At 46.2% G+C, this 70,081-nt stretch overlaps 4 protein-coding genes and 1 non-coding gene across 17 annotated transcripts in view; 1 reads left to right on the forward strand and 4 right to left on the reverse strand.

The window, feature by feature from the left end:
- Positions 1–2,111: 2,111 nt before the first annotated feature.
- On the reverse strand, positions 2,112–10,241 carry Ranbp1 (RAN binding protein 1). The gene is made up of 6 exons (XM_032899904.1): positions 10,080–10,241; positions 8,777–8,913; positions 6,837–6,994; positions 3,847–3,975; positions 3,009–3,074; positions 2,112–2,523 (listed from the first exon to the last, which is right to left on the reverse strand). Exons 1-6 carry the CDS (start codon positions 10,092–10,094, stop codon positions 2,417–2,419), a joined length of 612 nt encoding a protein of 203 aa, XP_032755795.1. The 5' UTR covers positions 10,095–10,241; the 3' UTR covers positions 2,112–2,416.
- Positions 2,837–2,961, reverse strand: LOC116899908. Its single transcript, XR_004387880.1, has one exon. It is a non-coding gene; the product is annotated as a small nucleolar RNA SNORA77 (small nucleolar RNA).
- A 173-nt stretch (positions 10,242–10,414) lies between the features above and the next one.
- On the forward strand, positions 10,415–15,171 carry Trmt2a (tRNA methyltransferase 2 homolog A). The gene is made up of 12 exons (XM_032899905.1): positions 10,415–10,802; positions 11,045–11,592; positions 12,077–12,185; positions 12,552–12,733; positions 12,874–12,988; positions 13,079–13,194; positions 13,269–13,380; positions 13,843–13,965; positions 14,127–14,202; positions 14,400–14,516; positions 14,605–14,701; positions 14,782–15,171. Exons 1-12 carry the CDS (start codon positions 10,779–10,781, stop codon positions 15,008–15,010), a joined length of 1,848 nt encoding a protein of 615 aa, XP_032755796.1. The 5' UTR covers positions 10,415–10,778; the 3' UTR covers positions 15,011–15,171.
- A 436-nt stretch (positions 15,172–15,607) lies between these two features.
- Positions 15,608–49,021, reverse strand: Dgcr8 (DGCR8 microprocessor complex subunit). Of its 3 annotated transcripts, XM_032899903.1 has the most exons (15): positions 48,882–49,021; positions 44,266–44,493; positions 43,494–44,167; positions 42,891–43,050; positions 40,657–40,799; positions 40,258–40,540; positions 38,859–39,056; positions 38,558–38,659; positions 37,650–37,748; positions 34,219–34,301; positions 21,571–21,671; positions 21,130–21,236; positions 20,026–20,153; positions 18,251–18,364; positions 15,608–17,298 (listed from the first exon to the last, which is right to left on the reverse strand). In XM_032899903.1, exons 3-15 carry the CDS (start codon positions 44,157–44,159, stop codon positions 17,215–17,217), a joined length of 2,268 nt encoding a protein of 755 aa, XP_032755794.1. In that variant the 5' UTR covers positions 44,160–44,167; positions 44,266–44,493; positions 48,882–49,021; the 3' UTR covers positions 15,608–17,214. The 3 variants fall into 3 exon arrangements, with proteins under 3 accessions (XP_032755794.1, XP_032755792.1, XP_032755793.1); XM_032899901.1 differs by having other exon boundaries at positions 43,494–44,493; XM_032899902.1 differs by lacking the exon at positions 48,882–49,021 and having other exon boundaries at positions 15,908–17,298; positions 43,494–48,718.
- Positions 49,022–61,197: 12,176 nt separating this feature from the next.
- Tango2 (transport and golgi organization 2 homolog) overlaps positions 61,198–70,081 on the reverse strand; it is a 44,983-nt gene continuing 36,099 nt past the window's right edge. For 5 of the 11 annotated variants that reach the window (XM_032899906.1, XM_032899915.1, XM_032899908.1 and 2 more), the window contains 5 exons: positions 67,102–67,172; positions 63,794–63,947; positions 62,450–62,554; positions 61,811–61,926; positions 61,198–61,455 (listed from right to left, as the gene is read on the reverse strand). In XM_032899906.1, the coding sequence (XP_032755797.1) occupies positions 61,421–61,455; positions 61,811–61,926; positions 62,450–62,554; positions 63,794–63,947; positions 67,102–67,172 (481 nt within the window). In that variant the 3' untranslated portion in view covers positions 61,198–61,420. Of the gene's footprint in view, positions 61,927–62,449; positions 62,555–63,793; positions 63,948–67,101; positions 67,173–70,081 lie in introns of all 11 variants that reach the window. The other 6 variants (XM_032899912.1, XM_032899916.1, XM_032899913.1 and 3 more) reach the window with 3 other exon arrangements.

The following is a 70,081-nucleotide window of genomic DNA, read 5'->3' on the forward strand; positions in this document are numbered from 1 at the left end:
CCTCAGCTTACTCATCTCCTACTCATTTGACACATGTAGCTTGTGTCTAAATGTCCCCAAAGTGCAACAGCAGTGATGCCAGGGACTCTGGAGCATCTGCTGAGAACAATCTACTGAGGTCCCTGAGGCCTACAGTAAGGTAGAGCATCTCCTGATTCTGTCGCAGTGTATCTGGCTTCATTACCGTTAACCTCTCACTGTCTATGTGACCTCTAACCTTACCGTAGGTGTGTATGCACAGTAACAAACAGGGCTTGGCACCCCCTTAAGTTTACAGCGTCTACTGTCTTGGAATGCCCCCCCCCCATGGATAAGAGGATGCTCTGTGTATTTCTTATAGCCCTAAAACCTGTTAATAAGACTTCACCCCACTTGGTACAGCCTCTGCCTCAAGCTACAATACCAGGCTAGGTAGCTTCAATAACCTGTTGACATCCTTCAAACTGTTGTCAATGGGGCACTCAAGACTTGAAGCTACACCATCTATAAGCCACCTCCTTGAATGTACATCAGAAAATAAACAGCACAGGACAGCCAGTTTGGAGGGGCCTTTCTGTATCTGCAGAAGAGAAGGAACCCTTCTGGGTCTGACTCCATGAATGGGCGGCGTCACAGCCATCCTCCTCCACTGCCAGATACATGGAAAGGCCAAACACTGGGCATAGGATGAAACTTCCTATTTATGAAGTCCTTCCTGCTTGGTGAGGTCCTTTTAAAACTACAGACACCTCCCTAAGGGCATTTCCCCCACTCAAAGGCTCCTTTGCCTGTTATTACAGCCAAGGGTTACTTTGCACTATGCTGAGAAGTAAGCCTGAATGCCTCAGTCCAGGGCTTCCCTTGAGGAAAATCCTTCCATAAAGTACACTGATGGCTGCCTGTGGCCAATGTCTTAGATCAGGACCTACCACATATACTTATCTCTTCCGGGGACGGGGAAAACTGAGACAGCCTTTAGTTGGCTTTTAAGGACCAGCTTGGGGAATGAAAAGGTACTTCTGCAGGGGTGGGCAAGGAGGAGAGCTGTGAATATGGTAAAAGTACATACATCTATGTGGAAATGTCACAATGAAAACTTTGAATACTAGTTAAACAATTTTAAGAGCTTTAAGCTGGGCTGTAGTGGCACACATCTTTAATCCAGCATGCAGATCTTTTGAGTTTGAGGCTTGCCTGATCCACAGAGGGAGTTCAAGTACAGCCAGGGATGATATACAGAGAAACCCAGTCTCTAACATACAAAAATAAGGGAGGGAGATGAAGGAGGGAAAAGGCAGGCAGGCAGGCAGGCAGGCATTTGTACACACCCTGCAAAGGACAAGGTCAGATGTAACAGGATCAGTTTAGTAAGAAACATCAACAAATATCCAGGCCCAAAACCACACCTAGCAGGAGCTACTGGAATCTGCTTGAGTAAGAGACTAGATCTTGCAATGTGATCAGACGCCACACCATGGCTCCCAGCCTGTGAAAGGCACACAACGGACCAGGTTTTGTTTGCCTGTATATATGTGTGAATGTGTGTGTGTATATATATATATATATATATGTATATGTATATATATATATCATTTGTTTTACCTAGCAAGGAAGAGAGTGTCTAATTCCCTTGAGCTTCAGTCCATCGTGAACTTAAAACTGAATTCAAATGCTCTACAAGAGCAGCAAGTACTCCTAACGGATGAGCCGTCTCTACCCCACGAGGCAGGTTTTATCCAAGTAGTCCCTAATCTAACAGTGCTGAATTTAGCATTCAAGGTCCAGACTCCTAGAGTGCTATTTGAAGATGTGTTGGGAGCATCTAATCGTTTCCAACAGGAGAGTTGTAGGGCTAGACATAGCCACACTATGGCACAGTACAAGAATGAGCTGATTGCTGCTCTATTAACCAGAGCCGATCAAAACCAGTTTTTCCTATAGCCAGATCTGTTTTGCTACCTACCACCTCCCTTCACCAAGGTGAAAGCAATCTTAGTCTTCCTTCACAAGTCCCCCCCCACCCCCGAATAAAACAGCACAAAGCACTAGTTCCGGCAGCAAGGAAGCAGCCCCCCACACACCCAGTGACCTCCAGACGCCTTCCCCACCCACCATATAGCCTTGTCAGCTGGTCCAGGTTTTCAAAGGCATTTTTTATTCACTATTTTTGATGACTATAAATAAGTGTTTCCACTATGGAAAAGAAAGTTAGCACAGTACATTTTCATGACTGGGGAATGGATTTCTGAAGTCATGTTGAATGGTGTCAAAAATTGGAGGAAAAAAAAAATAAAAAAAAAAAAAAAAAAAAGACAACCTGAAGGTTGGAATTCAGTTCTTTATAAAGTCCCTTGTAAAAACAAAACAGAATAAAAACAAACTTTAAAGGGTGGGGCAAATTTTTAAAAAGAAAAGGAAAGGAAAAAGACAGAATGATTCATTGCTTCTCCTCAGACTTCTCTTCAGCCTCGTCTCTGGCCTCCCTCACTGAAAGGGCTTCCAGCTTCTCAGCCACCTTCTCAGCATTATCATTTTTGCCTGGTCCTGCAAAAACAGGCAATCACAGTAAGACAACAGAGAAGTCTGGCCACGAGACTGCACTACTCTTGGCACTCACCCAGTGCAGGCTCGACCTTTCCCCCAAGCATCACCTACCACTCTCCCCAGATGGCCTCAGAGAGCCCAGCAAGCTGCTGGTGATGTGTGGTCACTTACTAACCCAGGCCTGTCTGCCCCAGAGGAACAGAAAACAGAATTTGTTGAGAAAACAAGGAATATATCTTCCAAAGAGCTGTGACTCAGCTCTGTACCTGAAACTGACCACAAATGCTAGGAGGCCAAAGCCTGCAAGGCATCGGGCTGTGTCCCCAGGCCGCTGTATTGCCCCTGACAGGCAGAGGCAGCCACAGCACCCGGATTGTTTCTCTGGCAGATGGAAAAAGCACCAGACTGGAGCTGCAGCCAGGTGCAGAGTGAATCTGCAAAGCACTGCATCCCACCCACCCGCAGCACCCAGGACACCATGTCACCTTTCTTTTCTCTCTCTTCAATTTCTTTCCTGCATTCTTCGAACTTTGTTTTGAACTTTTGTGCGTCTGTAAAAAGAGAAGGGACTGTGTTTGAAAGTTCTCAAAGTGGACTGGCAATATTCTAAAGTTCTGAAGCACCAACTCATGGTTAAAGATGGGATCCTGCTACATATCCCTGGTTGCCCTGATCTCAAACTCAAGAGATCGACCTGCCTCTGCCTCCTAAGTGCTGGGATTAAAGGCATGCGTTACCACGCCCAGCCCCAAGGGCAATTTCTGACTATTTGATAACTGCACTGAGTCCCTCCAGGGGTCACTGATTCTGCTCAGCTAGCTGTCTATCACAACCAGATGACCAAGGGCCAAAGCTCTTCTCACTATAGACTCTACTCATGTTGGAAGGGCTACCAGATACACTATACTCCCAGACCAAGGGCAAGGCTCACTTTCACAAGAGCACCAGCCACTAGGGCATTGGCCATGGTACCTGCTGACTCTCCAGGATCCCCAGGGCACAGCTTTGTGGCAATTCAGACTAGAAAGATTCCCCCATGGAAGAGAGATCAGCCAGGGCTTGCAGATCTCTGCAGTCTTTGCTGGTACAGGTGCCTAAGCGTCCGTAGGGGACACCAGTGTCCCAGTCTTGAGGTACCAGAAACCAAGTAGAAGCAGCAGCAGGAGGAAACTCTAGGGTGTGTCTCTGGTTCCACACACCTGATGGGAGTCAACTGGATGCAACAACTGTTTATACAGACCCCTAGAATGTCAGAGGCTCTGTATGCTCTGGGCTAAATCAGGTGCCCAGCAGGTGACCCACAGTTGGGCAAGTTCTGCTTACTCTCAGCATTTAGGAAGCGGATGGCGAGCAGCTCAGGCTTGGGACACTCGTCAGCAAAGTCGGCGTGGGTATTCCAGACCCAGGCGCGGTCACTGCCAGCATTCGGCTTCAGCTCCATCATTGGTGTGACTAGGGGAGAGAAGCCTGTGAGGACAGTGGCCAAACCACCCAGAGCAACCTGCTCACCAATTGAGGGTACCCATTTCAGTCAACATGGAGTCTGGAATGTGAGAGCCATGCTGTTGTACTTGATTACCCTCGGAGCCAAGCGACCACCATACTGGAGTGTTCAACTATGCCCACTTGCAAATTATCCCAGCTGGGCTTGACTATTTATATCCCCTTAAGGCCAGAGACCCTACCTAGGTATCCAGCTACCTCCTATCACAGCTTATGTGCAATTCTGCCCTAATTGCATGTGCTCTCTTCCAGGAGGACTAGAGTATTAGGCTGGGAAGGACAAAGGGAGAGGGCTTTACCTGTGGAAAAGCTATCATCCCTGCTAGGTCAAAGCTTTCCAGATCCAGCCTGATGAATAGTCTTTGCTCTTTAAGAAAACCCAATAAACTCATCAGTGCCCAGAGTATGGTTTGGTGGCATCACGCCTTAATCTGTCATTAGAACCCTAAAAGAGGGGTAGATGTTCCACTCCTGGGAAGGGATTTTAAAATATAGGCCTACACAACTACACCCTGATGAAAACCACATCTGCATAAAACTAGAGCAGTCCTCATCTGGGAACAGCTCAAGATCCTGAAGCACAGGCTCTGCCTCCTGCTGTTTTAGGGGGAGCGAGCTACTCTGGCTCAAACCTTCCTAATGGTGGCCAACATATAGCTATAAACACATGCTCACACCAACACGAACCTGGCTGATTGAAAGGTGGGAACCCAGAGGCAAAGGAGCCTGAAAGCAGGACCATCACAGTTGCTATATAGTCCAGGAAGAACACAAACAATGGATACCAGAATCCCACGACAAACACTAGGTATATCATGGAAAATAAGTCCTAACTCAGACATATTTATTCTGAATTCTTCAGGTCCTATATAGAACCAAGGGAGAGCTAAGCATTGACAGAGCTGTCCTCCACTGAAAGTCTGCTCATCTAGAATATCACTCACTGATGTGTATGCCCAGTCACAGTCCCTGTACCCTTGGCAGTATTTCCAGGATTTCAGGGAGGCCCTCTGACCACACATGACAGATAAAGCTGGAACTCAAGAGATCTGAGCCACACCAGGCCAACAGTGGTCTTAGAAACTGCATACTCCACATTCTCACTTTCCCCAAACCTCACACTTTCCCCAAACCTGTGAATGCCCCTCAGAGGCTCAGATCTGCATGCTTGGGTCTCAGTTAAAGAACAGTTTGAAAGGATTAGGAGGAGTGGCTTTGTTGGGGTAGGTGTGGCTTTGTTGAAAGAAGTGTATCCCTGGGGGTGGGCTGTGTTTCAAAGGCTGATGCCAGCAGGCCGTATCTCTTTCCAACTGGTGCCTATGACCAGGATGTAAAGCTCTCACTTAGCTACTGCTCCAGGGCCATGCCTGTCTGCTTCCTGCCACGATGCTCATGGACCAACCCTCTAAAACTTTAAGCAAGCCACCAACTAAATGCCTTGTAAGAGCTGCTATGGTCATGGTGTCTCGTCAGTCACAGAACAGTGACCAATCAATGCCCAACCTTGACCTACAACCTGGGTGAGAGGAGGCGCCCCACCCAGGTGCCCAAGTCGAGAGGATCACGGAGACTAGTCAGGCTTGGGAGCAGCTTGATTCCCCCCACCCCAGGGAAAGCTCCAAATTAGGACCGAGGGGAGACTGAGGCACCTGTAGGATAGGGAGGGCAAAGGTCTTTCTCATGCCCTTGCCTCAGCAAACCACCTATTAAGCCCTGATCTTATCTACAGTCTGCCTATATACCCAAGACAAAAGATCCCAATGGGTTAAAAAGTGTAGCCTGCAGAAAGACAGTCTGTAAACTGTAAAGGCACTTTACAGGCCCGATCAGTCCCATCCCCAGAATTACAAGCTGAGCCAACCGGCTCCTACAAGTTGCTTTTCATCTGCCATGGCCATGGCACATGCACACATGAAGGAAAGAAAAAAAAATGGGTCCAGTAGATAAAATCACCAGCTACGCAAGTTCAGTGATCCAAGTTTGATTCCAGGATTCATGTGAAAGTGTTAAGGAAAGAAAACAGATTCCACAAATTTGTTCTTTGGTCTACACATTGGACCCCATCCCCACCAAAAGCAAAAAAAAGATTTTTTTCAAGTTTAGAAAATGTAGATTTTTGCATTAGAGAATCTACCAGGATTAAGAGCAGTCCTGTTGGAGGATGATTTTGTGCACTGTGTATTCAGATGCTGATTGCTGTGCCCAGAGGCCTGGCTGCAGTCTGGACATTGGCCTTGTCATGACCACTAAAGGATCTCCTATTCGATGACTGTAAATGCTATTCTCCCTCACCTCATTGGTTATAGACAGCTCATCAGCCTACAGCTGGGGCAGAGTGAAGATGGGATCTGCTATCAGTAAGGGGTCCGAGGTGGGTCAGGTTAGAGTGGATGTCAACCCTGCCCAGCTAGAGTGCATTATTTCAAGGCAAAGGAGGGTGTAAAAATGCATATGTTTTTACACAGCCCAAGATGGATCTAAAAAGCCTGAGACAAACAGGGAGGGGTAGCTTGTTGAGACCTCTTTCTAGGCGCACAAGACCACACCTGGCCAACAGCACTCCCCAGTTACTGTCTTGCCAGCCTTGTTTCCTGTTATCACCCCAGGCAACAGCTTAGAGGTAGTAGAACATAACAGAAAGTGCATATATCACCACCCAAATCTAGTCTGGACCTATCTTGCCCACAGCCTGAATTCTGTAAGTTTCACTGTCACAATTCAGAGACTTCTTTTAAGTTCAACAAGTATCATAAGTATACCCCCACTCCCCTGGAAACCAGCTCCTAAAAACTCTAGGTATAAAGACCTACTATAGTGGTTGGCGCATATCTTCAAGGTTTTGTCCCTCCTCATGAGGAGGCGGATGGTCCCTTTCTCCTTATGCTTCAGAAGCTTGACGTCTCCCGTGCCTCGCTCCTTCCACTCTGGGAGGTCATTCTCTGAAGCAAACCGGAACAGCTTTGCACGCCTGTAAGAAGAGCCAATAAGGAAACATCCAGACAGAGAGGGAACTCACACCTGGACCAATCACCACAAAGGAACACCTGTTCTTTCAACACTCAATATAATGGGTACTGTTGAACACCATGCCCTCCCCAAAAACCTTTCTCTAAGGCCTTTGGGCACCGAGAATTCCTAGGCAAAATACAACCCAGGGGATTGTGTTGCTTTTACTTCATAGCAAAGGACCTTCCCTGGAGACACATCTAAGGATTCTCATGGCCCACAGTAGGTAAGGAAGCTGCAAAGGGCTACATGAGTGCCCTGAACCCATATCAGCCTTAGGGAATGTTATCTTCCACATGCTCAGCAACAATTTCCTGTCAGAGGAACCTTTCATAGCCTCCAGGGTTCAGGTATCCAGTCCAGCAAGTAGTCCAGCACACCCGTCCCTTGGGCCAAGCCAGCACCCTTCTTCCTCTGTAGCCTGCATTTGCTCTTATAAAGCCTCTGCTCTCCACCAAATTCAGTCTTGTACAGGGAGACTGTGTCTTCACTTAACTCCTTAAGCGAAAGCTCAAAGGCCCTTATAAAGGTACAAGATGCGGTCTTATATCGAGGACACTGGTGTACTTTCAGCATCAAGTGTTCAAAATCAAGTACCACATGACTCAGGGAGATGCTACCCTCACCCATTTCTATGAAACAAAGCTGTGGACCATCACCTTCTAGGTAGTACAAAGGTGTATTTATGGCTCTCCTTGGGCAAGCCTCCCTTTCTCCCTCACTTCAGAGCAGATGAACCTTTATCTAACATCTTGGGCATACCTGAAAATTTGACATTAGCAAATTCTCTTGATTTTACATGTACCATGATGCACTGCCACATTAAGATGAGACGGAGGTCTACAGCACTACAAGCACTACTCTCTCAGACCTCATACTTTCTAACCTGCAAAACCATGAGCTGGAGGCTGGAGAGATGGCTCTGCACTTAAGAGCACTGGCTGTTCTTCCAGAGGTCCAAATGGCAACTCACAACTGTGTTACGTTAGTCTCAAGGGATCCACTACTTTCTTCTGGCCTCCTTTAGCATATTGTGTAGAGACAGACATCGATGTAGGCAAAACACTAACACACACATAAAAATTAGCAAGAGCTAAACAAGCCCAGTCTTTAAGGATACACAGTTAAGGCAACAGGAAACAAAGCAGAAAAAAAGGAAAGCGAGGAAGACTCTCTGCTCAACAAAGGGACCCCACCCTGCAGAAAAGGCCTCATTGTGGAGTCCTGGAACCTGTTTCTATAGACCAGCTATCCATGGAAAAATGCCTACTGTTACCTCCCAAGCGCAGAGATTAAAGGCATGAGCCACCACATTCTGCTACAGAGACTCAGGTGACAGAACAGTCATGGGGATACCCTACATCGGACTGGTCAAGTTTTTGGCAGACAAATGGTTCAATTTTCAATGTAAGGCTAGGACCATACAACTTCAGGCACTTTCCTAAAAAAGCCGTTATCAAGCTCGGTCCAAGCCAGAAATCCACAGAAATCACAAAGAGACTATGCCAGAAAGTATCACTAAGGCTTACAACTGAAAGAGAAACAGTACAAGGGACAGAACTCCTAGCTTGGCTGGCTCCTCTAGGAATTGAAGAGGAAAACATAAGTGGTCCAACTATGGTTGTTGGGCATTGCAAATTTTTAAAGAAATGACCTGCAGAGACCTGCTTCCTGTCCACTCTCTCTTTCCTCTGTCTCAGTCAGTCCACCTAAAGATACTTCCAGGACACCTCAGCAGACTTACATCTTAAAAAGTTCCTCTTCATCTTCCTCCAGTGTTTTAATTTCTTGCTCAGGAAGAGAAACTATTGGCTCGAACTGGGGGTCGTGGTTGGACTCATCTGCATTCTCTGTGGAAGTATCGTGGTCCTCGTGACTGTCCTGTGTAGAGAGAGTAAGAAGTGATGCTGCTGGCTGGTGGATTTGGTCCACAGTGGGCATCATCAATCACACATGGCGCCTGGAAAATGAAGACAGGCCTTCCCCAAATTGGAAATTAAGCCTTCGGTCTTAACTTTCACATCATCTGACTGTATTTACAACCAGCATCACAAAAACCACAGCATAGCATGAAACAAGACAGTGAATTTTGACGACACTCCTACACACTCAAACATCAATCGGTTACACACACCCAAGTCCTTGGCAAAGTAGCTTGGGAGAAACTCCCTCTTCTGTAAAATAAAATTACACCCGCCATAAAAAGAGCATGATAGACTCAAAAGGAAGAGCAATCATTACAGTTTTTAATGATGAATACCCAAGCACTTGTTAGTTTACTAGGAAGATAAACTGCTATGGGAGAACCAGCATTTACATGAATTTACAATCCCTCCAGCAATTTTACCCAAGCTGGAAAATTTAAGCTGAAAGAAGCTAAGAAAAGCACGACAAATAAGCTCTAAGATTCTGACCCAACTTGGAGGATCACAAGGGCATGCATGTTTAAATCGGACAAGATCACGTGCTTTGATAATACAGAAAAATCCCAGACTCAGTACCTAACTCAACAGGATAAAGGAATAGAAACCTTTCGTTGGGTTTCTCAGCACTGCGGCTAAGCTGCGGCCGACACACGAGCCACCAACAAAGCCGCCCCCGCCCAGAGTCCTCGCGTCTAATATCTGTATTCTGCGCTAGATCGCGAGCTTCCCCCACCGAAGGCGGAATGACCTAATGAATGAAGGGATCTGGGGGCAATTGGAAGAAGGATGGCCGACGCTAATGGAAAGATCACAAGTGGGCCACGACAGAGGAGATCGGTCGCCTCCAGGTCCCCAGGTGAAGCCGAGAGCCCAGTTTGGCCATGGCTGTTCTTCCGCAGACCACAAGGTCACGCGCCCTGCAGCCCCCGAGACCGGAGTCTTGGCCAGCAGCTCTCACTCCCCGACCCCAAAGACCTCGAGCATCCCAGGCCCAGGCGCCTGGAGAGGCCCCGAACCCGCAAGCCAGCGAGGGTTGGAGGCCGAGGCGCGGGCCGCCCACGTGGCCGCCCATAGCGGCCCTTGCCTCTCGGCCTGCCCGGCCCCACCCGGGCCTCACCGTACCTTGGCGGCCGCCATGGGGGCGCGGCGACGGCGGCTCGACTAGCTCAGGCGTCGCTGGCTCGGCGGCCTCTGGGCAGCTAGTCGCAGCTCCTTTCCTCCGCGTCTGGCGCCGGCGTCTCCCGCCCGTCCGCTCTTCCCTCCGCCCCCCGACCCGAACCCTGACCCCTGACCCCAGCGGCGGGAAACGCGCAGTGATTCAAAACCAGTGCAGCTTTATTGGCTCTGACGGCGGACATTCATTGTCCGGCCCGCCCCGCGCTTCCCGCCAAAACGCCCGCGGCGCATGCCCGGCCGCGCCTCAGCCGGAGGAGCGCGCTCTCCCGTCGACCCACGCGCACACTTCCGTCTGCAACCTGTGAGTGCCTCTGACGCTAGAGTGAGCGGCTGGTGGAAGGATCAGTCTGGACTCGGCGCGTGGCGGTGACGTCATCGGAAGCCAAGCCCTCAGAGAAAAGAAACGCGGCTGGGGTTCGCTGGCCGACTAAAGGCAGGCGAAGCGTGTCCCCCTCACCGGCTCTTGGGGAGCGGGCGGTGCATCTGTAGAGCTCAGTCCCAGCTCTGAGCACCCGAGTTTTGAGTCCCTGTGTGGAGCTGCGGTCTACCTTCACCGCAGCGCACCTCGTATCTGAGCACTTGTTTGAGAGGCCTAGCTGGTGGTCCTCGTGAGCACCCTGGTCCAGGCAACAGACGAGCCAGGCGATGAGTGAGAAGCTGGACACGGAAGTAAAGCAAAGGGAGACATGCAGGAGATAGGGGCCGGGTGGTCGGAGGTGGTTTGGGCTGCAGTCATTACCGTCGGATCAAGATAGGATTGGGAAGACTTGGGTCTGGAGTAAAAATGCGGGTTTGGCCAGGGCTGCTTGTAGTGTGCACTAATGGAGATTTGTCAGCTGTTTTGGGAGCAAGCCTCAGGTAGTAGTCACACTAGTTGGAGCCTTCAGCCTAGCCGGTTTATTCCCACATAGGTTCCGGAGCACATGGAGGACTGCGGCCAGGATGTCAGTGCAGTGCACAGCTCTGCAGCCTCAGTATGTCAAGATGAGAAAGAGGACCCTGGGCCAGCTGCAGGGCCTGGGACTCAGCCGGGGCTCTACAGCTACATAAGGGATGACTTGTTCACCTCAGAGATCTTTAAACTGGAGCTCCAAAATGTACCTCGCCACGCCAGCTTCAGTGACGTCCGGCGTTTTTTAGGCCGTTTTGGCTTACAATCCCACAAAATCAAACTCTTTGGACAGCCACCATGTGCCTTTGTGACATTTCGCAGTGCTGCTGAACGAGACAAGGCCTTGCGAGTGCTGCATGGTGTTCTCTGGAAAGGTCGTCCACTCAGTGTACGACTGGCCCGACCCAAGGCTGACCCTATGGCTAGGAAGAGGCGGCAAGAAGGTGATAGTGAACCAACAGCAACACAGATTGCCGATGTGGTGACCCCTCTTTGGACAGTGCCCTACACTGAGCAGCTGGAGCAGAAGCGACTGGAATGTGAGCGGGTGCTACAGAAACTGGCCAAGTGAGTGTAGCACTGACATCCTAAGCAGAGCTGGGTTTTGCTCTTGGGCCTGGTTCATTAGCCTTTTAAGCAATTCAGAATACAGAGAGTTTAAGTCACTAGTTCTCAACCTTTGGGTCACCAGACTCTTTCACAGGGGTTGCCTAAGACCATCCAAAAACACACTTACATTATGATTTGTAACATTAGCAAAATTACAACTACAAAGTGTGGTTTTTCTTTCTTAAACTTCACAGGCCTATGCCTGGTTCTCGGTACTGTGGCAACCGACAACAAAGTAACAAAAAAATGTTATGGTTGGGGATCACAACCTGAACTGTATTACAGGGTCATATGCACCATTAGGAAGGTTGAAAACCACCAGTCTAAAGTGGTCAACTAAGACAGACCCTTGGTAACAGGATAGTGAGATCGCAAGGGAATTGTTGCCCCGTATGGATGGGGAACAGTGTTAAGTCCAACCATGATGTGTTTCATCCTGCAGGGAAATTGGGAACACTAACCATGCCCTGCTACCCTGGCTGCTCTTGCAGAGACAACAGCACAATAAAGCTTGTTGCCCATTGGAGGGGGTCAAGCCATCACCCCAGCAGGTCAGACCAAGAAATCCCATTGTGTGAGGTGGGGGAGGCTGGCCTTGTTCGTTTCAGGTTTTTGGTTTTTTGTTTTTTTTTTCTTTTCTTTTTTTTCCCTTCTTTTTTTCGGAGCTGGGGACCAAACCCAGAGCCTTGCGCTTGCTAGGCAAGCGCTCTACCACTGAGATAAATCCCCAACCCCTCATTTCAGTTTTATTATGCATATGCTCTTTGACATTTTTCTTGCTTTTCATTTCTTCCCGATGTTTGATAAACCAGCAGTTTTGATAAACCAAGTCTGAGTCTCTTGTTCACTATGTTATTTCTTCCAGAGCTGGGTAATCAAGGTTGAGAGCTAACTCTTTACTCCACTGTCTCCTGCAGACTGAGTACCGTAACAAGTGTGAATTTCTGGTCGGAGTTGGGGTAGATGGAGAGGACAACACTGTTGGCTGCCGGCTTGGCAAGTACAAGGGCGGGACGTGTGCTGTGGCGCCTCCCTTTGACACTGTGCACATTCCACAGGCCACTAAGCAGCTGGTGAAGGCCTTCCAGGAGTTCATCCGGTGGGGACCTTGCCTGGGGCTGGGCTTCTGGGAAGCCCCTGGCCCATCTGGGCCCCTACACTGGCAGTTGTGGATGTGGGGTAAGAGGCAGGGTGCTGGGACACACAGGCACACACTGAGTACACTTGTGGTTTCTTCAGCTCCACACCATACTCCGCATATGACCCTGAGACATACACAGGCCACTGGAAGCAACTGACTGTCCGCACCAGCCGCCGAGGCCAAGCCATGGCCATTGCCCACTTCCATCCCCAGGTCTCAGGTGGTGGTCCTGTTGGGGGGTGTGTGTCTGGTATAGGTTGGCTTTTGCATAGCCTGATGGACATTTTATATCCTGTACTACAGAAACTGAGCTCTGAGGAGGTGGCAGGACTAAAGGCCTCCCTGGTGTGCCACTTCATGGAGGGGCCAGGCAAGGCCAGTGGGGTGACATCCCTCTACTTTGTGGAGGAGGGACAGAGGTGAGGAGCCCAGGTGGGGACAGGAGGGACCAAACAGGCCAGGGGCCCTGACAGATCTGCTTCCTCCTGTGTAGAAAGACTCCCAGCCAGGAAGGCCTGCCCCTGGAGCATATGGCTGGTGACCAGTGCATTCAGGAAGACCTGCTAGGGCTCACTTTCCGCATCTCCCCTCATGCATTCTTCCAGGTAGTGTACCCCTTGTGAACATAAAGACACAAGGAGGGGGAAGCCAGTAAGTAACCTCAAAGAGAGATTTATACAGAATGTTCGGATAATGGGGCCCCCAAAATAAGGTATAGGATAGGAAAGGGGCATTTGCTAGCGATTGGCCACTTTGCAGTTCCCCCAGTGATATGCCTTCTGTGGAACCCAGAATAGGATCAGCCACTTTCACTGCTGTAAAAACCCTATGGAGATAGAGGGGGAAGAGTCCAAGGTCTCTAGCATGAGGTATGCAGTCATTCTCAGCTGCCCTGGGGAAAGTTATGAAGTCAGGGGGAAAACTCCCTATTCATGAGGGTCTCTGTTGTAAGGATTTGGTTTTTAAGAGACTGGGTGAGGTCAATGTTGTGTAGGAAAAATGGGACCCAAGCAATGTGGGATGATGCTAGGCTACACTGGAGTATACTATGGCTAACTAACCTCCAGGTAAACACACCTGCAGCCGAGGTGCTCTACACAGTCATCCAGGAATGGGCCCAGCTGGATGGGGGCAGTACAGTGTTGGACGTTTGCTGTGGCACTGGTACCATAGGGCTAGCCCTGGCTCCGGTAAGCTTCCCAGCCCTAGGTAAGAACATTGCCCTACTCCATTATCATGAGCCTGAAGACTCTGGCTGGCTACTACCCTGTCTCTGTTATAACCCCAGTTGTGTTGTCTTCCTTTTCCAAGCAACCAGGGCAGTGGGGCTTAATCTATCTTCCCATTTCAGAAGGTGAAGAAAGTAATTGGGATTGAACTGTGCCAGGAGGCTGTGGAGGATGCCCGTATGAACGCCCTCACCAATGGTGAGAACTTTTGCATCCCACAGTAGACAGGTGGTCTGTGACAACAGTAATGTGCTATGCACTTTAATTTCTGTGCCTGGAGATATTAAGAATCGTCTGAGGAATGGGGTGCTAAGGGATCTGTACACATCTAACTGGCTGTCTATTAAGTGTGCTAGGCAGGCCTGTAGCCCACTGATGACTATGATTATCTCTAGAGCTGAGCAACGTTGAGTTCCACTGCGGCAGGGCTGAGGATCTGGTGCCAGGCTTGGTGAGCAGACTGTCTTCCCAGCAACTTGTAGCTGTTCTAGACCCACCACGGGCTGGCCTACGTGAGTGGCTTCCATTTGGGGGGAGGCAGTACCAGAAGTAAAAAGCCCCTGTTGGGTAGTCAACCATTATCCCCCTCTAACTTGCTAGATTCTAAGGTGATTCTGGCCATGAGGAAAGCTGAGAACATCAAGCGGCTCCTGTATGTTTCCTGCAACCCCAGGGCAGCCATGGGCAACTTTGTCGAGTAAGTGTGTGAGGTGGAGCACCTGCCTGCTGCCTAGAGGAATTTCTGTGGGGCTAACACTGGTACCTCTCCTCCACCAGTCTCTGCAGAGCCCCATCTAACCGAGTAAAAGGTACCCCATTCCATCCAGTCAAGGCTGTGGCAGTGGACCTGTTCCCACAGACTCCACACTGTGAAATGCTTATCCTGTTTGAGAGGATGCAACAACACCCTAATGGCATAGGAGCCCTGGAGCAGCAGGACCTTCAAACCCCAAGAAATCTTCCCGACGTCACTCCAAAGGAAACAGAGACTTCCCTCTCACCCTAGGGGAAGTACGGGAGCACAGGAAAACTGGGGAGCTCCTTAGGGATGACAAAGCAGTGGTGGGGCTTGAGGCTATCTAGCTGGTACTACAAATGTGTGAATACCTGTGTCCTAATAATGGGATAGCTAGATTCTAGAATAAACAATTGCTGATTTTACTGACATTTTTTGGTGAGCCAGAGCCTTAACTCACTCCTACTTGCTGCCCTGGACAATCCTTTCTGAAAGGCAAGAACTCTCAAAAGCTGTGGCCTTGAACTCTAGCTTTCATGTGCAACTTCCCCAGAGCTGGCACCATGTGCTTTGTTTTAAAACAGCATTATCTATGTAGACCAGGCTAGCCTCACAGATGTGCTTACTCATGACTCACTCCTGAGTGCTGAGGTTAAAGTATGTGGTGAATGCCAGGGCTTGCTTAAATTTAGCCCCAGAGAGCCATGTTTTAGGACCAAGCACCATCCAGGGGGAGCACTGAGGATGGCTGAACACATCTATGCTGAGTTCATATGGAATTAAAAACACAACTGACTACAGGACAGTCCTGGCCAGTTGAAGATCCACAAATATCCAGCACTCCCATCAGAAGAAAGAAACCAGCCGTTCCCTTTTGGATAGTTTTATGTGTTCAGACCATCAGGGTACACCCTACAGCCTTGGCCAACACACAGAAGCAGCATCAGCACAGGCTCCCACCCTTGCAGCATGGCTGTACATAGAAGACTCACCCACCTGTAAGACAGGGAGGGCACTGGAGACAGGAATGTGTGGCAGCACCTGTGTGTGAGGCTGCAGAGACACCACCATTACCTTACACTTTTTCAATGTCAAATCTGTTTTTAAGGGCAATGGTTAGTCAGAAGACTGAACACAACTGAATGGGAGGCAGAAAAGAATCAAGTGTCTAAGTCTACCAACTTGATTGAGGGTTCTTTTTGCCAAGATTAACACAGACATTAACTGCTGTCACACATGTGGTTAAGGAGGAGGGAGATGCTGTTGGGAGTCCCAGTTACCGTTCTGTCTGTCTGACAGCACATGTCACCATCTCTTCAGGTACATGGTGAGACACACACACTGAGAATGTAGAGTGTAGTCCCCATGAACAGGTACTAGGGGCTAGGCCAACAACTGACCAAGACTAGGGCTCTGAATACACTTCTATTCAATACCCATCTACAGGGGCTATCCCATGAGTGCAGGCAGACAAAAACAACCTGAAATCAGGCCTGGCTGCAGAGAACAGCTACCCTTGAGATCAAGAGAAGCCATAACTATCGTGTACAATGTGATAGCCAGCTCTTGGTCAATGATGGGCCCCTGTTTCCTATTTATACATGTCCATCTGTTGAAATGCATGATTCTAAATCTTTCATTCTTACTGTAAAAGTTTCCAAATTTTATAACATCATAAAAGCTTTAAAAATTGATGAACAGATGGGCTTGATTGTGCAAAAATCTCTGTAAAAAACTGTTACTAGAGCTTATCGAAGGTGAAGCTTCAGTATCCAGAAGACAGCTGTTAGGACATTAAGACTTCATAAGAAAAGTAGACTGCAACCCAAGGGTCAACCAGACTATCACTCAGTATCTCGATGGTTCAGTTATCTTCACTGCAATCTCTGAAGAGTATTTCTGGTGCTAAAATTTTGTTTTATTTTAAGCCAAAATAGCCTGAAATATTCCTTTCTATTATAACTTTTTCAGAAGAAAATGGGAAACACACAAAGCAGGTAATACTAGGATACCTGCACCTTCTGACCAAGTCTCTGTGGCTCCACCAGAAAGAACCATAGCAAAGGGGCTATCTGGCATCATAGGCCAGCCAAAGCTATAAAACCTGGTCATCTCATCTATCAATGAAGTATTACTTCTTGTCAGTGCATATAGTGTACTAAAATTAATGAAAACCTTCATAAAAACAGTCTGCAGCAGATACATACAAGCAAGATCTACAGCTGTCTATCAGCTTCCACTTGTGCAGTTAACATATAACTGATCCATAAGTATATCCAGTCACATTGAGAGCAGCTTGTCCAGAACTGCTGCTTTGCATGTGTGCTGTGTGGTCACAGCTGTCCCCATGTGCCAGAGCCAGAGCCCAGACACAGTCACAGGGAAGGAACTTAGGTTGGAGGCCTGGTGCTGTAGAATGATGAAGATGTTGGCTGATGGTCTCCTGGTAGCACTGTTGGCCCATGCTGCCTACCTCATACATCCACTGTGCACAAGGGCTCACCACCAGGCTGGGCAGATGCTACAATTGACATCTTGGGTTTCTTCCGAGTCTCCTCCTGGAAGAACAGAGGTCAATCATGCTAAAGGTGGGCCCAGCAAAGGGTGAAAAGGTGGAAGCCCCTGAACTCCGAGAGCACAAATGCTTGTGATTCCTGGCTAGGGGGTAAGGGAGAGGGCTAGGTTGGGCCAGGTCAAAAGTCCTTAGAATGACAGGGTAGACTCCCGTGTGCTGCAGCTCCCCTGGCAACCTACAGACACCCAGAATAGAAGACTTAGCAACAAGCTGGGTTCTACCCCTCCAGGGTAGCCTTGCTTGCTTGCCCAGAAGCCCAGTGAATTTCCCCACAAATAGAAGTATGTGTCTTGGGCTTATTCCTTTAATCCCCATAACTAATCTAACAAGAGTCAAGCTAGAAAGTCCTGCTTATTCAGTAGAAAGACAATAGGCAATAGACATTTGGACCTCAGAGTTTGTGTTCACACCTGGGCCATGCCACCAGAGCTGGAAAGGCTCCCAACTTAGAAGGCCTAAAAGTATGAGTTATTACAAGATATTATCTGAGGCCAGGAAGCAATGTCAATAATACTTGAAATAAAGCACCTATGGCAGTTTTAGGAAGTCACCAAGACTAAGTCATACCCAGGCTTATGATCTTTGTTTTGAGTTATCAAACAAGGCCAGTACACAATCATTTCTCTCAAATACCTGACTCCAAATTGGAAACTTTAGCCACTAAAAGGCTGGCCTGTCTGCTAAAGTAATTTTAGGAAAGCACCATCTGTGCTAGAACTTAAAGACAAGTCAACCTGATCTGGAAGGATTAAGCATCTTCAGAGTCAGGGATCAGAAATAGGCTCTTAGGATCTAACTACAAGGAAGGGGCTAGCCCAGCAATTCTGATGGCTCAGTAACTATGGTATGTGAAGAAACAATACAGGGGCAGATGGTGAGTTTAGGCAATGGGGAGGAGGGAGCCTGGGGAAGGAGTAAGGAAGAAAGATAGTCACCCGCTCTGCAGCCAGCCTCTTCATCTCTTCTTGCAGCTTGCTCAGGATGTGAAGGTTGGGCCTGTTCTTCTTGGCATACTGTTGTAGCTCTATCACACTCTTGTCAGAGGTCTCCTAGGGACCCAAAGCCTGCTCTCACAACTGCCAAGTAGCAGTATGCTCAAGCAGCAGCATCCACCCAAAACAGGAGAGTAAGGGCCTGGTGAGGTACAAGCTCACACCATTGGCCAACTGTGCTAAAGCATCCGTTGCTGACAAATTTAGGGTATAAGCATAGCTCTGGGCTCCCTGGCCTCTCCCAGACACTCTGTTCCTTCCTCCACGATCACACCTCGATGTGTTTACTAGCTGAGTATGAAAGTCAAGCACTCACTATGCTAGGAACCCTGACAGCGGCAAGGTCATAGCTGAAGCCAACTGAGATATAACACAGCCAAACAGCCTGCCCTACTGTTCTCTTCGGTTCTTTCCCCTTCTTGGCTTGGAGGCAATAGCCAAGGATGCTCACTATGTCTTAGAATGCCAGATCTCCTGTGCCAGACAAGGGCCATTCACTCTCCAGTTCAAAGAAATCTATGCCCATGGTGGCAGCAATGTTCCCTCTTTGTCTTAGCTACAGACTATGTACAGCAAACACTGTACACCTACATTTCAACTCATGAAAAATGCTTCTGTTCATGCTAAAGATGCAACTCAGTGGTACAGTCCTTGTTTCGCCGGTACAACGACTCAGGTAGGATCCCCAGCAATAGGAGGGAGAGGAATCAGAAAAAAGAGAGAAGTCGGGGTTGGGGATTTGGCTCAGTGGTAGAGCGCTCGCCTAGGAAGTGCAAGGTCCTGGGTTCGGTCCCCAGCCCCGGAAAAAAAAAAAAAAAAAAAAACAAAAAAAAAAAAAAAAAAAAAAAAAAAAAAAAAAAAAAAAAAAAAAAAAAAAAGGGGGGGTGGGGAAAGGGGTAAAAAAAAAAAAAAAAAAAAAAAAAAAAAAAGGTTCCGGTCCCCAAAAAAAAAAAAAAAAAAAAAAAAAAGAAGTCGTCTTATATTATTATGTTCTCCATGTTGCTCCTGGGCTCCTGCCTTGAGCAAGGACAAGGACAAGCCTAAACCTTGGGGAAATTGAAGGGGTAATGTGTTGTTCCAGAAAATTAGCTCAGCTCAGCTCAGCTCAAAGCAGGTAGCTCAAGAGTCCACAGCACAATCTTCAGGGTTTCCACCTATACTCCTTTAAATGATGAGGTCCTAAAGATCCAGGTAGTTTCGGCATACATTAGGAGAAGTCACAAATGCTGGTGATGCAACTGGGTTGGCTCCATTACTGCCCAACACCACTTCCCATACCCATTAGGTTTGGAGAGTGATTTAAATTCTGAGGTTTAGGCAAAAACCTCAGAAACAAAACAGATAATACCCATATTCTTTAAGCCACTGAAAATCTTCAACTAAACAAGGATACAGTCTTGAGGACTGCCAAAGGACTGGTATGGTTCCCAAGCCTTCGCATAATTCAACACCAGGTAGTGTTCACTGCCTATATCTATGTCTGGTTTGTCAGGCCTGCTAGACTAGGAATGCCCTCATATTTAACTGCCTGGCAAATTCAAGAGGAAAACGTGGCTTGGCTGCTCCCACCCTTGGCCTACACAATCACTGGCACAGCCAAGCAGAGACAGTCATAATTAAAAGTAGTGCTGTCGAGCCTGATCTTGACAGCAAGCCCCAAGCCAAAGCAAGAAACAGGGAAGCAGAGCAACTGCCAGAAGACAGGACGGTCTGGTTACCTGCTTGACCATTTTGCTGCTCTCACGACCATACATGCGCAGCAAGGACCCCCAGTTCTTGACATGGGGGTGCAACAGCTGAAGGATTTTCTGAGATGCTAATTGTTTCCCAACTCGTTTATTCTTACCTGTGAGGAAGAAAAAACAAAGGTGAGAAGACAGGAGAATCTTTCCTGGGTACCTAGGGACATCTCATTCCACAAGAGAGTAAATGGTGTTTTGTTACTGCGCTAGATACCATGACTCAGTCCTGAGTCCTGAGACCCTGACCCAGAAACTGACCACCCTATTGAGCAGCTCTCAGGAGATCCAAGTAAGGACTTGTAGGAAAGCTATTAGCTAAGACAACAAAATTTCCTTCCTTCCACCAGCCTACTCCCCCTCACTTTCCTGCAACACAATGAGCACCAGCTACAAAGCCTCCTAATGTTTCTGGCTCCTGAGGGTAGGTGTCTGGGTGCAGCCTCCATATGAAGGATACTCTAAGCCAGGAGAGCTCTCCATGCTCAGAGATTCACTCAGCCTTAAGTGGAAACATCCAGGTTTGAATTTGAGCTTGCAGAACACACACACTCACACACACTCACACTCACACTTTACTTGTAGTGTTGTTCAAGCTAGTGTTAAACTCACATCTTCATATGATTCTCCTGCTGGAACTACTTGAATTCTCCACCAGGCCTAATTTTATATTGGCTTTTACTAAGCAACCATGTCAGATATAAAAGCAGAGGAAGGTGGAGCCAGAGACCAATACAGGAGTGCAGAGAGATGGATAGCCATCAGGAGGAGTGCAGAGAGATGGATGGATAGCCATCAGGAGGCACCAGTCGGCTCCTCAGGAAAGCAGTCCCCTCATTCCACCAGAGACAGGCTGGTCAGAAGTAATAACAGCAACAATGGAGCAGGAGGGAGACTGCAAGCAGGATGACCACCTATCTAGTTTCAGATGAAGGTGTAATAGCCAGCACACAAAATTGGTACTTAGAATGACTGTCAGAGCAGGCTACACACCCTCATATCAGAAAATGCTAGCCATACCCCAGCAGTCCTCTGAAAACATGCCAGTCTATGAGGGAAGCAGGGGAGGAGACAGATTCTTACACCACCCGCGCACTGTGTGTTTGCCGCACGCCATAACATATTCGCTCTTCTGGTTTTTCCCAGGAACCACTTCAAACTTGATGGATGTGTCACCCATGCCATGGTTTCTTTAAGGAAAAAACAAAGATGACAAGACATTAGTAGATGATGCTTATGCATGGTAACTTCTGGGGAGGGCTACTATAGTAACCATGTCCATTAATGGCTCTTCAAAGAAAACCCCAATACCTCCCTGGATGTTCAACAGACTATGGAAGGTTCTCCACACACTAATTCCAGTTATCCAGGGCTCACCTATCAGCCAGAGCCAAGGCTCTCCTGTATACCCAGGCAAACAGATAATGACTCTCTCTACCTTGGGACAAACAGCCAGGTAAAGTTTTGAGATATTCCAGAGGAGCTTCGTGACCTGATTCTTAATAGAGGTGTGGCTTACCCTACCTTTTAAGGCACTCATGGAGGATCTGATATGGAGACAACAGCCCAGCCTTGCTTGTCAGCTCGTAGACTCGCGAATCCTCAATACTGATGTGGTTAAAATACTAAAACACAAAGCACATATTCGTGAATCCCACATAGGTTCATACCTTTATAGTTGTGCCACACTGTGTTTCCCTCAGACAATAAAGCCTGCCATCCATACTCTAGACATCCCTGTTAGATGATGGAACTATATAGGAAGGATTAGGAAGTGTGGACATGTTGGAGAAGATATGTCATTGGAGTGGGCTTTAAAAGTTTCAAGAGCCCATTCCTAGTTAGATTCATTCTCTTCCCTCTCCCGGCCTCCTGCTTGTAGATGACATGTGAGCTCTTAGCCTTCTTGAACACCATGCCTGCCTGCCACCATACCTCTCATCATGATGGTTGTGGATTGATTAATCCTCTGAAACTGTAAGACCCAATGAACTCTTCTCTAAGTTGCCTTGGTCACAGTGTTTTGTCAGAGCAATAGAAAAGTAACTAAGGCATGTAGGGAGAGAAATTTTACAGCAAGGCTCAGGTAGGATGGGGATAGATAGGAGGAACAGCCATGAAATGCATAGGACAAAGGATAAAGGCTCAGAATTAAGTAGCTAACAGAACTTTCCCTGACTGACCCTGTACTCAGTGAACAGAAGACTGCCAAACAGCTCAGCTCACGCTATAGCACAGACTACCTCTGGGATGGGCTGCAGAAATAGTACAGCCATGTACTGATAAATCTACCAGTGGATGGTGGATCACATACTCAAAGATAGTTCCACAGAATTTTATAGCCTAGCAACATCCCAGTTTGTGTAAGTACACTCTATATAGTTTTCATGAGTAGATCATCTAAGCAACAGACATCTGTACCATAATCTGGGTGACTTTTGGCAACCAGTGTGCCTTCTTACAACTCTAAAGGCAAGAAGTAAAAATTCAAGGTGGTCGGCAAAGCTCTACTTCCCCTACAGAGACTACATGGAAAGATATAGTTCCTGATGGCCTAGCTCCATTGGCTTATGAGAACAGCAAGTCAATCGATACTCAGTTATGTTTTCTTTGTTTCCCCCCTCTAGAAAGTCAGTCACATTATTCAACCACATGTCAATAAATTATAACAACCTGGTTACAAAGTAAGGCCGCATTTTGAGGTACTAGATAGAGATTAGACCCTCCATGGATCCTTTTCAGACATAACACAACCCAAACCAGAATATCCAGGAAGATAGATAAACTTTTCAGTTGACAAGCAAATAGAAACAAAGAGCTTGAAACAAACATGAAACACTGGGGCCCACCAGGCATAGGATCTGCTAGGAGGGGGAAATCTCTCACCAGCCCAATACATTAGCAGTCTACAGAGTCCTAGAGCCCAGATCTTGGGTCACATGAATAAACTAAGTCAAGACCTCTCTAGAACGACACATGAACAGTTTTCCTCTGTGTTTGCACTGCTCCAGTGACAACACTGTAGAGAAAATTCTTACATGAAGAGTCCAGTCAAGACATGAACTCCAACTGTCATAGTTTAGTTATACTGTCTTCTTTCAAACAGGAATCCCTTTGCCCCTGCCCTCAAACGTAGAGAAGCTACCCACCTCATCAGGAGTTAGACCTGGAACTACAAGAACCAATAAGGAAGCCAATTGATTAGCAACATGTGCTATGCTCAGCCAATATAACCCTGTTCTACCAAGCTGTTAATACCTGACCATCAGGGCACAGCAGAGAGATGGCCAGCTTATTCCCAACCCCAACTTCTTCATGGAAGAACCTGAACATACTCACTGGAGAACATATACTCAGAAGCACAAAGATGTCTGTGTCTGGTATAAAACTCTGAGCAGAAAGCCCAGAGCAAGCATCTCTGGAGAGTCTCTCTCTCAAGTGCAATCAAATGGCAAAGTGACCTACAGATAATCATTGGTATTCCTGAAAGACAGCCTGGAGACTGGAGTGCCCAGAGCTCATAGATGACAAAGAACAATTTGCTCATGGACAGTCCATGAAAAACTGTAAGTTGGGTGATGGTGACACAAGCCTTTAATCCCAGTACTTGGGAGGCAGAGGCAGAGAGGCAGAGAGGCAGAGAGATCTGAGTTCAAGGTCAGTCTGTTCTACAGAGTGAGTTCCAGGACACCTAAGGCTCTACAGAGAAACCCTGTCTCAATGTCCTGCCTTCTCCGCTCCCATATCTAAAAAACAAAACAAGACACTCCCCCCAAAAACCAAAAGAAAACACAAACTACAATCTAGATACTGAGAAACAGCATCTTGAAAATCAGACATCTGAAACAGCCTTCAGCAATATCCACTCAAGACAGTCAAATTTGTGGTTATAAACTATCCCACTAAGAAATCTTGAGGCCCAGATGACTTCATTGATAATGACCACTCCATATTTAAGGAGGAAAATATCAATTCTATACAAATTCAAAGAGAATACTTCATAGCTTAGCTTATGATGCTACCTGTACCATAATAACACCAGAAAAAAGTACAAAACTAAACCAATCAAAGCCTACACAACAGTAAGTACCCTTGGCAAACACAAACGGGAAAGAGTATGACAATGGCATACGCATCTCTATATGCCATCATTCAGGAGAATAAGGCAGGAGAATCCTCAATTCCATGCCAGCCTGAGCAATGTACCTAGACCCTGTCACAAATAACAAACTGATCTTGGCAGAACATACCTTTAATTCCAGCACTCAGATGGTAGACTTCTGTGAGTTCAAGGCCAGCCTTGGTCTATATTGCAAGTTCAAGGTCAGCCTGATTTGCTAGCAAGTTCCAGGCTAGTTAGCACTACATAGTGAATCCCTATCTCAAACAAACAAGAAGTAAGCAAGATGTCTTAATGAAGAAAGTGCTTATTGAGCAAGCCTGATAATTTGAATTCAATCCCTAGAACCCATATAAAGGTAGAAGGGAAGAACATAGTTGTCCTCTGATTTCTACGTGTCTTTTGTAGTGTGCGTGCACACACATGCACGCATAAAAATTAAAAATTATCCCTCATATGCAAACAGAGACAGAAACACACACAGTCGATAAATGGAAACTATAAATGGAAACTATCAATACAAAGAAAGGAATATATACCATGCCAACTAGGACTATTTCAGGGATTCATGCTTTAAAAGAATCAATATAACTAACTATACAAACAAATTAAATAAAAATATCAAACCATAAATATGATCACAGATGTGGTACAAAGAAAGATGTCGAACAGAAATAACAGTGTTTCAGATTAAAAATGATCGACAGGGGCAGAGAAGACCTTTCTCAACCCAATAAATAATTAGTATAAGAACCCCACAGTCGGGGCTGGGGATTTAGCTCAGCGGTGAGCACTTACCTAGGGCGCAAGGCCCTGGGTTGGTCCCCAGCTCCAAAAAAAGAACAAAAAAAAAAAAAAAAAGAACCCACAGTCACATCACACTCAGTAGTAAAAACTGGATGCTACCCTTTGAGATGAGGAACAAGCACCTTTACTATCACCATTTCTATTCAACAATAGCCAGAACAATTAGGTTCATACATCCACACTGGCAAGATAAGAGACCATAGTCAACACAATCACTATACACAGATAAATTACTTTTCTGTTGCTGTTAAAGCACAATGACCAAAAAGCAACTTATAGAATAAAGTATTTATTGGGGTGTCCACAACGACAGGGGAACATGGTAGTAAGTGGCAAGAATGGTGGCAGGAACAGGAAAGCTAAAAGACCATATCGCAAACGTAAGCATGAAGCAGAGAAAGTAGACTGGAAGTAGGCAAGGCTATGAACTCAAAAGTCTCTCCAAACCATGCCACCAGCTGAGGATAAAATCTGAGTCTATGGAGGACCCTTCTTACTAAGCACCACAAATGATGATCCAAAAAACTTACAGAAAAAACGATGAGAACTAATACATGAACTCAGGGAAGTGGAAAGATAAAGTCAATTCACAAACAGTAAAGTTGTATTTACATGCTAGCAACAAATAAAACCAAAGGATTACTCACTATAGTGGAACAATCTAGGAATAAAATGTGAGCAGGATCTGTGTGTTAAGGGGTTTGTGGAGGGAAAACTGGAAAGAGGGATGGATAACATTTGAAATGTAAATAACTAATAAAATATGAAAAAATTTAAAAATAAAAGAAAAAACCCCCACCAACTACTAATAAAAGCAAAGGCTAAGAGGCCTACTACTAGTACAGGGAAATCAATGACCAATAATCAAATAATCTAAATGAACTGACTCAGTAGACATGTAATAAAAATACAGATAGATAAGACTCAAGAATACAGATACTTTGCAATTATTATCTGGGAAAAATATTATTATAAGTTGAACTATAAACTGCTCCAAAATGTACAAGTTGAAGTCTCACCCCTTAGTACCTCAGAAAGTGAATGGGTAAGTGAGGACTCAGCCCTTATCCCAGGAGTCGTTCTTTACAAACAGAAAATTCAGAGATCCCTTCAAGGAAAAGCATAAACACGAAGATATCCATCCTAGAACACAGATGCCTCTGCTCAGTATCTAGAAGAAACTAACAAGCCTGACACTATTTTGAACTTCTGACCTCCAGAACCAAGGCAACTAAATTTCTGTGGTTTAATATGTCCAGTTTTTGACACTTTGTTATAGTAGCATCACTAAACAAATAGTAACATCAATAACTAACTTTGGGAAGACATACAAATTATTAAGTATAGAGGTCCTATATGGGGGAAGAGCAGGAAAGAGAAACAGTTTCTGAGACTTCCAACTGCCCACCATAAAGAGCACAGACTGGAAGGCTTTGTGGTGGCACAGCACATGCCTTTAATGGGGGCTGGGAGACTACACACCACACTCCTTTAACTCCAGCACTCATGAGGCAGGAGTAAGTGGATCTCTCTGAGTTTTAGGCAATTCTGGTCTACAGAGTGAATTCCAGTACAGCCAGGGCTTATTGGCTGGTCATCCTCATCTAATTGGTAAGTACCAGGCCAGGCAAGAGATTCTATGTCAATAAACAAGATGGACAGTGTCTGAGAAATGACATTCAATGATGGTCTATGGTCCACACACACAGACGTAAACAAACGCACATCACACAATTAAAGAAATCATGCCTAGAGGCTAGAAAGACCAAATTGGCTCCTAGCACCCATGTGGGGCAACTCATAGCTGTCTGTAACTAAAGCTCCAAAGGGATCCAGCACTTTCTTCTTGTTACTGCAGGCAGCCCTCCACCCCTACAAACACACAGTATATAATCACACAGACACATATGCATGAGTAACTATAATAACAATAGGGACTGGAGATAGCTCACAGTTAAAGAGGGCAGTGGCAAGGTACATGCCTAGCTGGTGCAAGGCCATGGGTTCAATCCCTGGCATCACAAAATAAACTTAACCAATCAATCAATCAGTTTAAAGGCAAAAGGAGATACTAAACAGGAATAAAGGGAATAAAGGGTCACTCTGCAACCATCTTCTTTGCAGGTACCCTGTCAGCTTCCTCTGAGGCAAATATGGCGATGACCAATAGTCAGTAATAAGGCAGTGTTGAAACAGCTCAGAGGGTAAAGGTACTTCCTGCCAAATTTGAAAACCTGAGTTCAATCCTTGGAATCTATATACTGATCCTCTGAACTCTACATGTGTGTAGTAGCATGCACATACCCACACAACACACACACACACACACACACACACACACACACACACACACACACACACACACACACACACACACACACACGAGCGAGGCGGGGAGAGGTGGAGAGATGGCTCAGCAGTTAAAAGTGCTTACAGCCATTCTAGAGGACACAAATTTATTTCCCAGCATCCATGCAGAACAACTTAGAACTGCCTGTGAGTCCAGCTCCAGGGGTTCTGGCCTCCCTGAGTACCTACACTCACATGGCAGACACGCATACAAAAAAAATCCATCTTAAAAAAAAAATAAGATTGTAAAAAACATGTTTTTCTGTTTTGTTTTACATTTAAATGAGACTAGTTTTAAGAGACAATCTCCATGTTGCCAATAAATCATTTTTAAGAGCTGGCCTTCTGTGGTTAGAGCATAAATATATCAGCACAGGTGTTTCAGTGGCAAAGATCCATAGCTGTTTATAACAAACTGCAGGTTAGAGATGAACCAGAAACAGGATTTTAAACTGGCCCAAAGGAAAGTGCCAACAAGATGCCTCAATTGTAAAGGTGCTTTGCCACATAAACCTAGTTATCCCTGGAACCAAAGCAAAGTTATGAGGGAACTAACTTCATAAAATTATCCTCTGGCCTCCACATGGGCATCTACACACAACATGAACATAAGCCTATATGCATGTGCACACAAAGTAAACTGATAGTACAGATAGTCATTTATAGCCTATCTTTGATACATGCTGAATTTATACGCATGTGTGTGTGCACACATATATAGTGAGTTCCAGAACAACCAAGACAGCTACACAGTGAGGCTTTGTCTCTGAAAGAAGACAGAGGAGTTAAGTAGACACCAGTTATTAACTTTTGACACTGACAGGCAGATAGAAATGAACAGACAGACACACACCCTACCAAGGACAAAGGTCCACAGCACCAAACTCCATTCTCCCCTGGTATGCCTTGCCCTCACTTGTTCTCACTGTCCTTTATCCCCTCCTACTGGTAGCTGGTAAGATCTCTAGATTGGGCTGGAGAGATGGCTCAGTGGTTAAGAGCACCGACCTGCTCTTCCAGAGGTCCTGAGTTCAGTTCCCAGCAACCACATGGTGGCTCACAACCATCCCTCTTCTGGTGTGTCTGAGGACAGCTACAGTGTATTCATATAAATAAAATAAATCTTTAAAAAAAAAAATCTCTAGATTGCCTGCCCAATTCTACTCTTTGTAACACTAATATATTGTCCTTGAATTTCCTTCTGAGTTTAATATTCTTTCTCAAATAAATTTATTTGGGGTTGGGGATTTAGCTCAGTGGTAGAGTGCTTGCCTAGCCAGTGCAAGGTCCTGGGTTCGGTCCCCAGCTCCGAAAAAAAGAAAAGGAAAAAAAAATTTATTTGTATGTATGGGTGCTTTGACCTCATGTATGTCTGTGTAGCACATGTGCACAGTGACCACGAAGGACAGATAAGAGCATCAGATCTGGAAGGAGGGATGGTAGGGGAAATTCAGGTCCTCAAGTATTCAATAACCTCTCCAGCTTCTACTTTTATTATTTTTTATTATTTATTTTTATCAATTTTAATTGTGTTTATATGAGTGAATGTGCCTAGTAAAGCCAAAAGTACTGAATCCCCTGGAACTAGAAGTACCAGTGATTGTAACCCACCAAGGTTTAGGACCAAACTTGAGTGCTTTGCAAGAATAGGAAGTGCTCTTACCCGCTGACGGCATATGCATTTCATCCCAGCACTGGGAGGCAGAGGAAGGGGGATCTCTAGGGGGTAAGGGCCAGCCTGATCTACATACAGAGTTCCAGGACAGCAAGGCTACATACTGAGATATTGTCTCAAAACACACACACACACACACACACACACACACACACACACACACACACACACACACACACACACACGGACGGGAAGGAGTGGATTCAAACAGGCGAAAAAAGTATCAGCAACCAGGAAGGAGGTCTGTTGAGATTATCCAGTCTGGGGAACAAAAATAAAAATAAGGCAGAGTTGCAGAAAGCTTTAGGGCAAATTAAATTGCCATTAAGTACAAAAATTTGTAGCCAGAAAGTAGTGGCACATGCCTTTAATTCAGTACTCTGATCTCTGCAAGTTTGAGGCCAACCTGGTCTACAGATCGAGTTCTTCTAAGACAGCCAAGGCTGCACATCAAAACCTGGTCTCAGGGGGAAAAAATTAGTGGTGGTTCATGCTTTTAATCCTAGCACTCAAGAGGCAAAGGCTGGTGGATCTCTCTGAGTTCAAGGCCAACCTGGTCTATCTAGTTGAGCTCTAGGACAGCCAGAGACAGTTATATAATAGAGACTCTGTCTCAAAAAAACAAAACAAAACAAAACAAACAAAAAAAAAGCAGCTAAATAAATCCCCAAGTGGAATAAACTCACGCATCTGTTTGTAGACTCATCCACTGAAGGCCAAACAGAGCTTCTTGAAAGCAGAAGAGAATCTATTCAGCAGACACATAGAAAACTGAGAGGTTAACAAGCAATGTTTGTTTTTCCTTTCTCTTTCCTCCCCTCCAATGCTGGAAATCAAACCCAAGCTTTATATACATTAGTATAGTGCTCTGCCATCAAGCTACACCCCCAGTCTTTAGTGGTCTATTTTTTTGAAACAGGTTTTACTGCCTAGTCCAGGATGAGCTTAAATTTGTGATATTTGTATACCCAAAATAGTTTCTTACTAGAAACCACAAAGGGTAAAAGGCAGTATGGGCTAGGAAGCTAATCAACTAGTTCTTTAACTAGGTCTATAAGATGGCTAAGTGGGTAAAAGTGCCTGCTACCAAGCTGACAGTCTACATTCAATCCCCAGAACCAACACAGTGGCAGACAAACAACTCTCAGGTTGTCCTATGATTGCCATGCACACACACAAATGAATGTATCAAGTATTTCCTAGCTTGCTCACTGGTGGCATGGAGGTGAATTATCTCAGGAGAGGTCTTATAGACCATTAAGCTGGGGAGAGAAGATCCTGCTTTTTCCTATCTCCCAACTTTAAAGTTCTCTACTGGCTGAGTTGACTACCCAAGAATGGAGGTGGGGATGGTATGGCATCAAAGAGGTTGGAGGGAGGGGAAAGGAGAAAGAATGCATGTGAACCTGGGAAACTGGATGTCAAACAGGATCAGACCAATGGTACATGGCAACTGTATCAGACTGAAGCCCAGAGCAGATAGATAAGGAAGCTGCAAACCAAATGCTAATAGAGGCAGCTAGTTAGGTGTGAATACAAGTGGAATGCAGGGCAGAACTGAGGCCAGGGCAGTTAAGATGAACCCTTTGGCTAGACAGTGTAGACTGCTTTGGCCTCACTACTTTTGATGTTCTCAGAGGGTGGAGAAATATCAACTGCCCCTGGGCAGAATTTTCCACCCCAGAGGCTGGGAAGACAACTCAAGTAGTTGGCAAAGTGTTTTCTGTATAAGCATGAACTCCAGGGTTCAATCCCCAGAACAAGCATGATAGTGATGTAGGCATGAAAAGACGGACTTATCCCTAGAACTTATCAAGCAACCCAATCTACTGGGTATCCTAGACCAGAAAAATACTCTCAAAAAAAGGTGGCGAGCACCTAAGATGCACCTGAGGCTATTCTCTGTGTGTGTGCGTGCAGACGTACATGCACATTCACATGAAAGACCATCCCACCACAAACCCACAAGGTAGAGGATTTCTGGTGCTCAGAGGGCGAGGAGGTCCTTTAGCTAGGCTAACAGAAGAAGTCTGAGGGAGGCTCTTGCATGTCCAGCATAACTAGGCCTACATAACAGGACTTCAACCCAACAATACAGCTTGAGAAAAGCTCTTCTGAATTGTTTTGGACTTCACTCACCTATAAAACCAGTCTGGAGAAAAATGACTCATCCTCTCTCTTATCCTCAGCAAGAAAGAATGAAGATGTGGTTCCCTTCCTGTTTCTTTCCTTTTGTATTGTCTTACTTTTCTATGTGTTCCTGTGTGATCACTTAAGCTTTCTTTCATTTTTATTTTTGGTTGGATTTGAGACAAGGTTTCACAGAACTCAAGCTGACTTTGAGCACCCACATTTGTTCTTGTTTTAGTTCTCTTGCCTCTACTTCCCAAGTATTAGGATTAGAAGCATACACTGCCATGCCATCCCATACCATACAGTACCATCCCATCCCATACTATACCATCCCATCCCATACTGTACCATCCCATCCCATACTGTACCATCCCATCCCATACTATACCATCCCATCCCATACTATACCATCCCATCCCATACAGTACCATCCCATCCCATACAGTACCATCCCATCCCATACCCATCCCATCCCATACTGTACCATCCCATACCATACACCATCCCATCCCATACTATACCATCCCATCCCATACTATACCATCCCATCCCATACTATACCATCCCATCCCATACTGTACCATCCCATACCATACTGTACCATCCCATACCATACAGTACCATCCCATACCATACAGTACCATCCCATACCATACAGTACCATCCCATCCCATACAGTACCATCCCATCCCATACTACCATCCCATCCCATACCCATCCCATCCCATACTATACCATCCCATCCCATACAGTACCATCCCATCCCATACTATACCATCCCATCCCATACTATACCATCCCATCCCATACAGTACCATCCCATCCCATACTATATCATCCCATCCCATACTATACCATCCCATCCCATACTATACCATCCCATCCCATACTATACCATCCCATCCCATACTGTACCATCCCATACCATACAGTACCATCCCATACCATACTGTACCATCCCATACCATACAGTACCATCCCATACCATACAGTACCATCCCATACCATACAGTACCATCCCATACCATACAGTACCATCCCATACCATACAGTACCATCCCATACCATACAGTACCATCCCATACCATACAGTACCATCCCATACCATACTATACCATGCCATGACTTTTTCTTAGACCGTCACCCCATACATCTTTTCTCTTTTTTCTTATTTTACTACCATCTTCCTTTCCTCACAGTTAAATGTAATTAAGGGTCATAGAATGGCTCAATGGCAAAAGCACTTGTCACATGAGCTTGAGGGCTGGAGTTTCAGTCCCAGAATGCATATAGCGGAAGGAAAGGACCCACTCCTCCGGGTTGTTCTTCTACCTTTCACACATTTATCACAACATGCATGTAACCACACACATACATAACCACCAAAGTAAATAATACATCAATGTAATATAAAAACGGAATTGTTGTTTTTAGAAAAACTGCTTTATTTCGTAGTACAAATGGGGAACATACCCCCAAGAACCCAACAAGACTCTACTAACAAGAACCCCATAAAACTTAAAAGTCTATTTAAATAAAAAAATTTTTTTTTGGTTTTTTGAAACAGGGTCTCACCATATAGTTATTGGAGGCCTAAAACTAATTATGTAATCCAGGATGGTCTCAAACTCAGAGATCTACCTGCCTTTGTATCTCATTTAAATAAATTTACGAGATACTTATCCCGACAGATATGCAAGACGCAGTGTAGAAACACAAGAACCCTGAAAAGCCAAGGCAACACAATTCCTAAAAATGTTCAGGATTCCTTCATAATAGAATCCAAAGATAACAAAAGGGTTCAAAGGACTCAAAAGTCTGGTTTTAAAATGACCAGTGACAACTGAACAGGCCCGGGTAAGCACCATGCCGCTGGAGCTTTGAGCTGTGTCCCAGGCGCTGGCTGGGTAGCACCGTGTTTCAGCATCGCAGAGATCGGCCAGAACCACCAAGGAGACTTAGATGTGGCCAAGAGCATGATCTACACCACCAAGGAGTGTGGAGCCCACTGCACTAAGTTTCAGAAGAGTGAGTGCCCTGGAGAAACAATACTTCGAAGCACTCGTGGGGGAAGACATACAGGAAGCACAAACATCTAGAATTCAGCCACGACCAGTACAAGGAGCCGCAGAACTATGTGCAAGAGATTGACACCTTCTTCACTGCCTCTGGCATGAACAAGATGGCAGTTGAGTTTCTGCATGAACTGAATGTTCCCTTTTTCAAAGTTGGATCTGGGGACACTAACAATTTTCCCTATCTGGAAAAGACAGCCAAGAAAGGGCGTTCTATGGTGATCTCTAGCGGGATGCAGTCAATGGACATCATGAAGCAAGTCTATCAGATCATGAAGCCCCTGAATCCCAACTCCTGCTTCCTCCAGTGCACCAGTGTGTGCTCACTACAGCCGGAGGATGCCAGCCTGCGCGTCATCTCGGTGAGCACAGTGAGGTCTCACTGACCCAGCTCCTCTGAGACAGTGGGGCCTTGGCTGCTTGCTCATTCACAGTGCTGGGGACTGAGCCCTGGGCATGGCACACCAGCCCGGCTCTACCACTGAGCTACAGCCCTAGCCCTAGCCTCTCTTATAACAAAATTCTAACCAACCATGGAGCACTTTATAATTTACAGATCCTGTCATAAGTGTGACAGAAGCAAATTAAACCCAGGAAGCCAAGGAAATAGACATTCCAAAGAAGGGAACTGAAATTTAAAATTTATAACAATAAAAAATAAATAAAATGACCAGTGGCCACAAGAAAATTAGAACAAACAAGAAATCAATTTAAAACCAAGATTAAATTATTTTGCTATGAACAGCTGTAAAACCACATTTATCCTAAAAGATTTTAGATAGTTGTAACAACAATCTCAATCTTATACACTCTAGATTCATTCCCATCATAGATCTACGTATGTAACATGTACAAGCGAAGGGGTAAAACTCCTCAAGACTTTCTCCTGTCTTCACAAAGGTAAGTGAGCTCCTCTCACAGGCTAATGATTATACCCTTTACATGGTGCGCAATCTGGTTGAGGCAATGTACGGTAGGTGCAGCTCCCAGGAAAACAAGATCCCCACACTCACCTCCAGTTCCTCACTGTCTTTAGGCTTCTCCTCAGAGGTCTGTTTAACAAAGTCAGGGATGAGAATTTCCAGTGTAGCTCGGGCTAAAAAAAGAAAAAGTCTGAGGTGAGGGGAGCCCAAAAGAAGACCATGTGTGATGCCCAGTCAGCAGTGATCCTACATGCTGGCGCCCACACTTGTAGCCAAAGGCAGCAACAGCACGTTAAAAGGTAGAATTATGAGGGGATAAAGAACAAGTGCCTCGTGGAAAAGGGATGGTGAGGTGATACAAGTTTTGCATGCCAATTTTACCAAGGGAGGAACTTACATCTCCATCTGTGTTTTTAGAGAAGTCAAGTTGAAGTTTATAAAAAATAAGGGCTTGGTAAAACCTGCACGGAAGGAGGACTGACAACAGGCCGCTATGGACCACAATACATGGAGAGCTACTGAGAACAGGTAGATGGGCATATCTAAGGAACTCTGGAAGAACCATGTGTAAGGATCATGAACAAGCCACTACCTGTCACAATGGGAGAAGAACACATACAATAGGCCACGGACTAATTGCTGTCTGGTCCAGCACAACATTGTTGGTAAGACATTGCAGCAAAATATAAGTTTGTAATAAAGACAAAACAGTGCAGAGTGAGTAGCTGAAATATGGGTGGAGGCACAAAGTCCAGAACATAGACTGGTAATCTTGTCAAGAATATCTTAGGATAAGCCTGAGGGGGTTTCCATTCGTCTGCCAGGTCCTATCTGTTCAAAGACAATCTGCTGAACTGAAAAGTCTTTTTAGACTAAAACCATCTAAAATGTATAGACCAGCTCAGTGGCAGACACCTTGCATGTGAGGACCTGGTTCAATTCCTAACTCTGCATGAGTAAGTTAGCAAAATAGGTATCAGGACATCTTGGAGACTGAGGCAGAATATATAAGCTAAGGCCAACTGAACAGAGGACAGCCAGTAACTTGATACAGAAAGGCTTATTGTCCTCTTCAACGGCTACTTTAAAAAAAAAAAAAAACAAAAAACCAGAGAAACTGATTCTTAGAAGTAGAAACCCCCCCCCCCCCCCAACTCCAAGACCCAGTGAGACTGAGAAAAATGACCTATCTCTTGTTCTGTACAGAGACCAGTTCTGGAAGACAACAATCTCATAGGATAAAGCTCAAGAATGGCCCTATATATGCCAGGGCCAGAAGTATACCTAACACAAATCTACAATATACTCCACTGCTCAGAAGAACCCAATAAGCTGGTCACAGTGGCTTGCTGCAAAAATGCTGTCTAATAGAGGCAGAAGGCAAAGATAGAGTACGGTGGGTCTAAAACAAAACATCTTGGGATGAACATTGTGTGCGATGACTGTCTAATCCCTAATTTCAAGTCTGAAGGACTCAGAAAATAATCTATACAAATATCAAAACCCCTCAAGATGGTGATAGCATACAATCTGTCTTTTCTCTTAGCATGCCCACATTTTGCTGTTTAAAAACAAACTTGAATGCCAGGTGTGGTGTTGCATGCTCTAGCCCCAGCATTCAGAGACCCATCTCAAAAAACCAAAACCAAAAATAAAAAAAACACTTGCATGTGCCCCACATGGTCCAGTTAGCTCTAAGCACACCCAAATCTGCATTTGTCTGGAGCAAGAATAGAAAACACTAACTCTGCTGTTACTCAGTAGAAAGAGACTCTCTAGTGTAAAGACTCATTTTAAAATAAAAATCAATTGTTTTTGAGACATATCCCTAGTTGTCCTGGAACTCACTCTGTAGACCACGCTGGCCTCGACCTCAAAGAGATCTGCCTGTCTCTGTCCCCAAATGGTGTGATTAAATGTGTACCACACACACTCTGCTAGAATATTAGTTATATGTACATGTATGTGCAGAAGCCAGAGACATTAGTAGGCTGCCGCACAAGGGTTCTGGGAATTATGGAGATTTAAATGATAATGCCCTCCCACCCCTCAGTCTCCAGGTTTTGAGTGCTTAGTCCCTAGGGGGTGGAACATTTTGGAGGCCTTGTGGTTTGAGGCTTCAAAAGCCCACACCATCCATTCCAAGTTAGCTCTCTCTCTTTCTCTTTCTGCCTCAGACCTGTGGCTGCAATATAAATTTTAAGTTACTGCTCCAATGCCTGCCTGTTGCCATGATGGTCGTGGACTCTCTGAAACCACAGCCCCAAGCAAATGCTTTATTCTAAAGCTGCCTTGGGGTTGTGGTACTTTGTCACAGCAGTAGGAAAGTAACTAAGACAGGAACCAAACTTGGTTCCAGTAAAAGAATCCTACATGGTCTTAACTATTGAGTCATCTTTCTAACTCAACTCTTTTTATTCTCTTAGTTTAAATCATTTATAATAAGCACATAATTATTATATTTTGTCCTTGATGGTACAAGAGATCTAACCTGCTGGAGAGATGGCTCAGCAGTTAAGAGCACTGACTGCTCTTCCAGAGGTCCTGAGTTCAATTTCCAGAACCACATGGTGGCTCACAACCATCCGTAATGGGATCAGATGCCCTCTTTAGGTGTGTCTGAAGATAGCTACAGTGTACTCATATACAATAAATAAATAAAAAATAAAATCTTAAAAAAAAAAAAATCAGATCTTAGTTTTAAGACAGCATTGCTCTATAGCCAAGGCTAGCCTGAAATTCACAATGGTCCAGTAGCAGCTTCTAGGTACTAAGATTATAGTCATTTACTGTAAACTACTCTTATGTTTTAAAAATCAAAGTAGAGGGCAGAAGAGCTGACTCAATAAGGGTGAAAGGAATTTCAGGTTCTGGTTTGATCTTCAGCACCCATATCAAGTGACTCACAACTTCCTTTAATTGCAAATTCAAATGATCTAATGTCCACTTCTGGCCTCTGAGGGCACCAGCATACCAAGTAGTATACACACACACACACACACACACACACACACACACACACACACACACACACACACACAAAAACCTTTTTAAAAAAAACACCTTTAAAAATAAAATAGGTAACATGAATAAATGTCTTACCTATACCCATAAAAACCTACAAGCATTATTCAGGCCCTTGCTAATCAGAGATGAAACCCAGCATGTAGCGTGTCTCTGGGATACCAAATGTGATGTTTAATACTAATTACCAACTTCTGGGCAAGCCTGTTTTGAATATCTAACTTAAGTCAGCCTCTGAGGCATACTTGTAGAAGAATATCTAGATATGATAAACTGAGGTGGGAAAACCCACCTTAATTACCATTCCAGGGGCTTGAGGTCCTGGGCTGAACAAAAAGGGGAAAGGAAGCAGCAGTACTCACAAGCTCCTACACCATGCCTTTCCCACCAGAATAAACGGATGAGCACAACAAGCCCTTCCTTTGAGTTGCTTTTGTAAGGCTATCTTATCACAGCCAACAGGAAAAAGAGCTGATATACCAAGCAAACCACATTACCAGCTTTATTCTTCGCAAGTTTTTTGCTGCTTGCAGTTCCAGATCCGTAAGTCACACCATCAATGGTCACGGAGGCACCAAAAGGCTCACTTGGATTCTCTTAAAATTAAAATTACTGGTTTTAAAACACTTGCCAAAACATTGAAAGCATGCTAACACAAAGTTGGTCAGTCCTGATAAGATACCCCTGAATAAATCATGTTTACGCTTGTCTGAGATGCTAAGACAAGGCTGGAAACCAGACAGCAAAGGGCACAGATGGGAAAGTTGAAGAGTAAGGGGCACTATGGGAAATTATCCAAAGGGGAAGCAGAAGCTGCAGACAGAGCTGCCCAGTACAGGACAAGGTGGGGATGAGGTTTCTGGAAGACAAACAGGACCGCCAAGAATAGCAAAGCATAGGATCAAGGACAACTGAGAAACAGCCACCCTACTCCCCAAAATAAGTGATCCCAGGTCTCAGCTCCCAGGGCAACCACACTGGCATTCATAAACTGTTCAGAAGAAACCACAGAAGACAGAGCTGGCAACAAGTGTGGTAAGATCAAGGCTTCTTCATCATTGGAGGATGGGGACACAGGACAGGAAAATTGGGAAAGAACTCAAGCACAGCAGAAAGGTCTTTATTACAGACTGTTCTTAACAACAGTCAGAAGCCACCAAGGCAGACCAGAGAAGACAAGAAAAGGCAAAGAGGAAAACTGGGACAAACTCAAAGGGAAAAGCTGAGCAATCTCCCCTCTAAAGACAAGGATCACTGACATGAGAATAAGACCCCTCCTGCACTACACTTCTCTCTCTCCTTGCCTTGCCTATCCAACCTAGCAGGCCCAGTGTACTCACTCCCACCTCCAGCCATGACCAAAATGATGTGAGACTCTTCAGGACTAAAATGGGTTTGAACTTACCACATTCAAAGAAATTATAAACAGGGCGGACCTTGAGGACACGCTGCATGTATTCGTGCAGGATGCAAACCTCAGACTTCCCATTGGGATTGATGACAAACTCTGTGACAAAAAGAACTATGTCAGGTAAACTATGTATACCACTGAGTCATTCATTAGGGCTTATCACTATGAACATGGCAGCCTCTGCATTACAAAAAACACACCTTTGCAGTAAGTGTAACTCAAACACAGATTAAGCACATTAAAATGACAGCAACATGTTCCATTTGTTGAGGCCGACAGTACAAGCTGGGCCCACCTTTTTTTGTGGGTGCATCTTGCACAGATAGAGTGATCAGCTTCTGGTTGGCTGGCAGGATGGGCCTCTCTGACTCTGCCTGTTTCCGCTTCATCTCACGGTTGAATTGACGACGTTCAGCCCAAGTCCTGAATTTTTTCACAGTTACTTGCTCAAAGTCAAATCGCTTCTCCAGGTAATTACGAAATTCCTCCAGATCTGTCCAAGGTAGAAAACTACATTATCAGATTTCCAAAGCTAAGAATGTTTTCCTCAGCTCTGTGTAGAATAGCAACGCCATTAAAGAAGTTCAGAATACAAAATACAGATTTTCCTTTCCCCATCCATTTCAAAGGCAAAGAAAGAAAAAAAAAAAAAAAAAAAAAAAAAAAACCAAAACATTAGGTTCTTTTTACAGCTACTTCAAATCATTCTGGCAAGCCTCTTATGGAAAGAATCCTGGGCATCAGTACTTTATCGGGACTAAGATACACAATACAAAAATAATATGGGGAGATTAAAATAAACAAAGCAAACAAACAACCCCACTAGTCTTCAGGCTTTCCCCTTAACGCAAAATGAATTATCGGGGCTGGAAGAAACTAAATAAACACACACACAAAAAAACCAGCAAGCACCTGACTGCCAAGAGCAAATGCCTACCACCTTCTCTGACCATCTCACTTTTGCCTCTGGTTCTTTAAACTCAGTAACAAACCATACCTCATTAGCTCTCCACCTCCCTCAGGGATTCTGCACTGCTACCTCTTCCCAAACCACTTCACATACACACTCAAAAGCAGCTTCCTCTCTCTCTGCACCCCTTCCAGGACGCCTCACAGCAACAGCCTCTAAAAAACCCTAATACTGAAAGCTGCATGTCCTCTTTGGAAGGGATTCAGCAGGTGGGCTGAAGAGCTATGATATCACCAGGGATCTAAGGGACAGAACTAAGCTAAAGGCACAAGATAGAGTGAAAAATACAAGCTATAACCAGACAAATGAAAAACTCAAGAGCACTGCCCAGTACTTGAAAGTCAAAAAAGCAGAAACAAAAGAATGGCAGTTTCTTGGTGCTGAATTTATGACTGCAGGCTCATTCTAAGCACATTAGATAAATTTAAACAAAGTTACATGAGCACACAATACTGAAAGAGCAAGACTTCAGAGGTCATATAAAAACCAGAAAGGCTAGTTGGCACTGACATGTCATCTCTACTGAAGATGTCGGGCAGTCAGATCTGACAGCTGGGGGTTGGGGGTGCACTCATCAAGTTTTCTCTTGGAGGGAGGAAGGGTTTGTCTGGTGTGTATAGGCAAAAGTCCCCTCTCAGATACAACCAGGAGCTAGGATGCACAGCATATAGTAGGAGTAAAACTCAGGTAGCAAGGAGGGAAGAAAGCTCTTAGGAATACTTACCAACTGACTCATCTTTGCACACCTCAACTTTAGCCCTCACTTGTCCCAGGGCTCCAGCAGCTGCCTCAGCACCCAGGGAGTCCTTCTCATCCAGGGACCCTGAGTCTCCACCCAAGGAGTCAGGCTCCTCCAGAGGGAAATCCAGCTCTGCAGAGCGACCCAGGGGCTTGACAGGTGACACTTCTCCACTGGGGGCAAGATCACAGTTTTGCTCTCGTTCCTCGTTGTCCTTCATTTTCTTATAATGCAGACAAGGGATGCTGCTTAGAGGAGGATCATGTTTCTGTAGATAGGACATTGAAACGGGCTATCAGGACACCTCTGAATCTGTCTGACTTTAGTACCAGTAGACAAGCACTGAGACTCACAAGCCTAAATATGAAACAAATGACTCCCTACCCGTATGCTTCCCGTCCCCAAGAAGTAGGGTCTGGACCAGGTGACCACTCGAGACTCTCTGTGCAGGTATACAGGGACTCCAGAGTTATGAAAAGTCATTATCCATCCATCAGGCAATGGCTCTGTAGGTGGACGGCCACGACCTGCACAGAACATAAGAACAATCTGCAATCCCTTTACAAGCACGAGACTGTCAGACAAAGCCTCTTGAACATGTTTTTTGTATTTGTGTGGGTTCTGCCAAGTTTCTATCTGCCTGATAAACCCTAATTGCACCCATAGGATAGTATGTGGAACAAGGTAAGGACTTCTTACATGGAGAACCAATGCCCGAGAAGCCATAAATAGTGTTGTTCAAGGCAAATCCCTACCCTAGCTAGCATTTGCCCCCACACTTGGGGGGAAACAGAACACTGGAATTCTCCTATCTGCCAGTCATATTAACAGGTACTGGAGTGAGTAAACTTTCCTAATAAACTGTAAATGTATCAGCCACTGTTCCTGGTGCATGTCACCAAGTAGTACTACCTTACTACGATATGCCAAACCCTGGGTTTGATTCCATAAACACAGCAAGTTGGAGAGATGGCTCAGCAGTTAAGAGTACCTTCTGCTTTTTTTTCCTTTGGGGGCTGGGTGTTTTTTTCTGGGACAGGGTTTCTTTGTGCAGCCCTGGCTGACCTGGAACTTACTCTGTAGACCAGCCTGTCTTGTGCTGGGATTAGAGGTGTTGGCCACCATCACCTGGCATTCTACATAGCTTTTAAGACACTGCTCCCAATCCTTTCTTTGCTTTATTGGCAGTTTTAAGTACCAGACTTGTTTTTATCTTGCCTCTCTTCAGTGATAAAACTAATATGGGGTACAGGGGTGAGGTGAGGATGAGGTGGAGTTCACAATACCAAAGACTTAACAAAATACCTTAACTAATACCTGTTCTTATAGGTATGAGGAGCATTATGGTATCAAGAAACTAAAGAAAAAATATAAATGAAACCTAAACATGAGGCATCACTTAAAAAGGGGCTACTAACTAAGAAGGGCAGGAGCAACAGTGTGTTGACCAACACTGCACGAAGTGCTCAACAGCAGTCTCCATCAGAGTGTGGACCTAGAGGGAATCCTGCAGGTCAGAAGGACACCCTGGATATGGGTATGCCTTCCAGAAGCCTGACCGGAGGTGAGCTGCTTCACACAAACACTAGGAGAATTCAGAAGCAGCAAACAGAATGTAGGTCTCAGCACAATGTAAGACAGGTTTATCCCAGCCATGCATCTGATTCCTCCTAGGTAAATGAACAAGCCAGAGCCACTGCTGCCCTGTGGAGTCCTAGAACCATGAGAAAAGCACCAAGGTAAAGACCACCTAACTTATTCTTCTCAGAAGCTGTAGCCAAGGGTCACCTGGTCTGAAACTGCCTATCATGGCATCTCCATTGCTTGGCCTACCACAGACATATGCAACAAAATCTGGTATCTAGCCTTGTAGACCCTCCTATCTCCTCAGCAGCTTAAGGAAGGCAACATCTTCATCTTCTCCTCAGGGCCTTAGCCTATGGTCTCTTATGTGCTTAAGCCCTATGTGCCTCTTAACACCTGACTGATCCTGGGATCCTTACCAGAGTAATAGATGCCACTAAGCCAAGTCCACATAAAAGCCCACGTGACCTGTCCTACATTTTCCCTGCACTGGCAACAGAGTCGAGTAACACAACCGTGGGTGTTTCCCAGCGGCTCTCCCGTTCTCCCCAGATGCAGGTGTGCACTCTGCACATCTCCCAAACACTTCTAACCACAGCTCCCACTTGCCCCACAGTGCACGTGCCATGCTGCAGCCCAGTTTCCAGCATCAGTCTGCTTCTGGTGCTTTCCTGATTCACTTGCAACAGAACCAAAACTCAGATGGTAACTATCACCTGCCTACCCCTCAAAAACTGACCTGTGGCCTTGGCCTCCACATCTGCAGGCTACTGGTCTTTCATCCTGGCACACACTGACGCACCCCTGCAAGGGTCCTCTATAGCTCTCTGTGGCTTCCAAGGGATTTGTCAAGCTCTGAACCTGGGTTGTGGTCTGAGTATTTGTGTCCGATTTGTTTTCTTTTCACCTCCCAGGACTATGCTATACTTAAACCCATGTCTCTACCCAGACTGGCACCAGAGAACTCCCAAAATATTCTTAGGAAGGAAAAAGTTCTGGGGCCATGAAGCACTCAGGATGTGTGAGGGACTCACTTTTGAGCACTGTTTTAATCTTGGTCATCATTGGCTGCACACTTGTCTCTCCATCAGACGGATGATCACTGTCTCCACCATATTTTTCCTCCATTCGCCTCTTCTTGGGAGCACAGAGACCTTCTTCTAGTAAAGCATCCACATCATTGTCAAAGTCATCCTGCAAAATAAAGTGTTCAGACCCTACAGCCCTCCGTGCTTCTGTACCAAGGACAAGTTTCACATGTATGAGGGAACACACAGAGGAGCCCCTCAATGGGGACTGAGCATGCCCTGATGGCATCTGACCATCTGAAAAACAAACAGGTTGAAATGACAAGTGACATCAGCACGCCTACTCCAGGAGCACACCCAGCCAAAGAGGCTTTTCAGCAGCATCTGCTGATTCGGGTTGGAAAGAGATAAGGCTCAATGTTAGCCAAACTTCCTACTAAGGAACTTTAGAAATGTAAACTCTTTACATCTTTCTCTTCTCCACATTAATATTTAACCTCACACAGGGTTTTGCTTAGTTTGATTTCCCTGCTTTTAAAAATAAAACCACTTCCAAACCTCTCTTTGGGTTTTGCTCAGAGCCCTCCAGGGAACCGGTCACCAACATACCTCATAGGAGAAATTCAAGGCCTCTTCATCCACTCTGTCTCTTTGAACGATTGCTTTAGCCGTGAACCCGCCTGTTCCTTCTTCATCTAGCTCCAAATTGTCAGTAAAATCTTCTAACTCATCGAGCACTGCATACTCCACTCTCTTTTCCTGATCCAGCTCATTTTCCTCATCCTTCTTATCTGTACTCTCACCCCCTAGGCCTACCCCATTACCAACACTCCCGCCAAAGGGACAAGCATGCACGTCCCCGCAGACAGGACTAAGGAGCTGGCTACATTCAGGCCGAGTGCTGCGTTCTACTCCTGTGTACAGCACCTTCCTGTCCTTACTCCTGCAGCTCTCAGTAAAGCTCACGCTAATCTTTACATCCTTAAGCAACTTAAGGTCAGGGGAGAACTTCCGGACCGCAGGTGCGTGCCGGGCAGTGCGCGGGCTGTGGCCACTACAGTTCGGGTCTATGAGGAGGCGGCCCTTAGAGAAGGATCCTTTGGAGAGAAGAGAAGCTCCGTAGAAGTTGAATGGGTCGTCGGCAGGAGGTTCGGACTGTCCATCACCACCAGAGCCAACGTCCATTACCTCTGCATCACTGGACGTTTGCAGGGGAGGTGGTGGAGACTGTTCATGGGGCAGCACTTGGAAGGGGCAAGCTCGGTTCTCCATCATCGCTTCTCCTGTGGGCTCATGCGGGAGAGGAGAGGGACTCTCATATGTCTCCATATTATGAGCAGTTAAGACTACTTTAAAAGACCAGAGTTTTAAACCACCTTACATAAATCTATACTGCTAACATGCACAAGTCCGTCGAGACCCGGTGCCGTCCTGCCCGCGCTGTACACACTGGCGGTTTAGTCAAGCTGGCCACATTGCTCTTTTCATTAATGTAGACAGCTTTTAGAACCACTGCCTCAATTATTGGAAATCACAATGCACTCAGCTTAAAAGACTGACGTCTAAGTGAGTCTATCTTCATGCCAAAGTGGCACCTTTCTTCTTCCACCTGCAAAGAAATTTAAAAATATCATCACAAATGACAGAAACCTTTTATTTCTCTGGTACCAAGTTAAAAGTCAAATGTTATCAATGGTTTAGTAAAGGGCCAAGATAACACTGCCTTTAAGGAAGCCTTTTAGACATCAGAAAAAAAACTAACTTTAAATTTTAAGTCCTAAATTAAGTATTTTATCAACTATTCATTTTAATCTTTTATTTCAGAAGCACAAAAATACAGTCTTAGAACTCAAAAAGGATTAAGACTAAAATAAAAAGCTAAATCTTCCCACAGCACTCCCATAACCTGGCCTAGTGGGTAAGCAAGCATGCATCCGGAGGTCACCATCTCAGGAACACACGGAGAGTGCATGGCCTCCTTTGGGCCATAAGAGGGACATCGATCCACTCACCTGGAAGGGCTGGGTCATCAGAGGGCGAGTGAGACCCTCAGCTCAACTCTGTGGCACTAGGGACCTCAGAGATATAGCCAGGCACTCTGCTACCCAAGGACCCCCTCTCCTGGGCCCACAACGTGGCACGTGGACAGGACAGTGATGCAGCGTGCTGAGGTCACCAGGAGTGGCAGCATAGATCCATTCCCAGTAGAGGGAGGGTGTCTGTTGGGAAGGGAGCCTGCTAGTATTGGGGGGTAGGTGGGACAACACAGGAGAAAGCTAAAGCCAAGGTAGAAAGGGTTCTGGTTGCCATCTGAAGCCTAGCTCCAGGCTGAGGATAATGAGCTATCAACAGGGAAGTGACTCTCCTTATAAAGAAGACTCACAGCTATACCAGGTATAGGACTGCACCAGATGTTGGGACAGTTCTCCAAAACAAAGATGTGGAAGCAGCTCTGGAGACAATAACAAAGTGTCACGGAATTGTCTATGCTTGCAGACCCTATGGGGGTGGAAAGCAGAAAAAAAAGGAGGTGAAGAAAAAAGCTTCTCTACAGATACACTCTAGCACCCAGGCAGAAGCCTGGAGAGAAGAATAGAGGGTGCTGTAAGCAGCCCTGTCTCACAAGTGCTCAGGCAGGTCACATAACTCTGAAGCCCTGAAGAGGTCTGGGGGAGGAGACCACATGAATTGGTAGTAAAGCACCAAAACCACAAGAGGGAAATAGCAGAGGGGAAAGTATACAATCCTAGGAAACTCTGCTACAGAGGATGCTTGCAGAGGGATGACACAACAAAGACAACCGATCAGCAGAATGCTGGCCACAAAACCAAAGAGCCACAGAAAGAAAGGTTATTGGCAGAAACACATGCACTCACGAATGCACACGCTTACATGCACACTGCCACATCATGCACATGCCATGCACATGCCATGCACACTGTTACAGGTACAGATATACATACATACATACAACCATGCCCATGGGTGACAGCTTGGTTGCACCTACAGTAACTCTTATTCTTAAGACCCCAGAGAGGACAAGAGGACAGAAAACATCAACTGTATAAGCAGCTTACAGTAAAAGGATTGAGTGGGGTGGTTATGCCTTGCTGAAGGTACAACATAAAAGTCAGAGGTTTGTTTAGGTTAAATTAAACCATTTAAAAACTCAGTCTACTCTGAAAGGTGCTACCACAAACAAGAGATAATGACACCATGGCCTACACACAACAGAAGGTCAAACTATACTATCACTTTCTTTCCTATAACTGACAATGGCCTAACAGTTTTTAATTCAGTAGAAATGTAACAAAATACCTCTCCAAAAATGTTCCCATCACAGGTGCTTATGAATGACTAAGAAGAGCAGCAATCACTAAGGAGCCAAAGTTTCCTGGCAACCAAGGACCACTGCAGAGGACAGACTGGTCAGCATACTTGATCCTAACAGTCCACGAATAAGACCAGGACAGTGCCCAGTAGGTGCTTGCAGAGACCTCAGCTAGTCAAACCTGCGGTTTCTGAGGTAGACTGTGCGAATAGTAAGAACACTCCGTAGGCAGAGGTTGGAGTGGTAGATAGGGAAGCATACTGCATGTTAAAAGCAGTGGGCCAGTGAGGAACTATAAAGGATGAAGACAATAAATGAAGACATTGATAAGTGTTAAAGCGGGAAAAGCTTTTTAAAAAATCATAGGTGGAGACCCTGAGGCCCTAGAAAAGGAAAGCAGACATCTTGCAGAAGCAGGCAAACTGTCTAGCTCTTGAACCCAGCGTCAGGCAGTCTTAGGTGTGTTTCTTACCTCCCCTCTGAAAACTTATTCATTTATCAACTATTTGCTGAATGCCGTCCTTCCAAAAGGCACACACATCATTTATGTGTGTTAAGCACAAAGCAGACAAAACACTTGCCCCACAGAGCATATCAGTGTGAGAGATGGATAATAACAAGAAAAGTATCTATGATGTCACATGCTGACAAATATTCTATTAAAACAAAGCAAGGAAAAAAGCTAGGAAGCAGCTTCCAAAAGATTATACAAGGTTCTACAGCCAGCATCCACCTAAAGATGAAACAGATGGAGCCAGGTGGCTACAAGGGTAAAAGGAGGGTGACAGCAGAAGACACTCGAAGGAAAAGCAAAGACCCTGGGGCAGAGCCCTGGTGTGGCCAAGCTAGGGACAGTGAGCTGAGTGAAGCCGACAGGGCTGGGCAACAAGCATTAAGATTTTACATGTTTATCTTGAATAACAGGACACTGCACAGAAGGGGTCAAAACAGTGGGATCACTGATCCATGGGTAACAATGGCAGCCAACCCAGACACAGGCACTGCTGTAAGGATTTTATGCAACTTACTAAGCACTGTGACAGAAAGGTTAAACAACCTGCTCAAGGTTACAAAGCTAGGAAGTGGTACAGCTTCTTTGCCACCCAAACAAACAGGCCTGAGTCTGTACTACCTCAGTTTTATAACATCATACAATTTAAAGAATCACTCTGGGTCCAGAAAAACTAAGAGGGTAAGAGAGGGGATCAAATCAGAGGAAGAATTAAAGGGCTCACAGGGAGCTTGGACAGGACTTTAGGTTGCAGTTTCTTAGCAATGGTCTGCTGTTGGAAACAGGTGGCAAGGCTTCCTAAGAGATGCATGCAGGCCTAAGAGAAGCACCAAGGTGACTTTAGACAGCCATATGGATTGTTCTGGCATGGACTGTGGCTATACCTTAGCTTGGGTCAAACTATTTGGTATCAAAATGAAATGGACAACTAGAAGCAGGAGGTTGGAGATCAGAAGGGAGGGCAGCATTGAAGATAGTGTCATGGAAGATGTCAGAGGAAACTGATATGCAAACTACAAGAGATCACATGGGAGGGAAATGATGACAAGAGAAGGCCAAAACTGGGCAAACCAGTCAAAATCATGTTTCTCAGAAAGTAAAATTCAGACAGCAACTGTGAACTGCCTGCTTCACAACATGCCTGGCAATGCAGGTCAAAGGGTAGCCCTCCTGCCCATCAACCTCACTATTCTTCAGCCAACTGGACCTATGGATGCAGATCTTGATTTGCCAATTAGACTGTGAGCAAGTCAAACCCACAGCTGGCTGCCCTGGACCCTGGCACAGGGTTACCCAACCCATCTGAACAACTCCTACGCGGCCAGTGCTACAGCTGCAGCCTCCTGATCAACCCAAAGGCAGTATGACCTCATCAATTCCTTTGTCACCCTGCAAATCCTATTCTAAACTGACAGGCCGCTCTCACTTGACCAGCCTTTCACTCCCTTCAATTAGTGATGGTTTACAGTGGGAACTGAGCCACTTCCAAGTCTGGGAGTCTAGTTTGAGCCAGCAGACAGTGGGTACCCTAATAGTGATTGGCATACAAGAGTCAACAACCCTACACAGGACATCTCTGCATCCAGCAAGGAGGTACATGCAAGCATGCAAGATGGCAAATCAAATTCCTACCACTAGCAACCCAAATCCACTGGATGATACTACTTGACAGGTACCGCTGTCAACAGGTTGCCACTTCCCATTTATTTCTACAACGTTCATTGTTACTGTAAAACCACATTCTGATAAGCTATCTGACACTTCATCCACGGGTTATTTGGTGGAAACTTGAGAGGTTTCTCGGCTTTTCCAAACAGACAAAACAGGCAGAGTTTAGGGTGTGAGGTGTCCCTGCCCACACCTCTCCCGCCAGAAGGCGAGGCGATGGCTTCAGGCCCACCGCCCAAGGGGCTTCGTTACCAGACCCACAGCACCCTACGTCCGTGATGCCTGGGCTCCGGGCCCGGCCCCCACTGCACAAAGGCCGAGACTCCGCGTGTCCCAGCCCGCCTAGAGCGCCGCGCCCCGCCCCGCCCCGAGCCCCGGCCTGTGGCCTCGCCCGGGAAGGGGGGTGGAAGGAGGGAAGGAAAGGGCGCAGCCTCTCCAGGCCGCAGCGCCCGCCGCCTGCGGGGCGCCCATCGCGCCCCGCACCTACCTGTGGCGCCCGCGACCTGCCCGAGCCGCCCGCAGCCCGACCACAGTCGGCCGACCCTCACCGCCCCGGCGCCGCCGCAACCCGCGAAGGCCTTTGCAAGCTCTCGGCTCTTGAGACCCGCTGCCGCGCGGGCGAGCGGAAGGCGGGCCTTGGCGGAGCGCGACCAATCCCGGCGCACGGCCGCCGCGTATTGGGGGAGCCGGGAGCGGGCTGGGGAAGCCGCCAATCGGCGGCGCGAGAAGCGCGCGGCCCAATTGTAAGGCGCTATGGAGGCCACGTGGGCGGGACCAGCCGCAAACCTTGCACAGCTAACGGCTGTCGCTCCGGGTGGGGCTGAGTTGCGGCCGCGGGGTGCGCCGGGAGAGAGGTGCGTAGAGGCTGCTGGGAGCCGGGGAGCGCGGGAGTGCGGGGAACGCTGGGAGCTGATCTGTGAGCCGGCCTCTGTAGCGCTTTTGAGTTTTTGAATGGACCATCGAGCTCCGACTTTCGGTCGTCCCAAGGACTAAATTGGAAATCCCAGAAAGTCAACGGACAATATGCGCGATGCTGAGGACCGGAGTTTACTCGCAGTGTCGCCACACCTGGAAGGACAAAGGTCTAATGACTAGTTCGCTGTGCTTACAGCATCCTCCGTGTCAAAAAGGGAATAGAAGCAGAGGCTAGTTGGGGATCTTTTAGTCTAGGATGGACCTTAGATCGGCCTTGCAGACCTGTGTCAGAGACCATTAAGAGACTTAAGCTGTTCAAGACTGATCTGACACACCCGAGGTATCAGTATGTAAGACTTAGGAAAATTCTTTAGGACGGAAGTGAAATAGATGGACTCAGAAACAAAATGGAGTTAGCCAGGTCTGTTCCTGAGCCCTCCAAATTCCTGCCCACAAACCACTACTTCATTGCTATTGACCCGGTACTAAGGTGGAGTCAAGATGTGTTAATTCTATCCATAATAATATCCAGAACCTCGAAAAGTCTAGTTCTCCTTTTGGTTCTCATTCAAGTCAATAAATGTAATAAAAAAAATTATAGAAAACTGTCTTCTCTTGGCCAAACACTTCAGTAATTGCTGATGGACATGAAAAATCGTGGTTGCTAAAAACAGGACTAAAAGGTGACATGTTGGGGAGCTCAAGATCTCAAGCACACTTGAGTTAATGCTAAAAGCAGTGAGCTATATCCCTACTGTTGGGGAGACTGTCTATTTTAATAAAGTTAAAACTTAGAAAAGTTTCTCCCCAAAATTCTTAGTTACTGCAAATGGCAAGCAGTAGCTTCACCATGGAAAAACCCTAAGACTCCATTTAAGAAGGGCCACCAGCTGTAGGAGGCGCCGAGATCTGTGTGTTCAAAGATAAGCACGAAGGGACCCTAGATGTTGTTCCTTCAAGGGAATGAATGCCAACAGAGGAGAGGGCAAAGAGAATCCGGGCAGAAATGGCAGGTTTTTTTTTTTTATATAGGAATCAGGAGCTAGGGGAAGAGAAGGGAAGCCATGGGCTGAAGAGATTTAGGTTAGGGGTGGGGGGAAAGTGCTGAGAGAAACTACAGGTACTGAGTGAGCCTGGAGGCCTGTGGGTGCTTTGGTATGCTAGGAACCACAGCCCTTTGTCCTGAGCTTCTTTTGGACCTGACAACCACCAGAGTCCTGAGTACCTTCAAACCTTTAGGAAAAGCCCAATACACACTGAGAAGAACTAACATGGGAATGAATGCTGGAGTCAGCACCTAATGATGGAGACCCGGATTCCCGGCAAGCATAGACAGGCTTTAGATTTCAGAAGTGGGAAATGGATCCAAGGAAGGAGGAAGCTATGTTTGGAACTCCAGTCAGCCTTACCGTTCTTAGGTTTTAGATGTATGGGTATGAGTGTTTGCCCACAAGTATGAGTGTGCACTGGATGCCTACAGAGGTCAGAAGAGGAAATTGAATCCCCTGGAACTGGAATTAGTGTTTATAAACCACCATGTGAGTACTGGGAACAGAAACTGGGCCCTCTGTAAGATGAGCTAAACCATCTCCCTAGCCCCCCACCGTTGATTTTCTGTTTGACAATTAGGATAGTGCAAATTGGCGAGCGTGTGCGCCCACCCTGTTGGCCAGGCCCAGCCTCATCTTCAACAACCACGGAAAGCCGAGGCTCTCCAAGTTCTACCAGCCCTATGTATTTGTGGGAACATTAGACAAATGTTTTGAAAGTGTCTGTGAACTGGATTTAATATTCCATGTAGACAAGGTTCATAATATTCTTGCAGAAATGGTGATGGGGGAATAGGAGACCAACATGAATGAGATCGTCACACAAGTTGATGCACAAAATAAACTGGAGAACTCTTAGGCTGGCTTAGTGGGAGCTCCATCTCGTGCTGTGTCAGCTATAAAGAATATGAATCTTGGGTTGGGGATTTAGCTCAGGGGTGGGGCGCTTGCCTAGGAAGCGCAAGGCCCCGGGTTCGGTCCCCAGCTCCGAAAAAAAAAAAAAAAAAAGAATATGAATCTTACTGCCATCTCAAGAAATATGAACATTGGCGACATCAGTATAAAAGTGCCAAACCTGTCCTCTTAAATATTAAAGAGGCCATTCCCAGGTAAAACCCAGAGGAAAAGTCACCTAAGTTTACCATACAATATTTACCAAAAATAGAGGTGGAGAGTCTTAACTTTGCTCTTGGATTTAAGTCAAGGTACTGTATAGAAGCTCCATAAAATCAGTATGGCAGTTCAGTGTTGGCTTTTCTTGCTCAGTGATTTTAAAGAAATTGACTAGTTCCTGTGTGATTTTTTTTTTCTTTTCTAAATTGCATATTGGCTATTACAGTATTTCAAAAAGTGAGATGTTTCTTTAATTAATGTACAACCCAAGACGTTGATGTTTTGTATGGATCACAAGTGCAGCATTCTCTAATTCTTTCTGCTGTTTGTCACAGTTCTTATTTAAAGAACCAACTATGTATTGCATGAAAACATGACCTTTCTTTGGTTTAAATAAACTCCAAGGTAACTGGGGGGGGAAAGAATGCAAATTACAAGCATTTGTAAATAGGAAGAACTCTAGCTAAAGATACCTTGGCTTTATATTTCCTCCAGTGAGGACCATTCGTTACTGCTGATTTTTTCCCCTGCATGGTAATCTAGAAGTCCAAGCAATAAAACTAAGGATAATAAGTGATCAGTCAGCTTTAAGTGGAATTTAAATTCATTTAAGAGAAAAAAATAAGCCAAGCATTGTGGCAGCCTCATCTCTGTGAGTCTGAGGCCAGCCAAAGCTACATGAGACCCTGTCTAAAATAAATAAATAAAAATAAATCAATGAAAAGGAAAGCGAAAAAATGAAGTGGGCAGTGGTGGAAGCACACACCTTTATCCACGGCACTCAGGAGGCAGAGGCAGGTGGATCTCTGAGTTCGAGACCAGCCTGGTCTTCAAATTTAGTTCCAGGACAGCCAGGGATACACAGAGAAACCTTGTCACAAAGACAGCAACAAAAACAATCTGAGAATTTTTTTAAACTTTCAGAATCAAGATATTCAAGGTCAGGGTATTAACAAAATTTTAGAGATGGTGTCAGAAGATAAATTCTAAAAATCTTTCTTAGCCTGCTGCCCATCTGTCTCCATCACTCTCTTCTCTCATAATCCTCAAACAAAACAAAATCCTATGTCGGGCTGGAGAGATGACTCTGGTTAAGAGCACTGACTGCTCTTCCAAAGGACCTGAGTTCAATTCCCAGCAACCACATGGTGGCTCACAACCATCTGTAATGGGATCTGATGCCCTCTTCTGGTCTGTCCAAAGACAGTGACAGTGTACTCACATACATGGAATAAATAAATAAATCTTTTTTTAAAAAATCCTATGTCAAAGGAAAAGATTACTTTGGCCATTTTAAGAAAAAAACCACTAGAGAGAACCTGATATTGTCTATATTCTCTGGGGGAAATCTGGGTTAAAGCCATTGGTTACAGGGTTTTCTGAGTCATCAAGGCTCTGGGACTTGCTAACCATCTTGGATCTCTCACAAAGCATTTTTCTGACTTAGTTTAGGAATTTCCATTTCTGAGGGCAACTCTCTCTGCTGACTAGCTCTTAAAAATAGGGAAAGATGTGAACCTGAAGTCTACATAACAAGATTCACCTTCTGACTCTCTTTAAAAGAGATTTAATTTATGTGTAAAAGTGCATTATATGCATGAATGTGTGTGCACAGAAAATGGTCAGAAGAGTTCACAGGTTCTCTAAAATTAGAATTACAGACAGTTGTTAGCCACCGAGTATGTTTCGGGAGGCTGGTACTCTGCAAGGGCAACTAGTAGTCTTATCTACTGTATCAAAAACTGGTTATGCAAAGGTTTTTAACTTAGCCAGGTTTAACAATGTCGAAGATATTAGGACATTTAATTTTGAGCTTTCTGAGACTGGGGAGATGGCTTAGTGGTTAGGGGCACTTGTTGTTCTTACAGAAACTCTTTGTTTCAAAGCCAATCATCTGTAAATTTAGTTCCAGGTGCTCCAATGCCCTTTTCTGTCCTTGTGGGCACCAGACACTCATATAGTGCACATACCTATATGCAGGCAAACCTTCTTTTTTTTTTTTTTTTTTGGTTCTTTTTTTCAGAGCTGGGGACCGAATCCAGGGCCTTGCACTTCCTAGGCAAGCGCTCTACCACTGAGCTAAATCCACAACCTCGCAGGCAAACCTTCTTACACACAAAATAAAAGTTAATTATTTTATAAAATAAACAGCTTTCTGGTCAAATGGTTTGAATCTAGCATTTTTCAAATAGTCATTCTGGAAAGAAAAGGGCTAAAAAATAAAAACTTGCTATAAATTTTCAAGAGATATTAATATTTTGCATAATTATTACATTGTTAAAATATTCTTCTTGTTAAGCATAATGGCACATGTCTTTAATCCCAGCACTATGAAGGCAGAAACAAGTAGATCTTCCTGAGTTCATGGCCAGCAGCTGGTCTACTTAGCTTAAGGACAGCCAGAGCCACATAGATAGGCCTTGTCTCAATCAATCAATCAATCAATCAGTCAATCAATCAATCAATCAGCAAGCTTTTATTAGATACTCAAGAATGGTTCTTGTTTGGTTGGTTGTTTTTATTTTTGTTTTCCAGGATAAGGGTTTCTCTGTGTAACCCTGACTGTCCTGGAACTCTGTAGACTAGATTGGCCTTGAACTCACAGAGATCTACCTGCTTCTGCCTCCTGAGTGCTGGGATCAAAGGTGTGCACCACCACCACCCACTCAAGAAAATTTAAAACTGCTTTTTGCTATGAAAACTTAAACTATAAATTCAAAAGAAAACAAAGGGGCTAGCCTTTATGTAGAGACATCAGTACACGGTCTATGTAAAATACACATGTATTTTGTCAATGTTGAAATTACTATTTTTTGCTATATTAGGAAGAAAAGGTTGTCACTTATCGTTAATTAATGCTAATAGATAATATATTCTGTTATAAACACGAGATATTTTAACATCTAATTTAGTATGCAAAGTCATTATAAGTTATCAAGATAAAACCAGTGTTCATAAAACAGACAACATTGGGTTTAGACTATGTTCACTAAAACATCAGGCTCAGCATGGAAAACTTGCTATTACTATGTAACACAATGCTACATAGAAAAGCTTCTGATTTGGGTTGGAGCAATGGCTTAGTGGCTGCAAACATGTACTGCTCTTGCAGAGGACCTGAAGAGTTGTATTCCCATACTCCATGTCTGGCAGGTCACAACAGCCCAAAAACAGCCTAGCAGACCTAGGGAGTTCTAAGACCCTTGGCCTCTGAGGGCACCTGCACTCTCATATATACACCCTCACAGACCCAGACAGGCATACATACATAATTTTCAAAATCTTAAAATGGCCAGCTCCGAAAAAAAGAACCAAAAAAAAAAAAAAAAAATCTTAAAATGGAGGCCAGTTATGGCGGTATATAACTTTAATCCCAGCATTTGGGAGGCAGAGGCAGTTGGATCTCTGTGACTTTGAGGCCAGCCTGGCCTGTAGAGTGAGTTCCAGGACAGCCAGGGCTATGTAAAGAGACTCTGTCTCTAAAAAAAAAAAAAAGGGACATAGTAATGTGTCCCACAGCACTCTTTTTTTTTTTTTTTTTTTTTTTTTTTTGAAACAGGGCCTTGCGCTTCCCTAGGCAAGCGCTCTACCACTGAGCTAAATCCCCAACCCGTCCCCACAGCACTCTTAAACAGGCAAGTAGCTACCTGTAAAATCCAAGCATGCCACGCTAACACAGGAAGACCTTTCTCAAGAAACAGAATTAAGGGGTGTGCAGTGGCACCTACGTTTAAACCCAGCACTTGGGAGGCAAGGGCAGGCAGATATCAGTGAGTTCGAGGTCAGCCTGGTCTACAGAATTCCAGGACAACCAGAGTTAGAGTGAGACCTTGTCTCGAAACTCCATCCCCGAAAAGAATAAAATAACGTTTCTGCCAGATGCAACATGATGAAATATCAAGCAGCAGTTATGTTTCCAGATGCATTTCACATTTTAATTTTTGTTGTCTTTCCAGACAGGGTTTCTCTGTAGAGCCCTAGCTATCCTGGAACTAGCTCTGTAGACAAGGCTGGCCTCAAACTCACAGATATCATGAGTGCTGGGATTAAAGGCATGTGCCACCACCGTCTGCTTTAAGGTTTTGTTTTGTTTTTAATGTGCATTGGTGCGTTGCCTGAATGTATGTCTGTGTGAGGGTGCCAGATGCCTGGAACTGGAGTAACAGACAGCTGTGAGCTGCCATGTGGTTGCTGGGAACCAAACTCAGGTCCTCTGAAAGAACAGCCAGTGCTCTCAAATGCTGAGCCATCTCTCTGCCCTTAAGTTGTTTTTTAAAGAATTTTTTCTGTGTTTCAGTGTTTAGCCTACATGTACATATAAGACGAGGTGTTTGCCTAGTGCCTGTGAGACGAATAGAGGGCATCAGATTTCCTGAAACTGGAGTCACACCAGTGAGTAAACATCATGTAGGTGCTGGGGACCAAATCCAGATCCTCTGCAAGAGCAACAAGCGTTCTTAACAGCAGAGCCATCTCTCTAGCCCATGATTCTTTTTTTAATTTGTGTTAAGTGTATGGATGTTTGGCCTGTGTGCATGTCTGTGTACCATGTGTATGCCTGGTGCCTCCGAAAGCCAAAAGAGGGTGTTGGCTCCCCCTCTTTAATTGGAATTATAGTTAAGTGCCTCCATGCGGGTACTGGGAATTGAACTCAGGTCCTCTGAAGAGTAGCCAGTGCTCTTGTCCCTCCAGCCCCAGCTACCCCCACCATGATGCTACTTTTAAAGTAGATAGCAAATGCTCTGGCCACAGCTTACCATCATTGGTCCTAACACAGGGACGCAAGTGCAACACGCACTACTGAGTAAGCCTATTTGATACTCCCCAGTTCCTCGGGGACTACAAAACACAATTACAGCGTTAACGCATGTGTCCTGCTTTCCTCCTAAGATAGGTGGATTGCCCAAGGTCATCTGCTAAAACATAACATTCTGTAAGGGGCTTTTCTTCCTTCCTTCCTTCCTTCCTTCCATCCTTGTGCGCTTACATATGTTTGTGGGGTGCCTGTGTCCAGTGGTGTACCCGTGGAGGTCAGAGGACAATTTTGTGGAATCAGTTCTCTATTTCTACTTTGTGGGTTCTGGGACTCCAATTCGAATAGTTACTCTTGACAGCAGATACTTGCAGAACCATCTAGTCAGCCCAAAAAAGCCTTTTTGGGTGTGTGTGTGTGTGTGTGTGTGTGTGTGTGTGTGTGTGTGTGTCTAATTCAACTCAGAAGACAACTTTATTGAGTTGGTTCTTTCTCTCTACCCATATGAGTCCCAGAGATAGAACTCGGGTTACCAGGCTTGGCAACAGGTGCCTTATCTACCATGTGACAGCTAACATCGCATTTATGTTATGGCTTACTTTATGCTTAAAAGTTTATAATCTCGGGGTTGGGGATTTAGCTCAGTGGTAGAGCGCTTGCCTAGCATGCGCAAGGCCCTGAGTTCGGTCCCCAGCTCCGAAAAAAAGAAAAAAAAAAGTTTATAATCTCTGTGCTTAAGTGATCTAAAAAGCAAGATTAGACCTCCAAATGTAAAGGGCTGTTAGGCTTAATTTTTTTTTTTTAGCTGTTTCTTTTTCTGTAAACAAGCTTGCTTTACACAGAGGACCTTCTGCTTGCAACTTTCTTTGCCTTTATAAAGCCCACTTAGGTGGCTGGGTGCTGCACCGAGGAATCCTGAGTCCTGGGTGTAGTAGGCCTGACACTACTACCTGAGTAAAAGCCTCTACTTTGTTAAAATTGGTCAGACTGGTAAATCTCTACATGACTCCAGACCCAGAGATTTCCCTAAACCCCAAAAATGAGATGTAAAAAAAAAACCCAAGCAGCAAACAGGCATAGTGGTGCACACCTTTAATCCTAGCATTGTAGAAAGCAGAAGCAGATAGGTCTCTGTGGGTCTTTAAAAAAAAAAAATCCAAGTAGATGCCATCTGCTTTCAATAGCACTGTAGTTTAACATTGCATACATAGGTTATCTGAAATTGCTATGTTGTCATAAACATAATTTGGGTTCTACTGTAAGTTGATACATTTGTTTATATGTTGCCTTGTCTATGATTTTTTTGTTTGTTTTTGTTTGTTTGTTCGCCACCATCAAAGGTTTTATCTTATATTAAAGACAGACTTTCCTATAGCAAAACAAGATTCTGTCCTAAAGCAAAGGATTTTTCCAGACTAGAAAATGAAAATGAAGACAGCAAGCGCTGAACTGACTCCTCAGAGGTTTCAGGGTTTTGTTTTCTGGGTGTTTTGGTTTGGGATTTGCTATCTTTGTTTCTGAGACAGGGTCTCTTTGTGTGTAGCTCAAGTTGCCCTAGAAATTGCTATGTAGAACAGCCCAGCCTTGAACTCTGACACCACACCAGGCCAACTTTGTCTCTCTCTCTCTCTCTCTCTCTCTCTCTCTCTCTCTCTCTGTGTGTGTGTGTGTGTGTGTGTGTGTGTGGGTGTGTGTGTGTGTGTGTGCAAGACATGCGCATATAAGTGCAAGGCATGCATGGGCCAGAAAAAAACCTCTGGAGTTGATTCTCTTTTTCTGTGGGTTTCAGATATTGAACTGTAGACACCAGCACGGACTTTTACCCTGCAAGCCACCTCACTGATCGGTGATCTCGACTTTAAACAGGTGTCTGTTGAAGACATGGTTAGGAAAAGGGGGCTTCACTTGCCTTACAGGCATGAGGACCAGAGCTTAGTTTTCCGAACCTTGGTGAAAAAGGACTGGGCGGAGCAGTGAGTGTTTGGAGTCCCAACACTCACTGGCAGAGGGGTGAATTCCTGGAGTTCACTGGCCAACAAGCTTACTTGGCAAAGTTCCAGGCCAGCGAGGGAGGCGGGTGGCCAGCCCTAAACTGTCTCTGACTTCCACGTGCATACACATATATACGCAGGCATTGAAAGAAGTGCAGGGAGTGAAGAAGCGTGGTTTGGATATCTAAGGAGAGTTCTTCAGGCAGGGAAACGGTGGCGATAAAGGTCCTGTGTCTGTGCACATGGGCGATGGAGAGGTGGGGCTTGCTGAAGCAGCACTCAAAAGCAACAGCTTGTCTCTGTCCTGGCTTCAGGTATCTGCCTCCTCACCTGTGTGGCAACTAGGGGACCAGAAAGCTCTTTTGAGCAGGGTTCCTCACAGGTAAGGCTGTATTCCTTTTCTCGTGCTGCCACAGCAAACGCAGTGTGAATACTTCGCTCAGAGCTTTACTTGGGGTTTGGTTTTAACTACAGTTTTAGTTTTATGAGACTGGATCTCACTAGGTAGCTGAGGCTGGTCTCAACTTTTTTTTTTTTCTTTTTTTCGGAGCTGGGGACCGAACCCAGGGCCTTGCGCTTGCTAGGCAAGCGCTCTACCACTGAGCTAAATCCCCAACCCCGACTTTTTCTTTTTTAAAGATTATTTATTTATTTGCTTTATGTGTGTGAGTACACTGTCGCTGTCTTCAGACACTCCAGAAGAGGGCATCAGATCCCATTACAGATGGCTGTGAGCCGCCATGTGGTTGCTGGGAATTTAACTCAGGACCTCTGCAAGAGCAGGAGTCAGAGCTCTAAACCACTGAGCCATTTTTCCAGCCCTTTTTCTTTTCTCTCTTGACTCAGGGTTTCTCTGTGTAGTCCTGGCTATCCTGGAACTCACTAAGTAGACCAGACTGGCCTTAAACTCACAGAGATCCACCTGTCTCTTCTTCCTGAGTTCTGGGATTAAAGGTGTGCACCACCACTGCCTGGCTTGGTTTCAAACTTTTTGTAGCCACTGTTTTCATTCTCTGGAGTGCTAGGATCATAGGCAGACATCACTACGTTTGGTTTGTCTTCCTTTTTGGAGATGGCTGAGGTCTGAATTTAGAGTATCAGGGCTGCTAGACAAGCACTGGCACTGAGCTAGATGCCCACCAATATAGCAGATACTTCTAGAACTTTGGAGGCTGTCTGTCTGGATGGAGGTGGCAGCAAGGCTGTACTCCCTCTGCAAGTTGCATCTTGGCTGCTGTAGAACTCCAGCATGCATGAACTCGTATCTGCATGTGCCTGTTATGTAAGTCACAGCTGCCCAGTTGCAGGCAGATCTCTGAGAGTTCAAGGCCAGCCTGTTCTACAGAGTGAGTTCTAGGACAACCAAGTCTACACAGAGAAACCCTGTTTAGAAAAAAAGAACAAACCCCCCAAACAAAAAAGAACAAGTCACAAGATTTGGATAGCAAAGAATGACCTTGGGTTATCGTCATTACCTCTACAAAGGCCATCTCCAGACAGACAGCCATACTCTGCAGAGCTGGGATAAGGATTGCCTTTTTGGAAGGACAAAACTTAGTCCATAAGAGAAGCTATACTTTTGAACCACCCCTTCCACAGGAGGCCACCAAGAAGCTCCAGGCAGACTTGGGGCAGAGGACTCTGTGACCAAGGTTTAGAAAGCTTTCTCTGGCTGCACAGCAGGGCAGAGGTAGACTAGACCATCCATGAGAGTGTGAACCAGTTTAGAACAAGGGTGCAGGATCTACAAACCTGTGGGCTCAGCAACATGGCACTCAGTGTGGCTTTCTTCTTAGGCCTCGGTGATGTGCATTGCCACAGGATGGTAGAGACAGGAGGGGTAAAGTCAGGTTCTTGCTCTTCCCTAGAGGGACCAGCAACTAATCGCATTCAGTCTGGAACACCCAGCTCTGGGCCATCCTGGGCTTCACTACTCCAAAATACCAGGACAGGTGGCTGAAGAGGTACACGGAGCCTGCACTATGGGGCTCGTAGCTGAGAGGGCAGAGGAACATGGTTCCCAAGGCCTAGGGCTAAGAACACCCCCTTAACCTCTACCTCACCTGGTCTCACCACCCTCTGGCCATCTCCTCTTCTAGGGCCTCCTTATGAACCAAAGGATCCTAGGGAGTCTGATGAACCCCCGGTGGTGGCAGCTCACTCTGAAGTCACACATGGCTTCTCTCACACCCAGGCTCTGCCTGAGGACAGACAGGCAGACAGACACTGCTTGACCTGCAGGCATCAATCAGTGTTCTAGAGCTTATGTAAAAAGAAAGATTCTCAAATGGGCATCTGACCCACCATGACAGTTCCACCTTTGTGTTGCCATCACACAAAGGAAAAAAACTCTGAAACACCCTTAACTTGTAGTGAGGTGTTTTTTGTTTGTTTGTTTGTTTTTTAAAATAACCCAGTTATGCTATGTGAATGATTTGGTTTTAATCCCAGGTGTGGGATAAGAGGCTGCTTCACACCAGGTGATTATGATTTGCCTTGTACATTAGCAGGGGCATGATTTTTGCCAGTTACAGAGAGTTTGATTCTAGGGACTCTGGAGAGGGTACAAATGAGAGACCCCAGAGAGGGCCTGAGGACACTGCTGCTCCCAGTTGCCAATGTTGCTGTTTGACAAGAAGTTGGAAATATCCTGACAATAAAGATCGGGCTTGACCCAAGGAACTCAGTGCCCCTATCAGTAGTAAGTAGCTTAAGGAGGTCCGTACCCCCTTTCCCCTCTAGCCATCTTTCTCTCCTACCTACTTTTGGGAGGTTGAAATGGATTAGGGTACAGTAAGGATGGAAGGGAGTAAGAGATACAAGAACCCAATAAAATAGTTTTGTTGTTGTTGTTGTTTTTTTTTTTTTTTTTTTTTGAGCTGGGGACCAAACCCAGGGCCTTGTGCTTGCTAGGCAAGCGCTCTACCACTGAGCTAAATCCCAACCCCTAATAAAATAGTTTTTTAAAAAAGCCAACACTCATTCCAGCCTCAAAGTTTTATTATCAACTGTGCACATTCGAGTTCACATCCCATGGTGTACAGCTTATAACACGGACAGTGAGAGATGGCAGGGGCTGCGTAAGCCATTTGGTGAAATGGTCTTGCTCAGAACCCACAATCCTGGGCAAGCAGGGGCCTAAGAGATCCCAGGTTCCACACCTCAGCATTGAGCAAATGCACACAGAGTCCTTGTGCATATAGAACTACTGAACACAAACAAACACAGGGTCTCCAGTTTCTAAAAAAAAAAAAGTCTGCTTTTGTTACCTGTCCAGGGAAGAAGAGACCCACTGGCCAAACATGTGAGGTGAGAGGCATAACCCTGCTCATCGGTAAGGTGCACGTGTCTGTGTGCACAGTAGTGGTGGGGCTGAACAAGGTACGCGTGTTCACATAGGATACACCTAGGGCCCGACTCAGAACTAGTATTTGACTCTGCCATTCTCCATTGGTACAAAGAGAAACCCTGAGCTGAATACGAGGACACAGATCAGAAGGACCTGGTCCTAGGGATGCTGGCTGAGCCAGACATGCAGGGTGGCCACCAAAGGTTCCTGTCCATGCTGGCCCTTAGGAGCCTGGCAGTGACTAACTCTGTAGTGTGAACTCATAGGTGTTGGTCTCCCAGCGGGAGGTGTCTTTGTCCAGCATGCTTCGTTCTGTGAAGGTCACATGGCCATCTGCATCCACAAGGATGATGGTGTTGGTTCTGAAAGAAAGCATCCTTTAGCCCCAGCCCCACTTTGCAGAGCCATGGCTGGGACAGGACCTGAGGCAGGAAGGGTGCTCACAGCCAGGGCCTGAGCTAGCCTCTCAGCTCTGGCATCAGGTGGGGTCTTACGTGTGAGCTCCTGGCCTTCAGAGGGGTGGGCACCCAGGAAAAGATCAGCTCATAGCTGTAAATCACAGCTTTGAAAAAGCAGTGCCAGGGCATCTGCCAACCCATTATCTGTCAGCAGAAACATTCCAGATGCCATCTCTTGCTTCCTTGAGCAGGTGGGGCAGCCAGAAACCCCACCTAGAACACAATGGCAGCTTCGGGAGGCCAGAGCTCTGACCCACCTGACTTAATGCATGGGCACCTTACCTATAGGATCTGATCAACCTACAGTTAAGTCTGAAGAGAGACTCTGAAATGCACTGAATGAGGGGCAGTGCCTTGCCGTGGCCAGCTGTGTGGTAGGGGATACCAAAGGGAAGGGAATGTCCCCGGGAGTCCCACCCCTGATCACCTGGTGCCATAGGTGGCAGAGCGGACACACACAGCTGCATACTTGCTCAGTATTGGCTGAATATACTCCTGGCCCTGGTCCTCAATGGCTGGGTCTGGCAGCTGTCTAGAAGAACAGAGGACCAGAGAAACTATGAGTCCCTACTGCCTGTCTGTAGCTTGTGTATATGGGGACCCCTATATGCCATGCTAGCTGCCTGAGATTCCTGAGGAGCCCTACGGGGGGGGGGGAGAGGAACCATAGGTTGATTTATAACTTGTCTACTTGGCTCCTCCTACTCTGTCACCCTTCTACTCCAACACTGAGCCTAGGCATCCAGATGGCACATACACTCTCCATTGTGTCTTAATCGTGTCCTGTGGGCATCTCTCCACACACAAGAGCCCCCTGAAAGCCTGAGGCTCACCAACCAGCACAACTTGTACCGTGACTATAGCTATCGATAAGAAAAGCCAGAGACATAACAGGCCTGCTCTCGGGATTGAGGACGATGGGGGCACATGGCTGAGGCCCTCCAAGAAGAAATCTGATGCTGAGGCTGGGGAATGATGCTATGGTTCAAGGTCCATAGTATGGGGGAGGTGGGCGTGCACAGGGGTGAAGGCGGTCTTCACCTTGTGGAGGATGGCAGCATGGTGGGGGGCGGCTGCTGAGAGACTGCAAGGTGAGCAAGATGGAGGGACACTGGGTCATCTGGGCAGAGAGTGACCAGGCTTAGATGAGAACGGGAAGATGCATGGGGCTGTGAAGGGATAAACGCTGGCATGGGAGACACCAGGACTCTTGGCTTGGATGGCTAAGGCCCAAGGGGAGAGTCTGAGGGTACCCCATGAAGAAGGCCATGGGCATGAAAGAGGGGGTGGGGGTGGGGTGGGGAGGGTCTCTTCCTTCCAGGGACAGGTATGTCTGCCTACCACTTAGCTTCAAGGTCGCTGAAGACAGGGCATAGCAAACAATGTCAAACCCTAGGCTTATTCTGACTGACTTCTGGATTCTCTGGCTCTTCTACCTAAGATTTGCTGAGCAGCTAGAACCTTCTAGAATATAACACTGGCCCTCCTTATAAAGAGGGAGGCCAGACCTCAGAGATCACCAAGTCTCCCAGAGCACAGGCCCCTGGCTTTACCATCTCTTATTATCCAGGGCCCCACCAGAAACCCCGACTGCTTCCCCAAGGGGGACAGGCTTGAGTCCTTTGGAGGTGGAGAAACGTGTCAGGTAGAGCATTTTTCCTACACTTGACGAGCCATCCTGCTTGCTGTCACAGACCTTGAAGGTAGCAGAGCCTGCCTTCTTCCCTGCTCTAAACCAGTCTGGCTGCCCCAGAGGGACTTGCTCACTTACGCCTCCTCATTGTTGAGGACTTCTAGGAGCTGGGTGACAAGAGTGTCCTTAGGGAGTGACTCGCTCCGCTCCACTGCTTCCGTGAAGAGTTGCTTGCCAAAGCACAGCTTCTTCCAGGGCGTCTCCAGCAAGGCATTGCTTAGCCCATAGGTTCCTATAGGGAGAAGGTCAGCCTGGCCATGCAGAGGCCACAGGTGGCTGGGGCAGATGGCTTACAGTCAAGCACACCACACAAGGTACCAGTAGAAGCCAGTTCTGATGTAGATCCGGCTGAGAACCTAGAACATCACTCTGGCTCTGCTGGAGCCCCCCAAGGAGATTCGGTCAACCCTAATGGCACTGCTTTTTCCTTCTGGACTAGTTTGGCAGACCGTTCCATAATGGAGCTGGTGATTCACAAAGAATGGAGTCGAACTTGACCTCACACCCAATGCGAAAATTACCTCAAGGTCAGCAAGATGGGCTCTCAGTGAATACAGGCACCTGCCACCAAGCCTGATGACCTGAGTTCAAGCTCTGGGACCTACTTGGTAGGAGGAGAGAACTGACTCCTGCAAGTTTGTCCTCTGACCTCCACGTGCACACTGAGGCATGGGCATGCACGTGCACACACAAATGCACGACAAAGAAACATTTGAGGCAAGTTTGTTTACATGAATTCTATCTCCAAAACCCCCCTTTAGGATCAAAGGGGGTGGCATGTATCTATAATTCCAGAACTCAGAGGCTGAGGCAAGATTTGGCAGGTTTGAGTCAGCCTACATAGCAAGACTCAGGTCAGCCTGGGCTAGAGTAAGACTGTGTCCCAAAGTGAGCACGCGTGCTAGCACATGCACATGCACATGCACATGCACACACAGTAAATAACGTTTTTAAAAGAAAAAGCCTCACGACCCAGTGAGCAGTGATTTATTAGGTAAGATATCAACAAGGTAAGTGGGACCGCTTATAAATTTAAAGTTATGCATTAAAAAAACGTGCCTGGGCTGGAGAGACGGCTCAGTGGTTAAGAGCACTAACTGCTCTTCCAGGGGTCCTGAGTTCAGTTCCCAGCAACCACATGGTGGCTCACAACCATCTGTAATGGGATCTGATGCCCCCTTGTGGTGTGTCTGAGGACAGCAATGGTGCACTCACATACACGAAATGGATAAACAAATCTTTAAAAAGAAATGTGCCAAAACGTTAAACAAAACATAAAATGAGAGAGGATTTCTGCAAGTTAGATGAGACTTGTAGGTTATAGAGAGAACTTTTACAAGACTAAAAGAGAACAAAACTTTCAGATGGACAGACCACACCTGTAATTCCAGCATTCAGAAGGAGGCAGTGGGAGAGTCAGGAGCTCAATGCCATCCGTGGATATACCGAGTTTGAGTCTGGCTAGCCTGGGATACAGGAACCTCTAACCCCTCCCCAAAAGAAGGGGAGGTGGCGGTAATGACGTCAAAAGTGTCGAGCACTAACCAGTACCTCAGGCTGGGGAGGTGGCTCAGTAAATACATATAGTATATTATGTGCTCGGCATGTTAAAAGGCCTGGGTCCCATCTCTACAGCCCTCTCCCTATAGAGAGAGACCAGCAAGTCTTGGTGGGAGCTCAGGAGACAGGGACGTTTGCAAACCGCTGGCACAAGTGTAGAATGGTGCAGATGCTCTGACAAACCTCGTGGGAGTTCCTCGAAAGCCCTGAATGGATTGAGATGCATGGGCCAGTGAGATGGCTCTGGGGTAAAGGCACTTTAAAACATCAAGGTAAGTGAGCCGAGTTGCAGAGGTCAGCATCCTGCACCGCGTGGCTGCCTTCACCCAAATGATAATGACCAGAACGCATAAACCCCACTGGACAGGAGATGAGCAGGAGCAGGTGCACATGGGTCTGGGGGTTTGGGGGCAGACGTTGAGAAAAATTGGAATTACCTGGAGCTCCCTATGTAGACCAGACTGGCCTCTAACTCACAGATCCGCCTGCCTCTGCCCGAGTGCTGGGATTAAAGAGGTGCACAACATGCCCTGCTCACATCAGTTCTTCATTTTATTAATGTGTTTGATTTATTGAGTTAGAGTCTCAGTATGTAACATTTGCTGGCCTGAAACTGGTATAAACCAGGTTGGCCTGGAACTCATAGAGGATCACCAACACGACCATGTCACATTTGAAAGTTAAGGGAGTCCATTCTGACCTCTGTGATCCCTCTGCCTCAGCCTCCCGAATACCACCACTCCCAGCTTATCTAGTACTGGGGTTATAGGCTTGTGTCACCATAGCTGGCTGTGTGACAGACTTTACATGCACAGCGTGTAAGAGTCATGTTTCAGTTATGGTTTGTTTTTTTTTGAGACAGCGTCGTTCTGTAACACAGGCTGGCTTGGCATTCACTATGTAGTTGGTACTGAATTTGAATTCAGGGCAACCGGCCTGCTTAAAAGCAGAGGTCTGAGTGTTTACTAGGAGTGTGTTAGTGGGTGTAAGAGCGTAGGTTCACTTCTCAACATTAGAAAAAGGGAAGTGGATAAAGATCAAGTCGGGCAAGCTCAGGAGTAAATCATGATGCAGGTGGGAAAGAAATTCTACTAGAAAATAAGCTCGTGTCGGGGAGTCTCGTGCTCTGAGAACAGCGGGCCTCCTGTCCCAGCTGTCAGCTGCTCTCCCAGAGGCCTCTGGGCCACTGGGGATAAAAAGGGCTCTGAGGCAAACAGAGTGGCAAGACCTGGTTAAAGATGAACCCAAACGACTCTGCCTACACTCAGGACTTCAAGGCACCAGCTTGCTCTTAAGGGTGCTACCGGACCTGTTCTGGGGCTTGCACAAGACAGGGAGCACATACAGCACCAAGGGCACTGAGGGTACTATAGGCAGAGTGCCCACAGCTGGCAGAGAGCCCCTTGTGAGGTGTGTAGGAGAGCTAAGTGGGATGGACTAAAACCCATGCTTTGGTGTGGGCTGCCGGTTCTAGGATCTCAACAGCCCATGCCATCCTGACCTGGACATAACCCAGCAAATGGGGAGGGGTCTGGAGCCCCTTGGCCCGCCTGGGACTCAAACATCCCCAGACAGTCTTGAAATGATATGAGCCAATAGCTCAGTTGTAGGCACCCAAGTCAGTATCCAAGGCCCACAGATCCAAGATGTTACCAGCAAGGACTGTCCACAGGCTGTGAACAGAGAAAGCAGCTGGCCCCAGGTTAGTTTACCCGATGCTGTGCTGGACCCCAATAATGCTGTTTCCCAGGGGTCTTGCTCTTACCACATAATATTTCCAACATAGGAGCAGTCCCTACCCTGTCTAGACACCAAAGCAGGCTCACCTGGTGTCAAGACAACAGGCTCAGGCTGCCCCCGGTTTCCATAGTAGCAAACAACATCTCCTTTTGCTGTGCTGTGAATAGAAGCCAAAAATCAGAGAAAGTCAGATGGAGTCATAAGCACCCTCTGTTCCCAGCACTGCCTGGTGACCTCATGGCCCTACCTCTGGCCTGGGCTAGTGACTAGCACAAAGACGGTGGCCTACCTTAGCCTAGCTCAGGGCCTGAGAGACACCAGGCACCGCCCAGCCCTACAGGTACACTCCTGGCTCACTATGGAACCAGTGAGGAGGAGTGAAGAGTTCCTCATACTTCTATGGCAAGGATATGTTGTGAAAGCTGCACTGTGGTGGTCTGAATGTGCTTGGCCCGGGGAGTGGCACTGTTAGGAGGTGCGGCCTTGTTGGAGGAAGTGTGTTACTGTGGGGGTGGGATGTTGTCACCACTCCCTTAATCTGTTTATCTCCTTGAACACAGGATTTAGCTCCACTGCACTTCCTGGTGCCCCTTTGATACTTGAACCATACGTTTTGTATTTTTCTTTCTAAGTTTGCTACACTTGATCAAAATGCTGTTCGGGAGAGTAAGCCAGAGGACAAAGTCTAAACTTGGCTGAGACTTTCTTTGTCAGTGCAAGTGATCTGACAAGGGAGTGGAACTAGCCCAAGAGAATGAAGATTTTTTTGGTGCTGAATTGTGCTGCAGTCAACAAGGCAGAAAGGAGTTGGCGATCTGAGGAGTGCTTTGACATCAGGCGTGGAGACGCAGAGTTTGGAGTTTGCCCAGCTGGCTTTTGTCCTTGCTTTTGTCCAGTGTTTCCTCACTGTGACATTTGGAATGGTAATGTATATCCTGGGATGTTGGAGGTATGTGATCTGATTTATTTTGACTTTATAGGAAATTACAGTTAAGAGACTGCACGGGGGGTGGGGGATTTAGCTCAGTGGTAGAGCGCTTGCCAAGCAAGCGCAAGGCCCTGGGTTCGGTCCCCAGCACCGAAAAAAAGAAAAAAAAAAAAAAAAGAGTGAGAGAGACTGCACGGGTCTCAGAAGAGACTCTGAGCTCATTGCTGAGACCGCCATAGACTACGGGGACTTCTGAAGTTGGACTAAATGTAGTTTGCATTATGCTATGGCTAGGTATGGCCCCCAAAAGACCCATGTGTTTGAACAGGCCTGTGGGGGCCAAGGATAAGCTGGCCCTTAGAAGTAAGTCTGAATACCTCGTGAATGGATGAACACAGGTGTGGCGGCTTTGGTTACTGAGACCATTCCTCCTGTTCCACATGGACACCCTGGACACCAGGCGTGACTTGCCCCCAGACCCAGCAGCCATAGTCTGGGTTCATATTCCTTTGTATTCTTCCTCACCGGAGTCCTTGAAACTTTCTTAAGATGTTTAGGTAATACATTTTGGAGATCTTGTTGCGGGGGGGTGGTGGTGGTGGTGGTGGTGGTGGTGGTGTTCTGTTTTGTTGTTTTTTTTATTTTTATTTTTTTGTGTTAGGACCCATGGTATTGAGTATTTATATTGGGGTCCCTGTTATTCTTGCTTTGGATAGACAGGGGAAAGGTCAGTCCTGGGGACAACAACTATGACCAGGACAAATCTCTCTGTGTTGTAGGCCTTGGTTTCTTCTTGTTGCTTTTGTTGTTGTTTTTAAGGATTTGTTATTTTTGATTATGTGTGTATGGGTGCCTGTGGACGTCAGACACTAGGATTCCCTGGAGCCAGAGTTGCAGGAGCCATTTGACGTGGGTTCTGGGAACTGAACTCTGGTCCTCTGCAAAAGCCGTATGCACTCTTAGCCACTGAGCCATCTCTGCGGCACAGGACTTAGTAGCTTGTTTGGAGACAGGTCTCACTGTTTGGTCCTAGCTGGCCTGTAACGCTTTACGTAGACCAACTGTCTTTGAATCAAGTGCTGGGATTAAAGGGGTGCTTCATCGTGGCCAGCTTAGAACCTTGGTTTCTCAGTACCCAAGTGATAGCCTGCAGCCTCAGCCATTGAAACAGCAGCCTGACTTGCAGGAATGCTCATTAGCTGTCCTCTGACCCTGCAGGGTTGACAGCAAGGAAGGCTACTCAGATTTCCAGAGGCCCAACTGCCACTGGGCATCTGCTCAGATCAGAGAGCAGCCTGGTTCCCAGCTGTCGGACGCAGCTAGTGAATTCCTGTGTGCACCATCCGCATGCTCTGGCTTCTTGGGGATGGATCAAACACACATGGAGCTACTATGGAAAAAGCATACACAGCTCCATGTTTGGAGAGAAGGGAAAGGATAGGTTTATGGTCTCTCGGAACCCCCAAAGGGAGAAGGGAGGATGGCACCGTGCCGTTCCAGCTCCCACTCTGGGCCCCTCACTCGGCTTCCCCACTGAGTCAGTCTACCCATGGAGTCCAGGAGTGACAGAGGGGACAGCATACACAATGGATGTTCAGGAAACACTGAGCCTCGGGCCCAGCTATGGATTCCCCAACCCTCTGGTAGGAGGCAGCTCAGGACAGACATCTGGATAGATTGACAGCAGCCTCCCCTCAGGAGGAAACCCATAGCACAGCATTCACTGACATCAGGGAGATAAGGACATTTACCGCCCTGAAAGGTTAAGCATAAACTTGTGTTCCTACAGCCACGTCACCAACAGAGAACCACCCGGGAGTTCAAAGGCCTGGTGAGGACAGACTCTCTGGGGTGAAGCATCCCCATGGGAGGGGTGATGCCCAGCTGCAACCAGCCCAAGCGACAGGCTCTTCAGTCTCAGCACCGCCAGTTCCCACTGTGACTCTTGCTCAGATAGCAAACCAGTGATCTTTACACTGTCTCGAGGAGCCCTGAGCGTCACTCTCTACTGTCACTCACTGGGTCTGAGGCAGCCTAGGCCCTCAGATGCTTGACAAACACCCCTTAAGTGAGGTCCTGGGAAAGGGAACCGAGCTGACTGGGACAGGGAGCAGTAGCGAAGTATTTAAAGACCTAGT

This window comes from Rattus rattus, chromosome 4, assembly GCF_011064425.1.
Source record: "Rattus rattus isolate New Zealand chromosome 4, Rrattus_CSIRO_v1, whole genome shotgun sequence".
Lineage (NCBI taxonomy): Eukaryota > Metazoa > Chordata > Mammalia > Rodentia > Muridae > Rattus > Rattus rattus.

Excerpts from the sequence above, each read along its gene's own strand:
- Dgcr8 (XM_032899901.1), bottom strand. The coding sequence starts at position 44,213 with ATGGAGACATATGAGAGTCCCTCTCCTCTCCCGCATGAGCCCACAGGA. Across the intron at positions 37,749-38,557 it reads TTATAATTTCTTTGAATGTG|AGAATCCAAGTGAGCCTTTT; the intron begins GTAAGTTCAAAC and ends TTTAATTTTAAG. Across the intron at positions 34,302-37,649 it reads ACTTGCGAAGAATAAAGCTG|CCCGAGCTACACTGGAAATT; the intron begins GTAATGTGGTTT and ends TTCTTTTTTTAG.
- Ranbp1 (XM_032899904.1), bottom strand. Across the intron at positions 3,976-6,836 it reads GATATGCGCCAACCACTATA|TCACACCAATGATGGAGCTG; the intron begins GTAGGTCTTTAT and ends TCTCTCCCCTAG. Across the intron at positions 2,524-3,008 it reads TGAAGAGAGAGAAAAGAAAG|GACCAGGCAAAAATGATAAT; the intron begins GTGACATGGTGT and ends CTGTTTTTGCAG.
- Trmt2a (XM_032899905.1), top strand. The coding sequence starts at position 10,779 with ATGAGTGAGAAGCTGGACACGGAA. Across the intron at positions 12,734-12,873 it reads GCCTTCCAGGAGTTCATCCG|CTCCACACCATACTCCGCAT; the intron begins GTGGGGACCTTG and ends TGGTTTCTTCAG. Across the intron at positions 13,966-14,126 it reads TAGGGCTAGCCCTGGCTCCG|AAGGTGAAGAAAGTAATTGG; the intron begins GTAAGCTTCCCA and ends TTCCCATTTCAG.